The 71,754-nt window shown below is 46.5% G+C and overlaps 4 protein-coding genes across 5 annotated transcripts in view; 1 reads left to right on the top strand and 3 right to left on the bottom strand.

The window, feature by feature from the left end:
- The first annotated feature begins 641 nt into the window (after nt 1-641).
- LOC147963594 (uncharacterized) lies at nt 642-2,351 on the top strand. The gene has a single exon (XM_087529632.1). It carries the CDS (start codon nt 642-644, stop codon nt 2,349-2,351), a length of 1,710 nt encoding a protein of 569 aa, XP_087385758.1.
- A 33,073-nt stretch (nt 2,352-35,424) lies between these two features.
- On the bottom strand, nt 35,425-37,398 carry LOC147963593 (uncharacterized). Its single transcript, XM_087529631.1, has 2 exons — nt 35,917-37,398; nt 35,425-35,679 (listed from the first exon to the last, which is right to left on the bottom strand). The coding sequence occupies exons 1-2, from the start codon at nt 37,396-37,398 to the stop codon at nt 35,425-35,427; spliced, it is 1,737 nt and encodes a 578-aa protein (XP_087385757.1).
- Nucleotides 37,399-43,683: 6,285 nt separating this feature from the next.
- Nucleotides 43,684-67,672, bottom strand: LOC125515960 (glutamate receptor 3.1-like). 2 transcript variants are annotated; one of them, XM_087531083.1, is made up of 8 exons: nt 67,076-67,672; nt 52,511-52,623; nt 49,422-49,760; nt 47,974-49,322; nt 47,592-47,869; nt 47,197-47,228; nt 46,693-47,099; nt 43,684-46,468 (listed from the first exon to the last, which is right to left on the bottom strand). In XM_087531083.1, the coding sequence occupies exons 3-8, from the start codon at nt 49,684-49,686 to the stop codon at nt 46,019-46,021; spliced, it is 2,781 nt and encodes a 926-aa protein (XP_087387209.1). In that variant the 5' UTR covers nt 49,687-49,760; nt 52,511-52,623; nt 67,076-67,672; the 3' UTR covers nt 43,684-46,018. The 2 variants fall into 2 exon arrangements, with proteins under 2 accessions (XP_087387209.1, XP_048537391.1); XM_048681434.2 differs by lacking the exons at nt 52,511-52,623; nt 67,076-67,672 and adding an exon at nt 51,432-51,566.
- A 2,937-nt stretch (nt 67,673-70,609) lies between these two features.
- LOC125529993 (glutamate receptor 3.1-like) overlaps nt 70,610-71,754 on the bottom strand; it is a 5,909-nt gene continuing 4,764 nt past the window's right edge. The window contains exons 6-7 of the mRNA XM_087527702.1: nt 71,637-71,754; nt 70,610-71,414 (exon numbers count right to left, since the gene is read on the bottom strand). The exon at nt 71,637-71,754 is cut by the window's right edge and continues 289 nt beyond it. Of these exons, the coding sequence (XP_087383828.1) occupies nt 70,965-71,414; nt 71,637-71,754 (568 nt within the window). The 3' untranslated portion in view covers nt 70,610-70,964. The remainder of the gene's footprint in view (nt 71,415-71,636) is intronic.

Below are 71,754 nucleotides of genomic sequence, written 5' to 3'. Positions count from 1 at the left end.
AAGGAACTTCATGAGACCAAGGCACTTCTTCTTCAAGCACAAGGGAAGACGGATAGGATCAAGAAGGAAGGTGCTCCCCCTGGACAACCTGCAATCGCATACAGAGGCGGAAGACCCCCAAGGAATGGAGAACCACCATAGCAACACCGGATGAGCGCAAAGGAATACCGCAAGCTCTTCGCACCACCGGCAAAGAAACGCCGTGTTGATCTCCTCCACTCCCACACCCCTTCAAGTGAAGAGAAAAGTCAGGCCACCGATGGCGAGGAGGAAGACCCAGAAGAGCCAGACTACGCGACCGAGCATTCCACCACTTAGGCCCCATTCGCAACCCGGATATACCCGTTAGTAACCCCTACGGTAGGATAGGTCGTGTACCCCTATGCGAAGTCGAGTCCTTCTAATGGTTCATATGAAACCATGTAGTATTGTGTTTGCTTTTGATGTGTTTGATGGACGTCGTACTTTCCTTCGGGAACTTGTAAGCGACTACATCACCCATTTGGATTTTAATGAATGTGTTTGGCCTTTTGGCCCTTGCATGAAAACAATTAGTGTCATACCAACCCCCTTACTAGGCGTCCCATCTATATTGCTTTCCCCATCTTTCCCAATCATGAGACCTTGACCGCTCCAACAGGATGCCTGTTGTAACTCGTACTGGTACCTCCACCCAGCAGCAAGAAGCCGGAGAAGGAGCCAGTCAGGACCAAACCCAAGGACAAACTCCACCACTGCCACCACCTCCAAGCATGGACATGGCTCAGCTTCTCCAAGCCTTCCGAGAGGAACGCCAAGCCAACACTGCAGCCCTCCAGATGATTGCTCAAGCTGTCAATCGCCAGCCGGTGGGAAACGGCATTGGACGTTCCACGTTGGTGGAGTTCAAGAAGAATGCACCACCCACCTTCATCGAGACTGTTGAACCCCTGGATGCAGACGACTGGGTCCGCACCATTGAGGATCTATTGGAACTAGTCGGATGCACTGAGGACCGTGAGAAGGTGGCATATGCTGCTCACTGTCTCGGGGGAACTGCTAGAGCTTGGTGGGATGGATTCAAGGCCATGCATGTTGAGCGAAACATCACTTGGAATGACTTCAGGGCAGAATTCCGCAAGGCCCACATTCCCTCCGGAATCATGGCCATCAAGAAGCGTGAGTTCCGAGCCCTGAAGCAAGGTAGTAGCACTGTCAAGGAGTACATGCAGAAGTTCAGTGTTCTCTCAAGGTATGCCCCTGAAGATGTCGGCACTGATGCTACCAAAAGGGAGCGCTTCATGGAAGGCCTTAACCAGACTCTGCAGTACTCGCTTGTTGTGTGTGACTGCCCGACCTTTCCTGATCTGGTGAACAAGGCACTCATGCTTGAGGACAAGCGACGTGCTTTGGATGATACCCGTAGCTCCAGCAACCAGAAGCCTCGCCCGTGGCAGCCAGCCCCGGTCAAGCCAACCTATCAGCAGCCTAGAGCTCCTGCACCCCACACCAACTATCCACCTCAGCAGTGTGCCAACCCCAGGCCAGCTTACAACAACCCCAATAACAATGCCGACAAGAGCAGCAACCCCAATCAAGTCACTTGCTTCGGATGTGGTCAAGCAGGACACTACTCCAAGTATTACCCCAACAAGAAGCCCGACGCCCCGCGCCCCAATGCGCAGAACCCAGGACAAGGCCGTGGAATGCCACCAAGGAACCAAGCTCCCCGCAACCTGCCCAACAACGGCAAGGGTCGTGTGAATCATGTCATTCCAGAAGAAGCCCAGGAAGACCCGGACGTCGTGCTGGGTACGTTCCTTGTCAACTCAGCACCTACAACTGTCTTGTTTGATTCTGGAGCCACACATTCATTTGTCACCCAAAAGTTTGCATTAAAAAGTGGCATGACCCCTACACCCCTGAATAACCCTATGGTGGTACAAACCCCCGGAGCAGAGATGAGAGCCAAGATAGGATGTAAAGGAGTCGGGATTGTCATTAATGGGGTAGACTTCCAAGCAGACCTTATCATCTTAAGATCGCAAGGCTTGGATGTGATCTTAGGAATGGATTGGCTCATCAAGCACCAAGGCTTGTTAGATTGTGCCAACCGGACCGTCACTGTTACCAATGACCAAGGAGTCAAAGTTAAGGTTGCCTCCAACCCCTCCTTTGCTCAAGCCAACCAAGTCAACTCTCTGTTAGAAGTTGGATTGCAGCAAGTGCCGGTAGTATGCGAATACCCCGATGTCTTTCCTGATGAGCTACCGGGAATGCCTCCTGACCGAGACATTGAGTTCATCTCGAACTCATACCCGGAGCGGGACCCATCTATAAGAAGCCTTATAGAATGGGATCGGAAGAGTTAGCAGAATTGAAGAAGCAACTAGAAGAGCAGTTGAGGAAGGGATTTATCCGCCCTAGTGCCTCCCCTTGGGGATCACCTGTTCTGTTTGTGGCAAAGAAGGACGGTACCATCCGCTTATGCATTGACTACCGCTCCCTCAATGAAGTTACAATCAAGAACAAGCATCCACTTCCCAAGATTGAAGATCTGTTTGATCAACTCAATGGGGCCAAGGTGTTCTCCAAGATTGATCTCAGATCTGGGTACTACCAGCTGAAAATCAGACCCCAGGATTCTCAGAGGATGAGCAAGGAATCGTGTGGTTTGGGAATCGCATTTGCGTACCCAACAAGATTGAGCTCAAGAAGTTGATCTTGCAAGAAGCTCATGACACCCCGTATTCCATCCACCCCGGAGGAACCAAGATGTATCAAGACCTGAAGGAAAGATTCTGGTGGCATGGCATGAAAAGGGAGATTGCCACCTATGTTGCAAAGTGTGATGTATGCCAAAGGGTCAAAGCTGAATATCAGCGACCTGCTGGATTGCTCCAACCACTCAAGGTTCCCGAGTGGAAATGGGATAAAGTCGGAATGGATTTCATCACTGGACTACCTAGGTCAAACAAGGGACATGACTCCATCTGGGTCATAGTCGATCATTTGACTAAAGTAGCCCATTTCATTCCTGTGAAGACTACCTATGATGGCAACCAGCTAGCGACTCTATACATCAACAGAATCGTAAGCCTTCATGGTGTTCCCAAGGAGATTGTGTCAGATCGAGGAACCCAGTTTACCTCAAGGTTCTGGAAGAAGTTCCAAGAGGCCATGGGGACCAAGTTGTCCTTCAGCACTGCTTTCCACCCACAGACCGGAGGTCAGACAGAACGAGTGAATCAGATACTCGAAGACATGCTCCGAGCCTGTGTCTTAGCATATGGAGGTAGGTGGGAAGATTGCCTCCCTTTTGCCGAGTTCTCCTACAACAGTTATTAGTCAAGCCTCCAGATGGCACCATTTGAGGTATTGTATGGCCGGAAGTGCCGCACACCCCTCAATTGGTCAGAAACCGGAGAAGGACTAGTGTTTGGGCCCGATATCCTCCGTGAAGCAGAAGAGCAAGTTCAGCTAGTCAGAGAGCAACTGAAGACCGCTAAGTCCAGGCAAAAGAGCTATGCCGACACTCGTCGCCGGCAAGTAGACTTCCAAGTCAGAGACCATGTATACCTGCGAGTAACTCCTCTTAAGGGAACCAAGCGTTTCCACGTTAAGGGAAAGATCGCACCAAGATTTATCGGCCCCTTCGAGATCACCGCACGACGTGGAGAAGTGGCTTACCAGTTGGAACTGCCACCTGATCTATCCGATGTGCACAACGTATTCCACGTGTCACAACTCCGGAAGTGTCTCCAAGTTCCAGACAAACCTGATCTTTACAAGGACGTCAATCACCAAGCCATTGACCTTCAGCCCAATTTGACCTACCGCGAGAGACCCATCTGCATTTTGGATGAGGCTGAGTGATGCACTCGAAGCCGCACGATCAAGTACCTCAAGGTCCAGTGGAGCAACCACACTGAAGCAGAAGCAACCTGGGAACGTGAAGACTACCTTAGATCCGAGTTTCCATATCTCTTTAAAGCCTAGTTTAGGAATCTCGAGGACGAGATTCTTGTAAGGGGGGTAGGTCTGTCACACCCTGCATTTTGTAACACTTCATTTGCATTATTAAAGCATGAAAATTTGGACCAACAATTTTTTTGCATTATTTGGCTTTTATTTGGAGTTGGTTTTCTCTCTGTGTTTTCAAGTGCTCTTTAAAGTCAACACAACTCCACCTTCTATACTTCATCTCCTTGCCCCAAACTTCTGCCCAATGATCATGCCATGTGTATAGAGCAATATAGTATTTTCTTACAAAAATAATTTGGCCAAAAAGTATTTTTCAGAAATTAGTTTTCCAAAAACCCCTGGATTGAGGTTTGCACTGCAAGTACCTGATTTGGGGTATGAAAAATATTTCAAAAGGTATATTTGAAACCTATTAGATATAGGATTCCCATAAAACCCAAAAATATAATTTTAAAAGTTATTTTCCTATTTTATTTAAAGGATTTTTCTTAAGGACAGAAATGGTCTTTAATAGGGAAAAATTATTTTATTGATTCAAAAATATTTGACAAAAATCAGGGAAACTTAGTGGGCATATATTTCCCATATATAAGAGTTTCAACACATGGTCATGTTCAAAATATTGGACAAAACCTCCCAAAACCATTTCTGCTCATTTCAAGGATTTGAAATATTTCTACAGGAAATATTTCTATAAAAATCCAAGAAAAATCCGGCAAGTCACAAATTCATATTGTGATGATCTTGCAAAGCCTCACTTCAATCAAGGTCATTTTGGTCCACCAAAATGCCCCATAACCCTTTGTGTTCAGAACCTAATTTGAGCAAGTTTGTACTACCAACTTTCTCTCCTTGACCTCAACTTTTGTGAGCATGTCCAAATCCCCAAATGATGACACTAAACCAAGTGGTGCATCAAGGAGAATGGATTTGCATGACTAGATCTTGGAAAACCCATTTCTGTTGATTTCTAGGGTTTACCAAAGTTACACTGGCAACTTTTCCCAAATAAGCTCAAATTTGGTGGCACACCCTAATTCTAAGTGTCATTCCATCCTGTTAAGTATCATGGCTATTGGAGTTCATTTTATTTCCCAAACCAACAACAAACACCTTCTGCCATTTTTCCAAAAACACCATTTTGACCACTAAAACTATTCTCCTTGAGCTCAACTTTTTACCACAGCCCCTCCTAGACCTCCTCTACCTCCAGTAACAATGGCTGCACCTCAGCTCAATGATGGAGGGGTGAAACCACTTCATTTACCCCTCTGGACAGCCCCTGTACCCCTCTTCCTCACCTCCCTCCTCACTCCAGTGGCCATCCATGGCGTCCAATGCTTCCTCCCCTTTCTTTACTACTCCCTAGCACTACTGGACACAAGTGGCCGTGCCCACTTCCCCTTTTTTATGCCATGGCATGCCATTTGGGCGCTTTGGAGCGCGCTACAGTGCGCTCCCGCACTGTAGCCGCCCCCTTCCAACCGCCTCCGGCCACCTCGGGCCTCCCCAGCGCGCCCGACGATGCGCCTCGACGTCTGCAACACACCACGGCGCTGTCCCCTTCCTCTCTCCTCCTCCCCGCGCCTCCGCGCTAGCAAACAGAGGCCGCCCAAGCGCGCCAATGGTGCGGCTCACACGCGCGCATCTCTGACCCCTCCCCGCTCTCTCCCTTAGCTCCCCTCGGCGTAGTCCACGCCCAGGAACACCCCAGACACGGCGCCAGCTCCTCCCGAGCCCTGTGGCAATGAGCAGGACCTCACCGGCGCACGGGTCTACGGTGAGCCGTGGCTCGCCTACTTAAAGGCCTCCCCGAGCCCCCCTCTCCTCACCACTCGCTCTCTCACTCCCCTAAACACCCCCTACACCACTCACCCCTCTCCAGACGAGCCCGAGCTCGAGATCAAGCTCGAGCTCCGCCGCCTCGGGTCGCCGTCGATCCCACGGTACAGGCCTCCCCTGCTCCTCCTCTGCCTCGGTCTGGAAGCCCCGAGCACCCCTGACCATTTCCCCCTTCTTCCTTGCCTCTTTTGCAGCCGAAAACAGCCGGAGCCGTCGACGCCCGAAGCTCCTCCGCCGCGAACCTCGTCGCCGGCGAACCAGGCCACCCCGGCGACCACCTCCACCTCCATCCGAACGGCGGATCCTCCCTGAGCACAACGGTACCACCCACGCACCCTCCCGTGCCCTGTATCGACGCCGGCGAGCTCGCCGACGCCCCTGTACAAAGGTAGACGACGACGGCCGTGGGCCCTGACCGTCAGTCTCACGCCCTGACGGGTGGGACCCACACGTCAGGTTTAAACACGCACGCGCGCGCACCGGTTCGCTGCGTCGGCTGAAGGCGTATTTCGCCTTTACGCCTTTGACGTGGCAGCCTCGCGTGGGCTGAAACCCATCTGGGCCTGCTGCACTGTGGCCCTTCTGGCCCAGTTGCACAGTGTTGCTTCTCCTTTTTCTTTTTCTGGATACTTGCAAAAATTCCACAGGATTAAATATTAACCCAAATGCAACAATTCCAGTTCCTAAAATCTTGTAAAAATCCCACCTATTTAATGGTGCAACTTTCATTCAAATCCAACCCACTTTTATGTACTGTTCAAATTTAAATTCAAATTTGAGCAGTTTAATCTCTGTTTGGAAATCCATATCCCCTCTTATACAACTCCAAATCCAAAACTAGGAATTTTCCCCTTCTTAGTTTTCAACCTAGTATTTAACAAAAATAAGTTGACATTTTTCTGAGCACTTTGGTTTTTCTGTTTATTATTGCCTTATTTTTCTCGTTATTATTTTGCGACGATAGATTGCGTTGCTGACGAAGGAGTTGGACCAGAAGACTTTGAAGACCCAGAAGACTTTGTTGAGCCAGGCAAGCAGCCCTTTGACCATGTCTATGAAACCCTTTTTATGCATTTCATATAGCACCTTATTATTGTTGCATCGGAATCATGATGAGAGGGTAGCCACTTTGGTGGGTTGCCTTCATTTCCTCCTTGTTGATATTTGCATAGTGCATGACCCTACCTCCTTATGAGGGTTATGCCGGTGGGAATAGATAGGATGCTAAGTAGTGCTACGCAAAAGGGACGGGTATATGCATGGTGATGGAGACAAAGTATTTTCAAAAGGACTTTTCGAAAACCCCGTCGGGTGCCACTTATGCCCGAGGGAGATAATGAGATGGGTAACCACTTGATAACGAAATGGTGTACCGAGGCAAGGGTGTGTGTTGTTTTCAAAAACGGATTAGATTTAAGACTAGTCGTCTACCCGTGCATTTGCACGGGCTAGTAAGAAATGGAGAAAAACTTCATAAATACATCTTTGAAGTATGCAGTTATAGTCTTTGATTTTGTACGGTATATTTACTACAATAGTCACCTCAGTTGAACGATATATGTGTGCATTGTAACTATATTCTATTATTCTTATCTCGCGCTCAGTTGTCTTGTAATTTTTTGAGCATTACTCGCTGGATGGTATTGCTTCATCTATGCCAATTGAATTGTTAGAATATGTTTGGGATTGGAATGCATGTCTTCTAACATATTTATTTGAGACATGGCTGGTAATTGGCAACATTGTAAATAATAATTAGTTGTACATTTGATGCAGACATGTCATGTTGTAGCACATTGGACTACCATTTCGATGTACAATTTAAAAATATTTGGTCTTAACTCTCACTTGCCTTATAATATATTGTTTAATATGTTTTTGATCTTTCTCTTAACTATTTTGATTGTTTATCTAAAAATTAGAGAGCGACTATGGACATTCCTTTATGTCGTACATTTGAAGTACACGTATATACACAGTGTAAGGATTATGTCTCTAAAAGATATTACTAAAAAACAATTTCTACCTGTACATGAAGGAGTTAATAAAATTCACATATTTATAATTGTGTTATAAATTCTGAATCATCATCCATTGTTAAAATTTGAGGGAATAAACAATAGTTTTGTTTTATCATACTTGTACCTTTTTTGCATGGTAAATCATACTTGTACCTTTTCTTGCACTAAGTACCAAATATTATGCTTTCCGAATACTGTAGAGTTGGCCGTTGGATGCTGGATCATCATCCTATCTTCTCTCCCCCTTCAAACCAAAAATTAAAGTCACGGAGAATATGGACAAATTTGTAAAAAAATCTTTAAAAGATAATACCCTACAGGAAACCTGCAGCAGGGTGCACCATAGCTGCAGGAGGATGTCCAAGCTAAGGTTGTTACGGAAGGGGTTCAATCTGCGAACAACAGGCGGCAGAATGGGTTCTTCATTGACAGTAAGTTAGTGACAGGACTAAATGATATACTTGGGGAATTTTGTGTGTTAGCACATAATTAATAATGATATAATCTGGAACTTGTTGCCTCTTAGATTGAAATAAATCCTGTCACAATGCACACTGCTAGCACTCATTGAACCCCAAGAAGAAGGAACACCACAGCATGAAAAAGTGTGTACCTAGAAAACATAAGATTTGTCCTTCTTTTTCACATGTCGTTGGTAATTTTTTTTTAAATGTAAACGAACTGTGCAAAGATATGGAAAATCGAATCATCATGTTGACATGTTTACATCCATCAAGGCATTTACCATACATACTCTCGGACATCAGTTAGCCTGGTATGTCCGAGGACCATTCTCCACCAACTAAGCATGTGGCTATAAAGTCCATTCTCGTTTTTTGTTCCACAGTACATTAACCATTAAAATAAAGCTCATGGATGAAGACCCAACTTATCCTTTTGCAGATTATGAGAAAATGGAATTTTTAATACCTCGTTTCCGTGTCAATCCATGTCACATTCACATGTATTCAATCGGTGCTAGACATCATTTAATCCCTAGGCCTTATTGCCTCTTTTTTCGTAGACATCCAAACATCAAACTGGGATGATGTGAGGGTGTATGTTAACATGTTGCCCTTAGTCTTATTTATTCCTCCAAGATAATTGCCTAACACGGTATGCCTGACCTCACTACAGCCGCCACTGCTACCGGTTTTGTTGATGAACACATGATTTATATGGCTGACATCCTTGCTGATCTTTCAACTCCTGTAGGCATTGGAAATTTGTCCAGTCTTCATGGGTATAAATCGCAGCATTAGGATAATCAACATCTGTGTAATCAAGAACATGGGCGTCGTGCGAACGCTCACATGAACGCCATCCTAGATCACTTGTATCATGTGAGTTCAGGCGTCCGGGTTGAAACGCCAGTGTATTTGCTAAGACTGAAGATCAGAATTCAAGTCATGGCTTGCACTACCCTTAAGCACGGCCGAACGCACAATGCCGACCTGCTGCTGGTATTTGTTCTTGTTCAGTCCAGGGCACATGTTGAATCCCCAACTCCTCGTGCATGAGACATGGTCGGGTGCTGATCAAACCTGCAGGTCACGTGGAGACAACAAATCAAAGTTTCTTTTGTGTGTAGCATTGGCAGGTATCCGAAACTGATATAATTTAATTTATCTTCTAATCAAACATGTTCTACCGCCTTGAAGTTGTCCCAGCTGTGCTGGTTGTTTGTGTCTTGGTATCATGGCTTGGCAGTCTCCAGTGCTACTCGCTGTCCTAAAATCTTTTCCACCTCCATGCATATCAATCTGTCTTCTGCAGATCTATCTCACCCAAGTGAGAACAGGCAAAGGCACCAAGAGGACACATGGATATCCAGATCGGAATTAGAAGGCAAAAGATAAGCAGAGACATAAGTACCCATATGTATTTCATGACGTGCTCTCTTGACCTATTAAAAGAATGACAAACGAATGAAAAGAAAGGTACATACATAAGCGAGTCTGCAGCTCTGGCCTCTTGAATCTTTACATCCATGAACCACCAATATGGATACAGGGAGAGTATCCGCGGCTTACGTGTCTTTGCGATCCAAATGGGAGATGTGCCTTAGATCGATTATTTTTTATGACCTCAGCCGTGCCCATGCGGAAGGAGACTTCGTAGTATATCGGGAGGAGGATCATAGACGAACCGATCTGTAGGAAAAATATTGTGTGAGGATTCTGTAGGAAGGATCGATTCTGAAGTTCTGTATGCGCACGGCAGTTTGCTTTTTTTACTGGTTGCCTAGATTGGTTTGAGTGGAGGTGGAAGTCGTGGAAGACTATATGAGCACGGCAGATTGTGTTTTTTTTACTGGTTTCCTAGATTGGTTTGAGTGGAGGTGGAAGTCGTGGAAGAGAAGGAGATTCCTTCCTTTACACGTTGCTTAGATTGTTTTTTTACAACAACGCTTGTTTTTTTTTGTAGATTGCAAGGATTATATCGGTGGATCTGCACCGTTATAACTCGGTCCCATCAGATGAACGGCCGGTAATTACTAATTAACATGGTAATTTCTAGGAAGTGACAAATTAGTATAGGTATAGATTTGTCGACTGTCCCAACCTTACATGCGCAACCACTCTACCCTTATATGGGAAAGGGCATTATTGGTTACCTAGGCCGATACTAGCTTGGAGCCCACATTACTAGTGACGGGAGAGTTGTTGGTGCGCTCTCTCGGGACGGGGTCGTGCCAGGTAGGGCGGCCATGACTGTTTTCACAGGGCACCGGATACACTGTTGTGTCCCCTCTCGGATGTTACGATCTCGAGTGAGTCTTGTATGATGTATATCGAGAGGATACGGAACAACGAGTGGACTCCTTGTTAGTGTCGTCTAGGGAAAGATAGTGATCGGGTGCTTACCCCGGGTACTTGAGGTACCGCGGGTCGTGGATGACACGAAAGTTCTCTGGATCTTGTGGGTAAAGTGTGCAACCTCTGCAGAGTGTAAAACTATTCGAATAGCCGTGTCCATGGTCAAGGACAGTTGGGCGGTGCTGCTTAAACTACGTCCACATGTTTACAAACCAGTGTGAGTGTTCGGATAAGTGGGAAGAACTACTTGGGTCAAGTCAAAGGACTTGACATGATTGAGTTGGGTTGGTACCCACTCTTTTTATGTTGATATCTGTAACCTGTCCTCATGGTTAATTGAATTCTCCTGATGCATGTCTTACAAGATGTTGAGCATGTCATTGCACTCAAACTAGCTTTCCGCAAAAATTTACCTATATCATGCAATGTTGTACCTTGAACCAAAACATGGGTTGCTTGCGAGTACATTCAAAGTACTCATTGGCTTGCCACTGGTTATTTAATTGGCTAGGCATGGAAGAACAGGAGTTCGAAGAAGAGTTCTTTGAAGACGAACATGCGAACTAGGACGCTTCCCAGTCAGAATGCCTGTAGGGTTAAGGCAGATGGCATGGGTTCTACTTATCAACGAAGATTTCCGCTGCTTGTGTTTCATTCGATGTTCAGCCCTTAAGGCTTTATCAATGTAAGACTTGACCATAATGGTCATAATTTGTGTAAGACGGTATGTATGGATGTAAGACTCTTGTTATTCAGCTTCTGTGTGTTCAGTGAGCATTGATCTCTGGGATCACTGTACACGTGCATTCGGTGATCTCGACTTATGAGTCGGGGTCGTGTACAGTGATCCCAGAGATCAATGCTCACTGAACACACAGAAGCTGAATAACAAGAGTCTTACATCCATACATACCGTATTACACAAGTAGGACCATTATGGTCAAGTCTTGAGTATAACATCGCAGCGGAAATCTTCGTCGATAACTTGGACCCATGCCATCTGCCTTAACCCTACAGGCATTCTGACTGGGAAGCGTCCTAGCTCGCATGTTCGTCACCGAGGTACTCTTCTTCATATTATGTTCTTTCATGCCTGGCCAATAAAATAACCAGTGGCAAGCCAATGAGTACTTTGAATGTACTCGCAAGCAACCCAAGGGTGATAACAGAATAATTATGCAAGGCACTACTGCTAATTTGGCATTTTTGCGGAAAGCTAGTTTTTCTCATGCAAGTATGATCAACATTTATCAAGGATATGAATGTGTCTGCAACAAGTATTAGGAGGTTACAGACATCAACATCGGGATAGAGTTGTGAACAACTCATACTCAAGCTCATCGTGACTTCCTCACGAATTACGTCAACAGATTTACCAAACCGTGTTGTTTGTCAGAAACATATGGACGTAGTCTAAGCAGCACCACCCAACTGTCCTTGACCGTGGACACGGCTATTCGAATAGTTTTACACTCTGCAGAGGTTGCACACTTTACCCACAAGATCCGGGGAACTTCCGTGTCATCCACGACCCGCGATACCTCAAGTACCCGGGGTAAGCACCCGATCACTATCTTTCCCTAGACGACACTAATAAGGAGTCCACTCGTTGTTCCATATCCTCACGATGTACATCACACGAGACTCACTCGAGATCGTAACATCCGAGAGGGGACACAACGGTGTATCCGGTGCCCTGTGAAAACAGTCATGGCCGCCCTACCTGGCACGACCCCGTCCCGAGAGAGAGCACCAACTCTCCCCCGTCACTAGTAATGCGGGCTCCAAGCTAGTATCGGCCTAGGTAATCAATAATGCCCTTTCCCATACAAGGGTAGAGTGGTTGCGCATGTAAGGTTGGGACAGTCGACAAATCTTAAATCTAATCTGTCTCTGTAAACAACACTTTTATCGAGCCTCGGTACACTACCTCTCCACCAAGTAGTGACCTAGTTCATCATCATCTCCCAGGGGCATTAGTGGCACCCACTGGGCTTTTTGCAAGTATGTCAAACCACACTTGTTGCTTTCCATGCATAACCCTGATCTACTTTGCGTAGCAACTACTTAGCATCCTATCTACTTCCACCGGCATAACCCTCATAGAAAGGTAGGGTCATGCATCATGCAAGTGTCAACGAGAAAGGCAATGGAGGCACCACCTCAATTGGCCACCATTTTATCATGACCTCGATGCAAGCAATAAAAGTGCTATATGACATGCATAAAAAGGGTTTCATAGACATGGTCAAAGGGCTACTTGCCTTGGTCTTCAAAGTCTTCAAGGTCTTCAAATATCTCTGGTCCATCTCCGAGCATTTCGTCTACTTTGTCAACTATCGTCGAAAACAACCATAATAAGCAACGCAACAAGGCAAGAATAAATGTGCTCTAAAAATATGAAGTTGACTTTTATTGGATACCTCTGGTCATATGAGGAATGACCAAAGTGATTTCATTGGAAGTGGATCAATGAATATTTCTAAACATTTCGATATGATGGAATCAAGGGGTTTATGAAATTGCAAGAAGTGTACAGAAACATATTTTTGAAAAATGAGCAAAGGCACCCATTTAACAAAGGATGATTTTAGAAGCATCTAGGAATTGGTCTCACTGGATTTGGAGTTGAAATGATTTTCCTATGAATTTGCAAAGTTGGCTATATATGAAGAAATAGACCATTATTTGAGGTGATACAGAAAGTATTAGTAAAAATGTTCAAAAACTAAGTTTTGAACTTATAGACACCTAGGATTTTGAATCATGGAATTTGGATCAAAAATGGGCTCTCTGTGATTTTCTAAAGTTCAGCACAGAAATAAGAAAATAGGATTTATTTAATATGTGTGAAGGGAAATGTGCTAGAAAAATGTGCAAATAGCACCATGTGATAGGGCATGATTTTAGGAACTACTAGAAATTTGAATCATCAGATTTGGAGTTAATTTGAATTGTTTATGGATTTTTGAAGCTGACTGGAAAAAGAAAAAGGAAATAAGGTTTTAACCTTATCCTGCACACGGGGCGGCAGATAGGCCGTGGGCCGGCCCAGCCGAATGGTCGCACGGGGTGACCGAGGCGACATCGAAGGCGCCCACGCGAAGTGCGCCTTCACCGCGGGGACGCGAGAGGGGGCGAACCTGCCTCCACTTGCCAGCATGGCCCGGTGGCTGGGCCATTGACGAGCGGGGCCCACCTGCAGGGCCTTCATCTTCCTCTTCCTCCCGCGTGCTTGCCTAGCCGAGGGAGCAGAGAGCCCCGACGGCGACTGCCGGCGCTACGGAGCACCTCTGGCGACGCTCTGGCTATGGATGAGCTCGGCGTCGAGCGCCGCATCCATTCGTGTATGCCACGGCTACCGGGGATGGTCGAGGCGACGGCGGCTTGGATGCCGGCGGACAGTGGCGTCGGGCGAGATTGGGCACGGCGCTACGGTGCATCCTCGGACGAGGGAAAGAGCGTGGGAGCTCCGCCTTGCTCAGGGGAGCCTGCTGGTGGAGAGAGGAGAGGGAGAAGAGCTCGGGCTCGGCTGAATTTAGGTGGAGGCCGGCGGCTCGGCTCCGGCCTTGGAGGTGGATGGAGGGCTCGGGGAGAGGTTTGGCTTCGTCCCGTGGGTCTCTAGGAGGGAGAGAGGGCGAGTGGTGAGGAGAGGAGGGCTCGGGGAGGCCTTTAAATAGGCGGGCGACGGTCCACCGAGGACTCGTGCGCCGACGAGCTCGTTGCCGTCACCACGGGTCACAGGAGCTCGTCGCGGTGTGTCTGGGGCGTTCCTGGATTCGGTCCAGAGCTAGGGGAGAGAAGAGAGAGAGCAGGGGGGCCAGGGGCACCGCGTGTGTGAGCTTGCTCACTGGTGTACTCGGGCGGCCGGCGCGCGTGCGAGCAGGGGCAGGAGGAGGGAGAAGGAGGAGGGGGACAGGGGTGTAGCATGCTGCGGACGTCGAGGCGCGTCGGCATGCGTGCAGGGGATGGCCGAGGTGGTCGGAGGCAAAGGGCAGAGGGCAGCTACAGTGCAAGGGCGCACTGTAGCGTGCTCCAGAGCATGCATATGGCCGGCATGGCCATTTTAAAAGGTCAGGGGCATGTCCACTTGTGTCCTGGAGCTTCCTTGGATGCTCTAGAGTGGTCAGGAGCTAGGTGGGGGGCTGCATATAGAAATGAGAGAGAGAGAGAGAGGAGGAGTTGCCATGGGTAAACAGAGAGAGAAAGAGATGGGTTTCACCCCCAAAATAATTGAGCTGAGGCTAGGGAAGAGTTACTGGAGATAGGAGAAGACTAGGAGGAGATGTGGTAAAAAGTTGAGCTCAAGGAGATTAGTGGAAGAGGTCAAAATGATGATTTGGGGAAAATGGCAAAAGGTGTTTGTTGTTGGTTTGTGCAAGAAAATTAATTCCACTTGCCATGAGAATTAACAGGATGGAATGGCACATAGAAGTAGGATGTTCCACCAAGTTTGAGCTCATTTGGGCAAAGTAGCCAATGTAACTTTGGTAAACCCTAGAAATCAACAGAAATGGCTTTACCAAGATTTATTCATGCAAATCTATTCTCCTTGATGCACCACTTGGTGTAGTGTCATCATTTGAGGATTTGAACATGTCCACAAAAATTCAGATCAAAAGGACACACTTGGCAATGTAGAGTTGTTCAAATTTGATTCTGGTCAGAGAGGGTTTTGGGGTACTTTGATCAAGATATCATTCTCTCCAACTTGTGCCATTTGGTCTAGATGCATTATTACACCATTTGAGCATGTGCACCAAGTTTGAGAGCATTTGGACATGTTTGACAGTGCAAAGTTATTCAAACTTGAAAAAGGACAGAAGTGGTTTTGAGAGGGTTTCATGGGGTTATACTGTTCTCCATGACATGAGACTTGTCGATAGCATAAAACATGTCATATGTGACATGCTAGAATTTTCTTGGAATTTTTGGGGAATATTTCCTTTGTAAATATTTCAAAAGCTTGAAATATCCAGAAAGGGTTTTTGAGGGATTTGACCAATATTTTGAACATGACCATGTGTTGAAACTCTTATATATGGACAATATATGTCCATTGAGTTTCCATGATTTTTTTCAAATATTTTTGAACCAATAAAATAATTTTTCCCTATTAAAGACCATTTCTGGCCTTAAGAAAAAGCTTTTAAATAAAATAGGAAGATAACTTTTAAAATTATATTTTTGTGGTTTATGGGAGTCCTATATCTAATAGGGTTCAAATATACCTTTTGAAAGATTTTTCACACCCAAATCAAGTACTTGCAGTGCAAACCTCAATTCAGGGGTTTTGGAAAACTAATTTTTGAAAATACTTTTTTTGGCCAAATTATTTTTGTAAGAAAATACTATATTGCTCTATACACATGGCATGATTATTGGTTCAAGAGTTTGGATCAAGGATATGTATTATAGGAGTTGGAGGATTTATTTGATTTTTAGAGCACTTGCAAACAACAGACAAAAATCCAAATCAAGGCAAGGTCCAAAACACTCAAATTTTTTTGTCAAACCACATTTTATCATGATTGTTAGCTTAAGTGTAGTGGCCTGAAATTCAGGGTGTGACAGACCTACCCCCCTTACAAGAATCTCGTCCCCGAGATTCCCAGACTAGGCGCGGAAAGGAATATGGAAACTTGGATTTGGGGTAGTCTTCACGTCCTCATACTGCTTCTGCTTCCGTTTGGTGCTCCATTGAACCTTGAAGTACTCGATGGCATGGCTTCGTGTTTGTCGTCCTGCTTGATCCAGGTTGCAATTGGGGTCTCTTGCGTAGGTCATATTGGGCTGGAGGTCGATGGCTCGTGGTCGATGTCCTTGTAGAGACCGGGCTAGTTAGGAAGTTGGAAACGTTTCCGGAGTGGTGTCGTGTGGAAAAACGTTGTGCACAGTGGGTGACTCAGGTGATAACTCTAGCTGGTAGCCGTCTATTCTTTGTCTTGCAGTGATCTTGGAGAGGGCCGATAAATCTTGGTGTGAGCTTCCCTTTGACATGGAAATGCTTGGTTCCTTTGAGAGAAGTGGTTTGCAGATATGCGTGGTCTTTGATGCGGAGGTATACTTCTTGAATATGATGGTTGGTGTAGTTCTTCCTCCTTGACATGGCGGTCTTCAGATGTTCCCTGACCAGCTGAACGGTTCTTCTTCCGTCTTCGGGCAGACAAGTAAGTCATCAAAGAAAGATGACAACTAACTTGTCCAAGCACTCCATGAAGTCTATGGGGTACGTAAAGTGGGCTGAGGCATTGGTGATGGACGTGGTTGAGCATTGGCCAAGGTCTTATCGATCTAGAGCCAAAGCCCAAGGTGAGGATCCGACCATGTTGTGGCTTGGTAGGGCGTAAGGGTTTCAAGGATTCTAGTGTGCGAGTGAATGTTTATCATACCATCCTTGAGCACAGTTTCTGAGATGCCAATCGTTATATCTAGTCCTTTATTCCTGTATCCTCAAATTGGTCTTCCTTATGGCATCGTCAGTCCTGGTGCTATATTAGGATGATAATGTGCTTGTTCACTATGTCCACTAGGTCCACAATGAACCCAGTGTTGTGCGAGGTTTACAGAGGCTTAACTGGTTCTCTTGCAATTCTGTGGGTTAAGCATATGGTTAAGGACTCGAGCTGGGGTATCTTGTGAAGTCTCGAAGGGTCTAGGAATGGGTTTCTAGTCTGGGGGGTTAAACATAACTCTACAGGGTTTTACTTGGTCGAGGAGGCTGTAGAAAAGTTCTTCAGTGCTAGTTGGTCGCCGAAGTAGACTCCTTGGTGCATCTTGTCTTGCTGGTCTTCAGTTGAGGAGAGAGATGAGAGGGATAAGTAGCATAAAGGGGGATGCCTAAAGGGGGTTCTATAGTGCAGGTGCAAACAAACAAGTGCCAAAAAGGCCAAACAAAATAAGGCAGGTGATATGGTTGCGTACTTGTTGCCTAGGGCAAAAGTGCGACCTATATCAAAACACAAACAATTAAAAACAAGCAACACACAATCATGGTTCTATTCGAACCATCATACGGACTCGACTGCGCATAGGGGGTACACGACTCATCCTACCCTAGGGGTTCTCGGACTCATTAATTGTGCCTTGAGCCTCGTGCAGTCTTCTGAGTTTTCCTCAGGTGTTGCTACGTCTCTTGTAGTTGTTCGATGAAACGATCCAGGTTGAGCCTGAAGATTCTTCAACAACTTCTTGCCTGTTGAAGTGATGGGGTGAAGGTGGCTCCTCATAGCAGGCATTAACTCGGTCTTCTATTGTCTTCTTAATCATGACAATCCCTTTTTGTCTTCTAAGGCGTCGATGGTACCAAGTAGGTAATCCCTTATGCAATGATATTAACAAGGCATAGTAGAGGTCCAACATGTCGGTTACGTTGATGACAACATCGACACCAAGAGCTGGGGATGAAGAGAACCGTTTTCCTGCTCACTATAGTGAGGCGGACCAAATAGCGAGGTTCTCATCCACCGGTGGTTGCCGATACAACATCGGTAAGCACATGGTTGCTCTATTAGCGGTGCATATCATGATCTTGCATATTCTATGCCCTGATCATCGTAGGCTAAGGTTGCATCATCTTGGGGCAGTGTCAAGGGTGTCACCATCTCTTGGGTCTTCAGGTCCTCATTCCTCGAGGATGTATCTTCTGTTGGTAACGTCTTGTTGTGATGTCGCCATTCTTGTGTTCAGGAGATGTGGGTGAATGTCTTGCAAGGCATCTTCCTTCTAGATTATCCACGAGGATTACAAGGAATCCAGTGGTTAGAGGCATAAGGGTTCTAGCGACCAAAGGTTTTGAAGGGGAAGAGATCAATAAGGAAAGTATACCTTAGTTTTCGAAAAACTGAGAAGGGAAGAGAAGTATAGATACCTCAAAGACTTTGTTAAAACAGGCAAGCAGCCCTTTGACCATATTTATGAAACCCTTTTTATGCATGTCATATAGCACTTTATTAGTGTTGCATCGGAATAATGATGAGATGGTAACCACTTTGATGGGATGCCTCTGTTACTTCCTCGTTGATACTTGCATTGTGCATGACCCTACCTCCTTATGAGGGTTATGCCGGTGGGAGTAGATAGGATGCTAAGTAGTGCTACGCAAAAGGGACGGGTATATGCATGGTCATGGAGACGAAGTATTTTCAAAAGGACTTTTCGAAAACCCCATCGGGTGCCACTTATGCCCGAGGGAGATAATGAGATGGGGGTCCAACTCCTTCGTCAGCAACGCAATCTATCGTCGTAAAATAATACCGAGAAAAATAAGGCAATAATAAAATAGAAAAACCAAAGTGCTCAGAAAAATGTCAACTTATTTCTGTTAAATACTAGGTTGAAAACTAAGAAGGGGAAAATTCCTAGTTTTGGATTTGGAGTTGTATAAGAGGGGATATGGATTTCCAAACAGAGATTAAACTGTTGGGTTTCGTAGTAATTTCAAAAAAATTCCTACGCACACGCAAGATCATGTGATGCATAGCAACGAGAGGGGAGAGTGTTGTCTACGTACCCAACGCAGACCGACTGCGGAAACGCTGACACGACGTAGAGGAAGTAGTCGTACGTCTTCACGATCCAACCGATCAAGCACCGAAACTACGGCACCTCCGAGTTCGAGCACACGTTCAGCTCGATGACGATCTCCGGACTCCGATCCAGCAAAGTGTCGGGGAAGAGTTCCGTCAGCACGACGGCGTGGTGACGATCTTGATGAACTACAGCAGCAGGGCTTCGCCTAAACTCCGCTACAGTATTATCGAGGAATATGGTGGCAGGGGGCACCGCACACGGCTAAGGAATAGATCACGTGGATCAACTTGTGTGTCTAGAGGTGCCCCCTGCCTCCGTATATAAAGGAGCCAAGGGGGAGGGGTGCGGCCAGCCCTATGGAGGCGCAGGAGGAGTCCTACTCCTACCGGGAGTAGGACTCCCCCCCAATCCTATTCCAAATAGGATTCCCAAGGGGGAAAGAGAGAGAGAGAGAGAGGTGGCCGGCCACCTCTCCTAGTCCTAGTTGGACTAGGGGAGGGGGGAGGCGCGCAGCCCACCATGGGCAGCCCCTTTCACCTTTACACTAAAGCCCAATAAGGCCCATATGGCTCCCGGGGGGTTCCGGTAACCTCCCGGTAATCCGGTAAAATCCCAATTTCACCCGGAACACTTCCGATATCCAAACATAGGCTTCCAATATATCAATCTTTACGTCTCGACCATTTCGAGACTCCTCGTCATGTCCGTGATCACATCCGGGACTCCGAACAACCTTCGATACATCAAAATGCATAAACTCATAATATAACTGTCATCGTAACCTTAAGCGTGCGGACCCTACGGGTTCGAGAACAATGTAGACATGACCGAGACACGTCTCCGGTCAATAACCAATAGCGGGACCTGGATGCCCATATTGGCTCCTACATATTCTACGAAGATCTTTATCGGTCAGACCGCATAACAATATATGTTGTTCCCTTTGTCATCGGTATGTTACTTGCCCGAGATTCGATCGTCGGTATCCAATACCTAGTTCAATCTCGTTACCGGCAAGTCTCTTTTCTCGTTCCGTAATACATCATCTCACAACTAACATATTAGTTGTAATGCTTGCAAGGCTTATGTGATGTGTATTACCGAGAGGGCCTAGAGATACCTCTCCGACAATCGGAGTGACAAATCCTAATCTCGAAATACGCCAACCCAACATCTACCTTTGGAGACACCTGTAATGCTCCTTTATAATCACCCAGTTACGTTGTGACGTTTGGTAGCACCCAAAGTGTTCCTCCGGCAAACGGGAGTTGCATAATCTCATAGTCATAGGAACATGTATAAGTTATGAAGAAAGCAATAGCAACATACTAAACGATCGGGTGCTAAGCTAATGGAATGGGTCATGTCAATCAGATCATTCAACTAATGATGTGACCTCGTTAATCAAATAACAACTCATTGTTCATGGTCAGGAAACATAACCATCTTTGATTAACGAGCTAGTCAAGTAGAGGCATACTACTGACACTTTGTTTGTCTATGTATTCACACATGTATTATGTTTCCGGTTAATACAATTCTAGCATGAATAATAAACATTTATCATGATTATAAGGAAATAAATAATAACTTTATTATTTCCTCTAGGGCATATTTCCTTCAGTCTCCCACTTGCACTAGAGTCAATAATCTAGATTACACTGTAATGATTCTAACACCCATGCAGCCTTGGTGCTGATCATGTTTTGCTCGTGGAAGAGGCTTAGTCAACGTGTCTGCAACATTCAGATCCGTATGTATCTTGCAAATCTCTATGTCTCCCACCTGGACTAGATCCCGGATGGAGTTGAAGCGTCTCTTGATGTGTTTGGTCCTTTTGTGAAATCTGGATTCCTTTGCCAAGGCAATTGCACCAGTATTGTCACAAAAGATTTTCATTGGACCCGATGCATTAGGTATGACACCTAGATTGGATATGAACTCCTTCATTCAGACTCCTTCGTTCGCTGCTTCCGAAGCAGCTATGTACTCCGCTTCACATGTATATCCCGCTACGACGCTTTGTTTAGAACTGCACCAACTGACAGCTCCACCGTTTAATGTAAACACGTATCCGGTTTGCGATTTAGAATCGTCCAGATCAGTGTCAAAGCTTGCATCAACGTAACCTTTTACGGTGAGCTCTTTGTCACCTCCATATACGAGAAACATATCCTTAGTCCTTTTCAGGTATTTCAGGATGTTCTTGACCGCTGTCCAGTGATCCACTCCTAGATTACTTTGGTACCTCCCTGCTAAACTTATAGCAAGGCACACATCAGGTCTAGTACACAGCATTGCATACATGATAGATCCTATGGCTGATGCATAGGGAACATCTTTCATATTCTCTCTATCTTCTGCAGTGGTCGGGCATTGAGTCTTACTCAACTTCACACCTTGTAACACAGGCAAGAACCCTTTCTTTGCTTGATCCATTTTGAACTTCTTCAAAATTTTGTCAAGGTATGTGCTTTGTGAAAGTCCAATTAAGCGTCTTGATCTATCTCTATAGATCTTAATGCCTAATATGTAAGCAGCTTCACCGAGGTCTTTCATTGAAAAACTTTTATTCAAGTATCCCTTTATGCTATCCAGAAATTCTATATCATTTCCAATCAGCAATATGTCATCCACATATAATATCAGAAATGCTACAGAGCTCCCACTCACTTTCATGTAAATACAGGCTTCTCCGAAAGTCTGCATAAAACCAAATGCTTTGATCACACTATCAAAACGTTTATTCCAACTCCGAGAGGCTTGCACCAGTCCATAAATGGATCGCTGGAGCTTGCACACTTTGTTAGCTCCCTTTGGATCGACAAAACCTTCCGGTTGCATCATATACAACTCTTCTTCCAGAAATCCATTCAGGAATGCAGTTTTGACATCCATCTGCCAAATTTCATAATCATAAAATGCGGCAATCGCTAACATGATTCGGACGGACTTAAGCATCGCTACGGGTGAGAAGGTCTCATCGTAGTCAATCCCTTGAACTTGCCGAAAACCTTTTGCGACAAGTCGAGCTTTGTAGACAATAACATTACCATCAGCGTCAGTCTTATTCTTAAAGATCCATTTATTCTCAATTGCTTGCCGATCATTGGGCATGTCAACCAAAGTCCATACTTTGTTCTCATACATGGATCCCATCTCAGATTTCATGGCTTCAAGCCACTTTGCGGAATCTGGGCTCACCATCGCTTCTTCATAGTTCGTAGGTTCATCATGATCTAGTAGCATGACTTCCAGAACAGGATTACCGTACCACTCTGGTGCGGATCTTACTCTGGTTGATCTACGAGGTTCAGTAGTATCTTGATCTGAAGTTTCATGATCATTATCATTGGCTTCCTCACTAACTGGTGTAGGTGTCACTGAAACAGTTTTCTGTGATGTACTACTTTCCAGTAAGGGAGCAGGTACAGTTACCTCGTCAAGTTCTACTTTCCTCCCACTCACTTCTTTCGAGAGAAACTCCTTCTCTAGAAAGGATCCATTCTTATCAACGAATGTCTTGCCTTCGGATCTGTGATAGAAGGTGTACCCAACAGTTTCCTTTGGGTATCCTATGAGGACACATTTCTCCGATTTGGGTTCGAGCTTATCAGGTTGAAGCTTTTTCACATAAGCATCGCAGCCCCAAACTTTAAGAAACGACAACTTTGGTTTCTTGCCAAACCACAGTTCATAAGGCGTCGTCTCAACGGATTTTGATGGTGCCCTATTTAACGTGAATGCAGCCGTCTCTAGAGCATAACCCCAAAACGATAGCGGTAAATTAGTAAGAGACATCATAGATCGCACCATATCTAGTAAAGTACGATTACGACGTTCGGACACACCATTACGCTGTGGTGTTCCGGGTGGCGTGAGTTGCGAAACTATTCCACAGTTTTTCAAATGTACACCAAACTCGTAACTCAAATATTCTCCTCCACGATCAGATCGTAGAAACTTTATTTTCTTGTTACGATGATTTTCAACTTCACTCTGAAATTCTTTGAACTTTTCAAATGTTTCAGACTTATGTTTCATTAAGTAGATATATCCATATCTGCTTAAATCATCTGTGAAGGTGAGAAAATAACAATATCCTCCACGAGCCTCAATATTCATCGGACCACATACATCGGTATGTATGATTTCCAACAAATCTGTTGCTCTCTCCATAGTACCGGAGAACGGTGTTTTAGTCATCTTGCCCATGAGGCACGGTTCGCAAGTACCAAGTGATTCATAATCAAGTGGTTCCAAAGGTCCACCAGTATGGAGTTTCTTCATGCGCTTTACACCGATATGACCTAAACGACAGTGCCACAAATAAGTTGCACTTTCATTATCAACTCTGCATCTTTTGATTTCAACATTATGAATATGTGTATTACTACTATCGAGATTCAATAAGAATAGACCACTCTTCAAGGGTGCATGACCATAAAAGATATTACTCATATAAATAGAACAACCATTATTCTCTGATTTAAATGAATAACCGTCTCGCATTAAACAAGATCCAGATATAATGTTCATGCTCAACGCTGGCACCAAATAACAATTATTTAGGTCTAATATTAATCCCGAAGGTAGATGTAGAGGTAGAGTGCCGACCGCGATCACATCGACTTTGGAACCGTTTCCCACGCGCATCGTCACCTCGTCCTTTGCCAGTGCCCATTTATTCCGTAGTCCCTGTTTCGAGTTGCAAATATTAGCAACAGAACCAGTATCAAATACCCAGGTGCTACTGCGAGCTCTAGTAAGGTACACATCAATAACATGTATATCACATATACCTTTGTTCACCTTGCCATCCTTCTTATCCGCCAAATACTTGGGGCAGTTCCGCTTCCAGTGACCAGTCTGCTTGCAGTAGAAGCACTCAGTTTCAGGCTTAGGTCCAAACTTGGGTTTCTTCTCCTAAGAAGCAACTTGCTTGCTGTTCTTCTTGAAGTTCCCCTTCTTCTTCCCTTTGCTCTTTTTCTTGAAACTAGTGGTCTTGTTAACCATCAACACTTGATGCTCCTTCTTGATTTCTACTTCCGCAGCTTTCAGCATTACGAAGAGCTCGGGAATAGTCTTGTTCATCCCTTGCATATTATAGTTCATCACGAAGCTCTTGTAGCTTGGTGGCAGTGATTGGAGAATTCTGTCAATGACGCAATCATCCGGAAGATTAACTCCCAATTGAATCAAGTGATTATTATACCCAGACATTTTGAGTATATGCTCACTGACAGAACTGTTCTCCTCCATCTTGCAGCTATAGAACTTATTGGAGACTTCATATCTCCCAATTCGGGCATTTGCTTGAAATATTAACTTCAACTCCTGGAACATCTCATATGCTCCATGACGTTCAAAACGTCATTGAAGTCCCGATTCTAAGCCGTAAAGCATGGCACACTGAACTATCGAGTAGTCATCAGCTTTGCTCTGCCAGACATTCATAACATCTGGTGTTGCTCCAGCAGCAGGCCTGGCACCCAGCGGTGCTTCCAGGCCGTAATTCTTCTGTGCAGCAATAAGGATAATCCTCAAGTTACGGACCCAGTCCGTGTAATTGCTACCATCATCTTTCAACTTTGCTTTCTCAAGGAACACATTAAAATTCAACAGAACAACAACACGAGCCATCTATCTACAATCAACATACTATCAGGTACTAAGTTCATGATAAGTTTAAGTTCAATTAATCAAATTACTTAAGAACTCCCACTTAGATAGACATCCCTCTAATCTTCTAAGTGATTACGTGATCCAAATCAACTAAACCATAACCGATCATCACGTGAGATGGAGTAGTTTTCAATGGTGAACATCGTTATGTTGATCATATCTACTATATGATTCACGCTTGACCTTTCGGTCTCCGTGTTCCGAGGCCATATCTGCATATGCTAGGCTCGTCAAGTTTAACCTGAGTATTCTGTGTGTGCAAAACTGTCTTGCACCCGTTGTAGATGGACGTAGAGCTTATCACACCCGATCATCACGTGGTGTCTGGGCACGACGAACTTTGGCAACAGTGCATACTCAGGGAGAACACTTCTTGATAATTTAGTGAGAGATCATCTTATAATGCTACCGTCAATCAAAGCAAGATAAGATGCATAAAAAGACAAACATCACATGCAATCAATTTAAGTGATATGATATGGCCATCATCATCTTGTGCTTGTGATCTCCATCTCCGAAGCACCGTCGTGATCACCATCGTCACCGGCGCGACACCTTGATCTCCATCGTAGTATCGTTGTCGTCTCGCCAATCTTATGCTTCCACAACTATCACTACCGCTTAGTAATAAAGTAAAGCATTACATCGCGATTGCATTGCATACAATAAAGCGACAACCATATGGCTCCTGCCAGTTGCCGATAACTCGGTTACAAAACATGATCATCTCATACAATAAAATTTAGCATCATGCCTTGACCATATCACATCACAACATGCCCTGCAAAAACAAGTTAGACGTCCTCTACTTTGTTGTTGCAAGTTTTACGTGGCTGCTACGGGCTTAAGCAAGAACCAATCTCACCTACGCATCAAAACCACAACGATAGTTTGTCAAATAGACTCCGTTTTAACCTTCGCAAGGACCGGGCGTAGCCATACTTGGTTCAACTAAAGTTGGAGAGACAGTCGCCCGCAAGCCACCTGTGTGCAAAGCACGTCGGGGGAACTGGTCTCACGTAAGCGTACGCGTAAGGTTGGTCCGGGTCGTCTCGTCCAACAATGCCGCCGAACCAAAGTATGACATGCTGGTAGGCAGTATGACTTATATTGCCCACAACTCACTTGTGTTCTACTCGTGCATATAACATCAACATAAATAACCTGGCTCGGATACCACTGTTGGGTTTCGTAGTAATTTCAAAAAAATTCCTACGCACACGCAAGATCATGTGATGCATAGCAGCGAGAGGGGAGAGTGTTGTCTACGTACCCAACGCAGACCGACTGCGGAAGCGCTGACACGACGTAGAGGAAGTAGTCGTACGTCTTCACGATCCAACCGATCAAGCACCGAAACTACGGCACCTCCGAGTTCGAGCACACGTTCAGCTCGATGACGATCCCTGGACTCCGATCCAGCAAAGTGTCGGGGAAGAGTTCCGTCAGCACGACGGCGTGGTGACGATCTTGATGAACTACAGCAGCAGGGCTTCGCCTAAACTCCGCTACAGTATTATCGAGGAATATGGTGGCAGGGGGCACCGCACACGGCTAAGGAATAGATCACGTGGATCAACTTGTGTGTCTAGAGGTGCCCCCTGCCTCCGTATATAAAGGAGCCAAGGGGGAGGGGTGCGGCCAGCCCTATGGAGGTGCAGGAGGAGTCCTACTCCTACCGGGAGTAGGACTCCCCCCCCCCCCAATCCTATTCCAAATAGGATTCCCAAGGGGGAAAGAGAGAGAGGTGGCCGGCCACCTCTCCTAGTCCTAGTTGGACTAGGGGAGGGGGGGAGGCACGCAGTCCACCATGGGCAGCCCCTTTCACCTTTCCACTAAAGCCCAATAAGGCCCATATGGCTCCCGGGGGGTTCCGGTAACCTCCCGGTAATCCGGTAAAATCCCAATTTCACCCGGAACACTTCCGATATCCAAACATAGGCTTCCAATATATCAATCTTTACGTCTCGACCATTTCGAGACTCCTCGTCATGTCCGTGATCACATCCGGGACTCCGAACAACCTTCGGTACATCAAAATGCATAAACTCATAATATAACTGTCATCGTAACCTTAAGCGTGCGGACCCTACGGCTTCGAGAACAATGTAGACATGACCGAGACACGTCTCCGGTCAATAACCAATAGCGGGACCTGGATGCCCATATTGGCTCCTACATATTCTACGAAGATCTTTATCGGTCAGACCGCATAACAATATATGTTGTTCCCTTTGTCATCGGTATGTTACTTGCCCGAGATTCGATCGTCGGTATCCAATACCTAGTTCAATCTCGTTACCGGCAAGTCTCTTTTCTCGTTCCGTAATACATCATCTCACAACTAACATATTAGTTGTAATGCTTGCAAGGCTTATGTGATGTGTATTACCGAGAGGGCCCAGAGATACCTCTCCGACAATCGGAGTGACAAATCCTAATCTCGAAATACGCCAACCCAACATCTACCTTTGGAGACACCTGTAATGCTCCTTTATAATCACCCAGTTACGTTGTGACGTTTGGTAGCACCCAAAGTGTTCCTCCGGCAAACGGGAGTTGCATAATCTCATAGTCATAGGAACATGTATAAGTTATGAAGAAAGCAATAGCAACATACTAAACGATCGGGTGCTAAGCTAATGGAATGGGTCATGTCAATCAGATCATTCAACTAATGATGTGACCTCGTTAATCAAATAACAACTCATTGTTCATGATCAGGAAACATAACCATCTTTGATTAACGAGCTAGTCAAGTAGAGGCATACTAGTGACACTTTGTTTGTCTATGTATTCACACATGTATTATGTTTCCGGTTAATACAATTCTAGCATGAATAATAAACATTTATCATGATTATAAGGAAATAAATAATAACTTTATTATTGCCTCTAGGGCATATTTCCTTCATAAACTGCTCAAATTTGAATTTAAATTTGAATAGTACATAAAAGTGGGTTGGATTTGAATGAAAATTGCACCATTAAATAGGTGGGGTTTTTACAAGATTTTAGGAACTGGAATTGTTGGCCAATAAGATCTCTCCCATTCAAGAAGTATACCTCCGCATCAAAGACCACGCATATCTGTAAACCACTTCTCTCAAAGGAACCAAGCATTTCCATGTCAAAGGGAAGCTCACACCAAGATTTATCGGCCCTCTCCAAGATCACTGCAAGACAAAGAATAGACGGCTACCAGCTAGAGTTATCACCTGAGTCACCCACTGTGCACAACGTTTTTCCACACGACACCACTCTGGAAACGTTTCCAACTTCCTAACTAGCCCGGTCTCTACAAGGACATTGACCACGAGCCATCGACCTCCAGCCCAATATGACCTACGCGAGAGACCCCAATTGCAACCTGGATCAAGCAGGACGACAAACACGAAGCCATGCCATCGAGTACTTCAAGGTTCAATGGAGCACCAAACGGAAGCAGAAGCAGTATGAGGACGTGAAGACTACCCCAAATCCAAGTTTCCATATTCCTTTCCGCGCCTAGTCTGGGAATCTCGGGGACGAGATTCTTGTAAGGGGGGTAGGTCTGTCACACCCTGATTTTCAGGCCACTACACTTAAGCTAACAATCATGATAAAATGTGGTTTGACAAAAAAAAATTGAGTGTTTTGGACCTTGCCTTGATTTGGATTTTTGTCTGTTGTTTGCAAGTGCTCTAAAAATCAAATAAATCCTCCAACTCCTATACTACATCTCCTTGATCCAAACTCTTGAACCAATGATCATGCCATGTGTATAGAGCAATATAGTATTTTCTTACAAAAATAATTTGGCCAAAAAAAGTATTTTCAAAAATTAGTTTTCCAAAACCCCTGAATTGAGGTTTGCACTGCAAGTACTTGATTTGGGGTGTGAAAAATCTTTCAAAAGGTATATTTGAACCCTATTAGATATAGGACTCCCATAAACCACAAAAATATAATTTTAAAAGTTATTTTCCTATTTTATTTAAAAGCTTTTTCTTAAGGCCAGAAATGGTCTTTAATAGGGAAAAATTATTTTATTGTTTCAAAAATATTTGACAAAAATCATGGAGACTCAATGGACATATATTGTCCATATATAAGAGTTTCAACACATGGTCATGTTCAAAATATTGGTCAAATCCCTCAAAAACCCTTTCTAGATATTTCAAGCTTTTGAAATATTTACAAAGGAAATATTCCCCAAAAATTCCAAGAAAATTCTAGCATGTAACATATGACATGTTTGATGCTATTGACAAGTCTCATGTCATGGAGAACAGAATAACCCCATGAAACCCTCTCAAAACCACTTCTGTCCTTTTTCAAATTTGAACAACTCTACATTGCCAAGTGTGTCCTTTTGATATGAATTTTTGTGGACATGTTCAAATCCTCAAATGATGACACTACACCAAGTGGTGCATCAAGGAGAATAGATTTGCATGAATAAATCTTGGCAAAGCCATTTCTGTTGATTTCTAGGGTTTACCAAAGTTACATTGGCTACTTTGCCCAAATGAGCTCAAACTTGGTGGAACATCCTACTTCTATGTGCCATTCCATCCTGTTAATTCTCATGGCAAGTGGAATTAATTTTCTTGCCCAAACCAACAACAAACACCTTTTGCCATTTTCCCAAAGTCATCATTTTGACCTCTTCCACTAATCTCCTTGAGCTCAACTTTTTACCACATCTCCTCCTAGTCTTCTCCTATCTCCAGTAACTCTTCCCTAGCCTCAGCTCAATTATTTTGGGGGTGAAACCCATCTCTTTCTCTCTCTGTTTACCCATGGCAACTCCTCCTCTCTCTCTCTCATTTCTATATGCTGCCCCCTACCTAGCTCCTGACCACTCTAGAGCATCCAAGGAAGATCCAGGACACAAGTGGACATGCCCCTAACCTTTTAAAATGGCCATGCCGACCATATGCATGCTCTGGAGCACGCTACAGTGCGCCCTTGCACTGTAGCTGCCCTCTGCCCGATGCCTCCGACCACCTCGGCCCTCCCCCGCACGCCTGCCGACGCGCCTCGACGTCCGCAGCACGCTACACCCCTGTCCCCCTCCTCCTTCTCCCTCCTCCTGCCCCTGCTCGCACGCGCGCCGGCCGCGCGAGTACACCAGTGAGCAAGCTCACACGCGCGGTGCCCCTGGCCCCCTGCTCTCTCTCTTCTCTCCCCTAGCTCTGGACCGAATCCAGGAACGCCCCAGACACACCGCGACGAGCTCCTGTGACCCGTGGTGACAGCAACGAGCTCGCCGGCGCACGAGTCCTCGGTGGACCGTCGCCCGCCTATTTAAAGGCCTCCCCGAGCCCTCCTCTCCTCACCACTCGCCCTCTCTCCCTCCCAGAGACCCACGGGACGAAGCCAAACCTCTCCCTGAGCCCTCCGTCCACCTCCAAGGCCGGAGCCGAGCCGCCGGCCTCCACCTAAATTCAGCCGAGCCCGAGCTCTTCTCCCTCTCCTCTCTCCACCAGCAGGCTCCCCTGAGCAAGGCGGAGCTCCCACGCTCTTTCCCTCGTCCGAGGACGCACCGTAGCGTCGTGCCCAATCTCGCCCGATGCCACCGTCCGCCGGCATCCAAGCCGCCGTCGCCTCGACCATCCCCGGTAACCGTGGCATACACGAATGGATGCGCGCTCGACGCCGAGCTCATCCATAGCCAGAGCGTCGCCAGAGGTGCTCCGTAGCGCCGACAGTCGCCGTCGGGGCTCTCTGCTCCCTCGGTCAGGCAAGCGCGCGGGAGGAAGAGGAAGACGAAGGCCCTGCAGGCGGGCCCCGCTCGTCAGTGGCCCAGCCACCGGGCCACGCTGGCAAGTGGAGGCGGGTTCGCCCCCTCTCGCGTAACCGCGGTGAAGGCGCACTTCGCATGGGCGCCTTCGACGTTGCCTCGGTCACCCCGTGCGGCCATTCGGCTGGGCCGGCCCACGGCCTATCTGCCGCCCCGTGTGCAGGATAAGGTTAAAACCTTATTTCCTTTTTCTTTTTCCAGTCAGCTTCAAAAATCCACAAACAATTCAAATTAACTCCAAATCTGATGATTCAAATTTCTAGTAGTTCCTAAAATCATGCCCTATCACATGGTGCTTTTTGCACATTTTTCTAGCACATTTCCCTTCACACATATTAAATAAATCCTATTTTCTTATTTCTGTGCTGAACTTTAGAAAATCACAGAGAGCCCATTTTTGATCCAAATTCCATGATTCAAAATCCTAGGTGTCTATAAGTTCAAAACTTAGTTTTTGAACATTTTTACTAATACTTTCTGTATCACCTCAAATAATGGTCTATTTCTTCATATATAAACAACTTTGCAAATTCATAGGAAAATCATTTCAACTCCAAATCCAGTGAGACCAATTCCTAGATGCTTCTAAAATCATCCTTTGTTAAATGGGTGCCTTTGCTCATTTTTCAAAAATATGTTTCTATACACTTCTTGCAATTCCATAAACCCCTTGATTCCATCATATCGAAATGTTTAGAAATATTCATTGATCCACTTCCAATGAAATCACTTTGGTCATTCCTCATATGACCAGAGGTATCCAATAAAAGTCAACTTCATATTTTTAGAGCACATTTATTCTTGCCTTGTTGCGTTGCTTATTATGGTTGTTTTCGACGATAGTTGACGAAGTAGACGAAATGCTCGGAGATGGACTAGAGATATTTGAAGACCTTGAATACTTTGAAGACCAAGGCAAGCAGCCCTTTGACCATGTCTATGAAACCCTTTTTATGCATGTCATATAGCACTTTTATTGCTTGCATCGAGGTCATGATAAAACGGTGGCCAATTGAGGTGGTGCCTCCGTTGACACTTGCATGATGCATGACCCTACCTTTCTATGAGGGTTATGCCGGTGGAAGTAGATAGGATGCTAAGTAGTTGCTACGCAAAGTAGATCAAGGATATGAATGCGTCTGCAACAAGTATCAGGAGGTTACAGACATCAACATCGGGATAGAGTTGTGAACAACTCATACTCAAGCTCATCGTGACTTCCTCATGAATCACGTCAACAGATTTACCAAACGGTCAGAGCCCATGGCCGTCGTCGTCTACCTCTGTACAGGGGCGACGGCGAGCTCGCCGGCGTCGATACAAGGCACGGGAGGGTGCGTGGGTGGTACCGTTGTGCTCAGGGAGGATCCGCCGTTCGGATGGAGGTGGAGGTGGTCGCCGGGGTGGCCTGGTTCACCGGCGACGAGGTTCATGGCGGAGGAGCTTCGGGCGTAGACGGCTCCGGCCGTTTCCAGCTGCAAAAGAGGCGGGGAAGAAGGGGGAAATGGTCAGGGGTGCTCGGGGGTTCCAGACCGAGGCAGAGGAGGAGCAGGGGAGGCCTGTACCGTGGGATCGACGGAGACCCGAGGCGGCGGAGCTCGAGCTCGATCTCGAGCTCGGGCTCGTCTGGAGAGGGGTGAGTGGTGTAGGGGGGTGTTTAGGGGAGTGATAGAGCGAGTGGTGAGGAGAGGGGGGCTCGGGGAGGCCTTTAAGTAGGCGAGCCACGGCTCACCGTAGACCCGTGCGCCGGCGAGGTCCTGCTCGTTGCCACAGGGCTCAGGAGGAGCTGGCGCCGTGTCTGGGGTGTTCCTGGGCGTGGACTACGCCGAGGGGAGCTAAGGGAGAGAGCGGGGAGGGGTCAGAGACGCACGCATGTGAGCCGCACCATTGGCGCGCTTGGGCGGCCTCTGTTTGCTAGCGCGGAGGCGCGGGGAGGAGGAGAGAGGAAGGGGACAGCGCCGTGGCATGTTGCAGACGTCGAGGCGCATCGTCGGGCGCGCTGGGGAGGCCCGAGGTGGCCGGAGGCGGTTGGAAGGGGGCGGCTACAGTGCGGGAGCGCACTGTAGCGCGCTCCAAAGCGCCCAAATGGCATGCCATGGCATAAAAAAGGGGAAGTGGGCGCGGCCACTTGTGTCCAGTAGTGCTAGGGAGTAGTAAAGAAAGGGGAGGAAGCATTGGATGCCATGGATGGCCACTGGAGTGAGGAGGGAGGTGAGGAAGAGGGGTACAGGGGCTGTCCAGAGGGGTAAATGAAGTGGTTTCACCCCTCCATCATTGAGCTGAGGTGCAGCCATTGTTACTGGAGGTAGAGGAGGTCTAGGAGGGGCTGTGGTAAAAAGTTGAGCTCAAGGAGAATAGTTTTAGTGGTCAAAATGGTGTTTTTGGAAAAATGGCAGAAGGTGTTTGTTGTTGGTTTGGGAAATGAAATGAACTCCAATAGCCATGATACTTAACAGGATGGAATGACACTTAGAATTAGGGTGTGCCACCAAATTTGAGCTTATTTGGGAAAAGTTGCCAGTGTAACTTTGGTAAACCCTAGAAATCAACAGAAATGGGTTTTCCAAGATCTAGTCATGCAAATCCATTCTCCTTGATGCACCACTTGGTGTAGTGTCATCATTTGGGGATTTGAACATGCTCACAAAAGTTGAGGTCAAGGAGAGAAATTTGGTAGTACAAACTTGCTCAAATTAGGTTCTGAACAAAAAGGGTTATGGGGAATTTTGGTGGACCAAAATGACCTTGATTGAAGTGAGGCTTTGCAAGATCATCACAATATGAATTTGTGACTTGCTGGATTTTTCTTGGATGTTTATGGAAATATTTCCTGTAGAAATATTTCAAATCCTTGAAATGAGCAGAAATGGTTTTGGGAGGTTTTGTCCAATATTTTGAACATGACCATGTGTTGAAACTCTTATATATGGGAAATATATGCCCACTGAGTTTCCCTGATTTTTGTCAAATATTTTTGAATCAATAAAATAATTTTTCCCTATTAAAGACCATTTCTGGCCTTAAGAAAAAGCCTTTAAATAAAATAGGAAAATAACTTTTAAAATTATATTTTTGGGTTTTATGGGAATCCTATATCTAATAGGTTTCAAATATACCATTTGATATATTTTTCATACCCCAAATCAGGTACTTGTAGTGCAAACCTCAATCCAGGGGTTTTTGGAAAACTAATTTTTGAAAAATACTTTTTGCCAAATTATTTTTGTAAGAAAATACTATATTGCTCTATACACATGGCATGATCATTGGGCAGAAGTTTGGGGCAAGGAGATGAAGTATAGAAGGTGGAGTTGTGTTGACTTTAAAGAGCACTTGAAAACACAGAGAGAAAACCAACTCCAAATAAAAGCCAAATAATGCAAAAGTTTTTGTTGGTCCAAATTTTCATGCTTTAATAATGCAAATGAAGTGTTACAAAATGCAGGGTGTGACAGACCTACCCCCCTTACAAGAATCTCGTCCCCGAGATTCCTAAACTAGGCTTTAAAGAGATATGGAAACTCGTATCTAAGGTAGTCTTCACGTTCCCAGGTTGCTTCTGCTTCAGTGTGGTTGCTCCACTGGACCTTGAGGTACTTGATCGTGCGGCTTCGAGTGCGTCGCTCAGCCTCATCCAAAATACAGATGGGTCTCTCACGGTAGGTCAAATTGGGCTGAAGGTCAATGGCTTGGTGATTGACGTCCTTGTAAAGATCAGGTTTGTCTGGAACTTGGAGACACTTCCGGAGTTGTGACACATGGAATACGTTGTGCACATCAGATAGATCAGGTGGCAGTTCCAACTGGTAAGCCACTTCTCCACGTCGTGCGGTGATCTCGAAGGGGCCGATAAATCTTGGTGCGAGCTTTCCCTTAACGTGGAAACGCTTGGTTCCCTTAAGAGGAGTTACTCGCAGGTATACATGGTCTCCGACTTGGAAGTCTACTTGCCGGCGACGAGTGTCGGCATAGCTCTTTTGCCTGGACTTAGTGGTCTTCAGTTGCTCTCTGACTAGCTGAACTTGCTCTTCTGCTTCACGGAGGATATCGGGCCCAAATACTAGTCCTTCTCCGGTTTCTGACCAATTGAGGGGTGTGCAGCACTTCCGGCCGTACAATACCTCAAATGGTGCCATCTGGAGGCTTGACTGATAACTATTGTAGGAGAACTCGGCAAAAGGGAGGCAATCTTCCCACCTAGCTCCATATGCTAAGACACAGGCTCGGAGCATGTCTTCGAGTAACTGATTCACTCATTCTGTCTGACCTCCGGTCTATGGGTGGAAAGCAGTGCTGAAGGACAACTTGGTCCCCATGGCCTCTTGGAACTTCTTCCAAAACCTTGAGGTAAACTGGGTTCCTCGATCTAACACAATCTCCTTGGGAACACCATGAAGGCTTACGATTCTGTTGATGTATAGAGTCGCTAGCTGGTTGCCATCATAGGTAGTCTTCACAGGAATGAAATGGGCTACTTTAGTCAAATGATCGACTATGACCCAGATGGAGTCATGTCCCTTGTTTGACCTAGGTAGTCCAGTGATGAAATCCATTCCGACTTTATCCCATTTCCACTCGTGAACCTTGAGTGGTTGGAGCAATCCAGCAGGTCGCTGATATTCAGCTTTGACCCTTTGGCATACATCACACTTTGCAACATAGGTGGCAATCTCCCTTTTCATGCCATGCCACCAGAATCTTTCCTTCAGGTCTTGATACATCTTGGTTCCTCCAGGGTGGATGGAATACGGGGTGTCATGAGCTTCTTGCAAGATCAACTTCTTGAGCTCAATCTTGTTGGGTACGCAAATGCGATTCCCAAACCACATGATTCCTTGCTCATCCTCTGAGAATCCTGGGGTCTGATTTTCAGCTGGTAGTACCCAGATCTGAGATCAATCTTGGAGAACACCTTGGCCCCATTGAGTTGATCAAACAGATCTTCAATCTTGGGAAGTGGATACTTGTTCTTGATTGTAACTTCATTGAGGGAGCGGTAGTCAATGCATAAGCGGATGGTACCGTCCTTCTTTGCCACAAACAGAACAGGTGATCACCAAGGGGAGGCACTAGGGCGGATAAATCCCTTCCTCAACTGCTCTTCCAGTTGCTTCTTCAATTCTACTAACTCTTCCGATCCCATTCTATAAGGCTTCTTATAGATGGGTCCCGCTACGGGTATGAGTTCGATGATGAACTCAATGTCTCGGTCAGGAGGCATTCCCGGTAGCTCATCAGGAAAGACATCGGGGTATTCGCATACTACCGGCACTTGCTCCAATCCAACTTCTAACAGAGAGTTGACTTGGTTGGCTTGAGCAAAGGAGGGGTTGGAGGCAACCTTAACTTCGACTCCTTGGTCATTGGTCACAGTGACGGTCCGGTTGGCACAATCTAACAAGCCTTGGTGCTTGATGAGCCAATCCATTCCTAAGATCACATCCAAGCCTTGCGATCTTAAGATGATAAGATCTGCTTGGAAGTCTACCCCATTAATGACAATCCCGACTCCTTTACATCCTATCTTGGCTCTCATCTCTGCTCCGGGGGTTTGTACCACCATAGGGTTATTCAGGGGTGTAGGGATCATGCCACTTTTTAATGCAAACTTTTGGGTGACAAATGAATGCGTGGCTCCAGAATCAAACAAGATAGTTGCAGGTGCTGAGTTGACAAGGACCGTACCCAACACGACGTCCGGGTCTTCCTGGGCTTCTTCTGCAGTGACATGATTCACACGACCCTTGCCGTTGTTGGACAGGTTGCGGGGAGCTTGGTTCCTTGGTGGCATTCCACGGCCTTGTCCTGGGTTCTGCGCATTGGGGCGCGGGGCGTCGAGCTTCTTGTTGGGGCAATGCTTGGAGTAGTGTCCTGCCTGACCACATCCGAAGCAAGTGACTTGATTGGGGTTGCTGCTCTTGCCGGCATTGTTATTGGGGTTGTTGTAAGCTGGCCTGGGGTTGCCACACTGCTGAGGTGGATAGTTGGTGCGGGGTGCAGGAGCTCTAGGCTGATGATAGGTTGGCTTGACCGGGGCTGGCTGCCACGGGCGAGGCTTCTGGTTGCTGGAGCTACCCTTGCTGATCATCTTGCTCTTACGGGTATCATCCAAAGCACGTTGCTTGTCCTCAAGCATGAGTGCCTTGTTCACCAGATCAGGAAAGGTCGGGCAGTCACACACAACAAGCGAGTACTGCAGAGTCTGGTTAAGGCCTTCCATGAAGCGCTCCCTTTTGGCAGCATCAGTGCCGACATCTTCAGGGGCATACCTTGAGAGAACACTGAACTTCTGCATGTACTCCTTGACAGTGCTACTACCTTGCTTCAGGGCTCGAAACTCACGCTTCTTGATGGCCATGATTCCGGAGGGAATGTGGGCCTTGCGGAATTCTGCCCTGAAGTCATTCGAAGTGATGTTTCGCTCAACATGCATGGCCTTGAATCCATCCCACCAAGCTCTAGCAGCTCCCCCGAGACAGTGAGCAGCATATGCCACCTTCTCACGGTCCTCAGTGCATCCGACTAGTTCCAATAGATCCTCAATGGTGCGGACCCAGTCATCGGCATCCAGGGGTTCAGCAGTCTCGATGAAGGTGGGTGGTGCATGCTTCTTGAACTCCACCAACGTGGAACGCCCATTGCCGTTTCCCACCGGCTGGCGATTGACAGCTTGAGCAATCATCTGGAGGGCTGTGGTGTTGGCTTGGCGTTCCTCTCGGAAGGCTTGGAGAAGCTGAGCCATGTCCATGCTTGGAGGTGGTGGCAGTGGTGGAGTTTGTCCTTGGGTTTGGTCCTGACTGGCTCCTTCTCCGGCTTCTTGCTGCTGGGTGGAGGTACCAGTACGAGTTACAACATGCATCCTGTTGGAGCGGTCAAGGTCTCATGATTGGGAAAGATGGGGAAAGCAATATAGATGGGACGCCTAGTAAGGGGGTTGGTATGACACTAATTGTTTTCATGCAAGGGCCAAAAGGCCAAACACATTCATTAAAATCCAAATGGGTGATGTAGTCGCTTACAAGTTCCCGAAGGAAAGTATGACGTCCATCAAACACATCAAAAGAAAACACAATACTACATGCTTTCATATGAACCATTACAAGGACTCGACTTCGCATAGGGGTACACGACCTATCCTATCGTAGGGGTTACTAACGGGTATATCCGGGTTGTGAATGATGCCTAAGTGGTGGAATGCTCGGTCGCGTAGTCTGGCTCTTCTGGGTCTTCCTCCTCGTCATCGGTGGCCTGACTTTTCTCTTCACTTGAAGGGGTGGGGGAGTGGAGGAGATCAACACGGCGTTTCTTTGCCGGTGGTGCGAAGAGCTCGCGGTATTCCTTTGCGCTCATCCGGTGTTGCTGTGGTGGTTCTCCATTCCTTGGGGGTCTTCCGCCTCTATATGCGATTGCGGGTTGTCCAGGGGGAGCACCTTCCTTCTTGATCCTATCCGTCTTCCCTTGTTCTTGAAGAAGAAGTGCCTTGGTCTCATGAAGTTCCTTTCGGAGTTCCATTGATTCAGAGGCCAAGTGTTGTGCCAAACTATCGGCACAAAGGCTGAAGTAGGTCTGGAATCGGAGTGGAAGTCCTTCTTCTAATGGTGGAGCTGGTGCACTGCTCTCATCCTCACCTTCCTTCCGATAAGGCAAGAAGCGGGTTGCCAACTCGTCTGCCATCTCTGGAAGGAGGTCTCGGAGGCGGGTGAGTGCCTTGAGGGTTGCCGTCTCGACGGAAAGAACCAGTGTTGCCATCTGGGGTCCCTCGAAGAACCAGCTTGTTGGAGAGTCATTAGCCTTCACGATCACTTCCACATGATACTCCGTCTCGGTGTCATTGATCCAATGCTCATGGTAGGTGAAAATGGGGGCTCGGTGAAACTGGCACTTTTTGAGGCTATCCTCGAGAAGCACGGGAAATCCGGTGGTCAGGAAGTCTTCAGGTACGGCAGCCATCTACAAAGGTTGAATGGGAGAGGTCAATAAGGGAAATATATCTTGGGTGGGGTAAGCTTTAGAAGAGAAGTTTAGATGGTCTCAAGCTAACTAATGCCCATGCTAACTAAGGCTTCCTACAGTCAGGATGGCTCTGATACCAGCTCTGTGGGGACCCCGACTCATAAGTCGTGATCATCGAATGCACATGTACAATGATCCCAGAGATCAATGCTCACTGAACACACAGAAGCTGTATAACAAGAGTCTTACATCCATACATACTATATAACACAAGTAGGACCATTATGGTCAAGTCTTGATTATAACATTGCAGCGGAAATCTTCGTCGATAACTTGGACCCATGCCATCTGCCTTAACCCTACAGGCATTCTGACTGGGAAGCGTCCTAGCTCGCATGTTCGTCACCGAAGTATTCTTCATCATATCCTGTTCTTTCATGCCTGGCCAATAAAATAACCAGTGGCAAGCCAATGAGTACTTTGAATGTACTCGCAAGCAACCCATGTTTTGGTTCAAGATACAACAATGCATGATATAGGTAAATTTTTGCGGAAAGCTAGTTTTTGAGTGCAATGACATGTTCAACAACTTGTAAGACATGCATCAGGAGAATTCAATTAACCATGAGGATAGGTTACAAATATCAACATAAATAGAGTGGGCATCAACCCAACTCAATCACGTCAAGTCCTTTGACTTGACCCAAAGTAGTTCTTCCCACTTATCCAAACACACACACTAGTTTGTAAACATGTGGACGTAGTTTAAGCAGCACCGCCCAACTGTCCTTGACCGTGGACACGGCTATTCGAATAGTTTTACACTCTGCAGAGGTTGCACACTTTACCCACAAGATCCGGGGAACTTCTGTGTCATCCACGACCCGCGATACCTCAAGTACTCGGGGTAAGCACCCGATCACTATCTTTCCCTAGACGACACTAACAAGGAGTCCACTCGTTGTTCCATATCCTCACGATGTACATCATACGAGACTCACGCGAGATCGTAACATCCGAGAGGGGACACAACGGTGTATCCGGTGCCCTGTGAAAACAATCATGGCCGCCCTACCTGGCACGACCCCATCCCGAGAGAGCGCACCAACAACTCTCCCATCACTAGTAATGTGGGCTCCAAACTAGTATCGGCCTAGGTAATCAATAATGCCCTTTCCCATATAAGGGTAGAGTGGTTGCGCATGTAAGGTTGGGACAGTCGACAAATCTTAAATCTAATCCGTTTTCGAAAACAACACACACCCTTGCCTCGGTACACCACTTCGTCATCAAGTGGTTACCCATCTCATTATCTCCCTCGGGCATAAGTGGCACCTGACGGGGTTTTCGAAAAGTCCTTTTGAAAATACTTCGTCTCCATCACCATGCATATACCCGTCCCTTTTGCGTAGCACTACTTAGCATCCTATCTACTCCCACCGGCATAACCCTCATAAGGAGGTAGGGTCATGCACAATGCAAGTATCAACGAGGAAGTAACAGAGGCATCCCATCAAAGTGGTTACCATCTCATCATGATTCCGATGCAACACTAATAAAGTGCTATATGACATGCATAAAAAGGGTTTCATAAATATGGTCAAAGGGCTGCTTGCCTGTTTTAACAAAGTCTTCGAGGTCTTCAAATAGCTCTGGTCCAACTCCAAGCATTTCGTCTACTTCGTCAACTATCGTTGAAAGCAACCATAATAAGCAACACAACCAGGCAGAAATAAAAGTGCTCCAAAAATATTGATTTGACTTTTCTAGGATACCTCTGGTCATGTGAGGAATGACCAAAGTGATTTCATTGGAATTGGATCAATGGATATTTCTAAACATTTTGATATGATGGAATCAAGGGGTTTGCAAGAAGTGTAGAGAAACATATTTTTGAAAAATGAGCAAAGGCACCCATTTAACAAACCATGATTTTAGAAGCATCTAGGAGTTGGTTTCACTGGAGTTGGAGTTGAAATGATTTTCCTATGAATTTGCAAAGTTGACAAATATGAAGAAATAGACCATTATTTGAGGTGATACAGAAAGTATTAGTAAAAATGTTCAAAAACTAAGTTTTGAACTTATAGACACCTAGGATTTTGAATCATGGAATTTGGATCAAAAATGGGCTCTCTGTGATTTTCTAAAGTTTACCAAAGGAATGGAAAAATAGGATTTGCTAATTATTTGTGAAAGAAATATTTCTGTAAAAATGTGCAAGTAGCACCATGTGATAGATCATGATTTATGGAGCTACTAGAAATTTGAATCATTGGATTTGGAGCTCTGTTGAATTATTTATGGATTTTTGAAGTTGACTTGAAAAAGAAAAAGACAAAGGATTTACCTAAATGGGCCGGATCTGGGCGGCGGTTGGGCGCACCGGGCGAGATATAGTGGCAGGGCGCCACTGGGCTGGCCCGGCGGCTCGGCTGCGCGGGCAGAGGTGGTGACGCCAAAGGCGTACTGCGGGAGGGCGCGACCCAGCGGGGTAAGCGGATCGGACCGAAGCCGTTTCCACTTAACCCGACTGGTGGGCCGGCTCGGTCGCCTCTGCCGCTGACGGGCGGGCCCCCTGCCAGCTGGCGGGGCGGTCGTCCTCTACCTCCCGCTCGAGGCTGAGCAGGGGAGGCAGAGCGCACGCCGGCGCTCGTCCGACGATAGCCGACACCTCCGGCCGTCTCCCGCGGCGCTCCGCCTATGGGCGAGCTCAGTGCGGAGCGGGGCATCTGCTGGTGCAGGTCACGGCCGCCGGAGGGGGCCGAGGTGACCGCAGCTTTGACGGTGGCGGGGGAGGTCGTCGGCCATCCGTGGCTCTCGGCGTTCGAGCATCCCTGCGACGGTTCGAGGAGGTGGGGAGGTTCGCCGGACCACGGGGAGCTTTTGTGTGGAGGAAAGGGAGGGAGGTGAGCTCGGTGTTGCTCGAATTTGAGCGAGCCGAAGCGGCGGCCGTGCGGTGGTTGGAGGAGAAGGAAGGTGCAGGAGGAGGATCAGGCTACTCGAGGAGGTTGCTGGGGGAAGAGGGAGTGAACCGAGGCCAGAGAGGGCTCGGGGGTGGCCTTTTATGGCGGGGCGATGATGCACCATGAGCTCATGCGCCGGCGAGGCTGTTGCCATCGTTGCAAGTCATGGGGGCGCGCGTGGGCGTGTCTGGGGTGCTCATGGGGTTGGTCTAGGGCGAGGGGAGAGAAGAGAGATAGCGGGGAAGGGCCAGTGCATCGCGCGTGTGAGGCTGCCCATTGGAGCGCTCGGGCGGCCGGCGCGCGTGCGAGCTGGGCAAGAGGAGGGAGAAGGAGGAGGGGGGCTGACCGTCTTGCGTGTCCCAGACGCCGAGGCGGCCTCGGGGGACACAAGGGGAGGGCCCTAGGTGGTCAGAAGCCTCGGGCAGGACGCGGCTACAGTGCTCTGGTGCACTGTAGCACGCTCCAGAGCACGCATATGGCTGGCATTGGCATCTTTTTGGCGCCCAGGGCGTGGTCACTAGTATCTAGGGGGTCAGGGGAGGAGTAAACAAATGGGTGGTGGCCTTGGGTGCCCTGGTGAGCCAGTAGGAGAGGAGAGAGGGAGAAGAAGAGGGAGAGAGGGGCTGTCCAGGGAGGTAAATGGGGGTATTTTACCCCTCAATCATTGAGAAATGGCCAGGGGAGAGTTACTGGAGGTAGGAGAAGGCTAGGAGGAGCTGTGGTAAAAAGTTGAGCTCAAGGAGATTAGTGGAAGAGGTCAAAATGATGATTTTGGGAAAATGGCAGAAGGTGTTTGTTGTTGGTTTGGGCAAGAAAATTAATTCCACTTGCCATGAGAATTAACAGGATGGAATGGCACATAGAAGTAGGATGTTCCACCAAGTTTGAGCTCATTTGGGCAAAGTAGCCAATGTAACTTTGGTAAACCCTAGAAATCAACAGAATTGGCTTTACCAAGATTTAGTCATGCAAATCTATTCTCCTTGATGCACCACTTGGTGTAGTGTCATCATTTGAGGATTTGAACATGTCCACAAAAATTCAGATCAAAAGGACACACTTGGCAATGTAGAGTTATTCAAATTTGGTTCTGGATTTTGAACATGTCCTCGAATTGTTCAAATGATGTGCAAGTGAGTCTCGTATGAGTATGATGTACATCGTGAGAATATGGAACAACGAGTGGACTCCTTGTTAGTGTCGTCTAGGGAAAGATAGTGATCGGGTGCTTACCCCGGGTACTTGAGGTATCGCGGGTCGTGGATGACACAGAAGTTCCCCGGATCTTGTGGGTAAAGTGTGCAACCTCTGCAGAGTGTAAAACTATTCGAATAGCCGTGTCCACGGTCAAGGACAGTTGGGCGGTGCTGCTTAAACTACGTCCACATGTTTACAAACCAGTGTGTGTGTTTGGATAAGTGGGAAGAACTACTTTGGGTCAAGTCAAAGGACTTGACGTGATTGAGTTGGGTTGATGCCCACTCTATTTATGTTGATATCTGTAACCTATCCTCATGGTTAATTGAATTCTCCTGATGCATGTCTTACAAGTTGTTGAACATGTCATTGCACTCAAAAACTAGCTTTCCGCAAAAAATTACCTATATCATGCATTGTTGTATCTTGAACCAAAACATGGGTTGCTTGCGAGTACATTCAAAGTACTCATTGGCTTGCCACTGGTTATTTTATTGGTCAGGCATGAAAGAACGGGATATGATGAAGAATACTTCGGTGACGAACATGCGAGCTAGGACGCTTCCCAATCAGAATGCCTGTAGGGTTAAGGCAGATGGCATGGGTCCAAGTTATCGACGAAGATTTCCGCTGCAATGTTATAATCAAGACTTGACCATAATGGTCCTACTTGTGTAATACGGTATGTATGGATGTAAGACTCTTGTTATACAGCTTCTGTGTGTTCACTGAGCATTGATCTCTGGGATCACTGTACATGTGCATTCGGTGATCACAACTTATGAGTCGGGGTCCCCACAGAGCTGGTATTTTCGAATTTTTGCGTTTTGATGCGCAGCCTGCTCTGTTATAGAAATAACTTCATTTTACAGCGTGTTTGGCAGCAATATAGAAATGGGAGTTTATGTCTTGTCAGGCAGAACGAATCAAGCAAACATTCTTTGTGCTATATGGCCTTGGGTTACTAATGATACAACTGGAATACATACACATGTTTTCCAGAAGAAATTCCACGACGAAACTTTCTGAGTGCCTTGGAATTCAGAACAACGTCTCACTCCATGAATATAGGGTCTTGGCAGACAAAATCCTACCTTGATTCCTTAACAAGAAAACTGAAAATACCTGAAAGCACACCTTAGGGAAAGCCCTAGTCCACCATTTTGCTCTCATGGTTGGGACCTTCATGTTCTGCGTCCTCTCCGACTATCGACTCAGTGAACTCCAGCAACTGCCGATCGCGAAAACTGTCAGTGACAAACAAGTTTCGCACTTCAAAGGCAGGCTCGTCCAGATTGTCAGTTATTTTCTCTCATCCCAGGACTAAACAAAAGGGACTAGGTAAGCAGGCTTACTTATCAGCTCTACTTCTCCATTCCACACAGAGCGAACGGCGATGAAACCAGTCATGCCAGGAACGATGTATAGCAGAGCAGGCTGTGCGTCACAACACAAAAGACAGGTAAACAGAACAGGTGCCACTGATATTTTCAGAGATGACAGGACATCGACCGAGAGAGACAAGATGCCGCAGTATCTTAGTAACAGCAAAACTGCCCTGAGTGGCTTGAAACCAGTTTATCATTGTTATCTTTACTGTCGGAACCCGTGGCGTATCCCACTTGGTCCCTCGCGGAACGTCAAAACGCAGGGCGAGCGCGACGAATATGCCTGCAATCAAAATTATAAACATACATGTTATACATTTTGCATAGGAAAAAGAGCTCTTCCTAAACCAGGTATTGAACAGAATGAGAAATATATATACATTATACATTCTTCATAGGAAAATAATCGCTCCATCGTGTAAAAGAACTCTTCCTATTGTTGCTCTTCTGTATTCAAGAAAAATACAGGAATCTCCTACCCACATTTAATATATGATATGTTAAGTCAACTATTATGACTAAATTAAATAAAAAGGCACTGATACTCGTTTCTGTTTTCGCTGCATCAACAATAATCCAATTGTTATGCCTCGCAAGAAAAGTTACAGCAGAGCTGGCAGTCATAATGTAGCCTGGCATAACTATTAAATTAGAAGAAATCAGAAAAGAAAACCCAGTATCACTAGAATAGACAAACCTAGTACCACTAAGGCCTTGCTCCAGGAAGTTGCAGCATCCCTGCAACAATTATATATATGTATACCACTCCATTAGAATAGACACTCATGATTCTTTTACAAGTGTATTTAGAAGGAAAATGATGGCTTGGTTTTGCATCTGCCTACCACTCCACTACTAACAACACTTGTGATGCACGCAAGAACCAAAACAGATGCATTACAAACCTGCAGGAATTTCCACTTTTCAGACCAGTGGCTCGGTGTTCCAGTAAGATTTGAGAGAGACAAGTAGCTACCCCCTCCGTCCCATAATATAAGGCGTTATTACATCTAATATGTGAGCATATTAGATGTAATAACACCTTATATTATGGGATGGAGGGAGTAACTTGGGATTAATCTGACTCAGTCGCATCCCAGAACCACCAAAAAGATTTGCATCAATTGGAGCTAATCCATAAATATTTTACAGTGTAGCCATAGAGTTAGAAAAACGAAAACCTAGTGTTGGATTTCTTCTTAACTATCCTAATAAGATCATAACTATTTCTTCCTATGCTCTTTTTAATTATCTTCTTTATGAGTTGTGGAAGGTGCTACACATTTTTCTACCGACCACCCTAACATAAACTTCAAAGTTGCCCGGAACAAAACTCAGACAAAACAGAGTATATAAGCCAAAAAAAGAAAAACTATCATACCTTTTGGGTGGCTCCATCTAAACTAGTTTATGAACAAGCATCAAAGTTTAGTACTAGAATCTACAGGCATCGTCACACATCAAACGGTACTAGCTGCAGCCGGCAGGTTCAGTCCGCCGCATACTATCAAACTGAAGTGACACAATCCTACTGACTTGGAATAACCACACTACGCGCAATTGAACACATGAACAGATCACACCGCCAAACGCCAATTCTGAAGTGGCAAGATATCCCCAAAAAATATAGTCATGCAAAGAATAAAGTGATCTACGTGGGAGAGAGGAGCATTTCGATATTTTTAATTTTTATTATCAATCCTTCCTTTAAGAAGTATTTGAACCCCCTCTATACATCCCTGGTGTTTGGCTTTACAACCTAGGTTACCGGGACCAAGGTTAGTCGGCCGCATTGTTGCTTCACACAAAACAGTTGCCCAGCTGCCTTGAGAGATAAAGCACGAACTAGCTTTGTACACATGAACTAGCTTTCCATTTCAATAACGCTGTCGTTTCTGACTTCCCTGGACGGCCTTTCTATCTCAAGGGTAGAAAGGCTGCTCATTGGCGTTGCCGGCGTCGAGCTTCCAAGCAGGCTCATGGACCGCCTCTCGTTGTTCTTTGGTGGATCCTTGCCATGGACGAATGAGAAGAATCTTCTCAGGCTCTTCCTCTGTTCATGCCTCAGGTATTTGCGTAGCATGATACCAAAGTAGATTAGCAACGCGAGGACGCATGCCACGCCACAGATTAGGAACAGACCAAGGAAGCTCTCAAGGCGGAGCTGGTCCGAGTCAACAAACTCGCTGTTGTCAGTTGCGCACTCCCCTGTCTTGAGCCACTTGTCATGGATCCGCTGCAGCTCCCCATTCTCTGACAATGACAGGATTGCGGTGGAGAGGTCTACTTGCAAAGGGGAGTCCCTTGGAAATGCCTGGTAGAATGAACTTGTAAGGTGCTACATTTTGATTTGTGAGACAAAGTAGGTGCAGATTTTAGACTTGCAGCCGCAGAAAAGTGCAAATAAAGTTGCATAATAAACTAGATAGTTGACACAATTTGTTCAAAGTTAAAACTGCTATTCCAGGATATTAACTTCAAAATATTTTGCTCTTATATTCTAATCTACATTAAAGAATATGGTTCAAATGTACTTACAAAGCCCCATCCTCTGCTGGTGAAATCTGTACCAGCTACCGCAATCTTGCAGTAGGTTGACAAAAACAGTTCAACATAGGGTCGCTCGTCAACAATGGCCATAACACCTCCTTCCTTAGGGCCTAGCTTGAGGGCTTCAGCATATTCTTGTGGTGAACCGAGAGCTCTTAGCCTTGAACGTGAGATGTTGAGCTCCTTGACCATGTAGTCTTGTGCAAAAGAACCAACTTGGAAACCAATAGGATCATTACTATTTTTCAGGTCATCGATTCCTTTTATAGAAGTATCAAGTTGTTGCACGGTCAGGATGGAAGTAAGACTCGCGGTATAGCTGGATACAATTATCAAAACAACGAATAGCCATATGATCAGGACACCACGCCCTGAGGTGCTCATAGTATTTTCTCCTGCGGGCAGATACAGATGAAATCACGAGCCATGCCTCAGAACAAAATGTTACCTATGGCCAAAAAAACACATAATAGAGAAGGTTGGTTTACTCACTGTGTGAGAAGAACAACGTCGAAAAGCTGAACCTGCAGGCAATCAAAATAGAAATTATAATCACATCTGAGAGCAAGGAATCACGCCATGATAAGAACATTTGTAATACATGTGGAGAAGTATGTGAAAACAGAAAAAAAAAAGAGCAATGCATCATAAATATCATTAAGCGAATATATATACTGTGCATATATACGTTTCACAAGATCATTAAGATAATAGTTCCTTGGTAATCAGTAGATGCTTCATTTGGGTATGTTAACTGGCAACTGTTCTGAGGTGCTTGCTGTATGCAAACATATTGCACAAGACTTGTTGAAACATCAACATTTCTAAGAAAAAAGGAATGATATACTACAAAAAGACGATACAATAGGTGCAAGTCAGCTCCTTACCAGAAAATAGTTATTATTTGTTGACGTACTGAACCACGGAAATCATCATTGATCCGATGTTCAAGAACCCAAACAACCACACCCACAATAAGGAAGTACAACCCTGTAACACACCACATCTCCAAAGTAAATGGCTGCAAGAATGCCCAGGACGATGTTATATGCTGTTTAACCGGAGCCAAGATAACCAAGCCTGTTTCAATGAATGGCTGGGTGAAATCAAAAGTTACTGTTCGCCTCATTGTAATTGCGATATCCCCTATAGCTGCATCGAATTCCTGCAGGATAAGACCCCCCCTGGTCAGCATGGTATGATGAAATGGTTTTTTTTTATAAAGATGATGAAATGGTTAGAGGAAGAAAAAAGGCATTCCATACTTACATTTGATTCAATCATCTGTACGAGTTTGTCATAATTAGGATTTTCAGTACCATTCCCAAAAGGTACAAACTTGTAACTAACAGGATAAGGAAGCAAAGCCAATGCCTGAGTAAAGACATCGATGCAATAACCCTTCATGGACCCGGTAGAATTGTCTTTCGTGACAAACTCTTTGAAACTAAATCTGTTGGGAACACCAATTTTCAACTGCTTGGCATTAGAAGGAAAAACCCATCCTCGAGGCCTCTGTGCAGTCTCCCCAGGCCAAATAACATCATAGAGATGCTGATCAGCGAGAGAAATATTAGGAGGCTTTGAATATAGAGCCTCTGGAGAGACAATCGACAACAAGCCAGAATAATTTGACCAAAAACCAATGGTCCGCATGCCACTTCCGATGATGTTTATGATGTCATATGCAGGATGAATTAGGTTGCCTCCAGCATCGAATTGCACTTGCCCAGACACCCCAGTGAAGTTTACCTTTCTAATCTTCTCCAATAATTTATTTCCCATGTCAGAAATGCTCATTGCTTCAAGGTGAAGTGTTCCTCCAGTTTCATCATGTAACATCGAGTCATTTGAAAAGGAAATCCTACTACCATCATCAAAGAAGGCATCCAGAGCCCGAGCTACTACCCAGACACTATCATAAACATAAAAACCGTAAGTATTTACACGAAGATCACTATAGTTGTACTTTTTACTTTGCCTGCTCCATTTGGAGACCAAATTACTCTTCATCTTTGAGTTGGGGATATGTGGCCGTAAAGTAAGAACACCTTGCAGGCCAGATATAGTCTCAGCAGGAACTGATGAATTAGCATCAAGATATGCAGACAGCCAGTCAGTTGCAATCCACACATAGCCGTTGCCCATCATGTTCAGTTGTTTTGCCATAGAGAAAAGCTTGAGTCCAGGTTCAGCTCCAGTATGGAGAATGATAACACGAGACTCCATATAACTGACACTAACCAACAAATTTATGAGCTCACTTCTTTTAGCATTGGAAGGAAACCCAACCTTGTAGGAGATTTTGCAGCGCTTTAAAGCGAGTGCATCATCCAAAGCAGCAATGCCATTTCGACCATAAACATTGTCAATGTAAATGGCAGTCACTATCTTCCAGTGGTTGTAGTCAACAACTTCTGCCACAGCCGCCATTTGATAGAGGTCATTGGGACCAGTCCTGACAAAGAACGGGAACTGTATGGATGAAAGAGTTGCATCAGAAGCAAAGGACATCAAAGGGACCCGAAGCTCATTTGCTACATATGAAATGATGTGAGAAATTGTAGAGCACTGAGGGCCAATGAGTGCAATAACATCAGTCTCCATGAACTGCAAAGCTGATACAAGGAATACGGTATCATTGTCACAATTCCACAAGAGAAGCAAAAACTATTTCAACAATGCCAAATGAATGCGTAACATTAAAGCTAGCATACCTTGAACCATGCCAAGGAAACCATCAAAGCAATTTGTATCCTTGATTTGAACCTTTAGTGTAGTTCCATTTAGAATTGTTGGATCAGAGTTGATATCTTCCAAGGCTGCATGGATGGCAACCGCGGCAACACCTCCAGTGGTGGAGTTAAATTGAAGAATAGACCCAATATTCACAACAGGAGGCCTCGCAGCTAAACTCTTGCAGATGCCATTAGGAAACAGAAGCAGAGAGAGAACCAACAACATGAGAAAAGATATCTCCATTGTGCCTCAAATGGTGCAAAGTCTACTGGATGCTTGTCTTCATGTTAGCAAACTACTTATGTGTTGGAAACCCCCTGTAGAAAAAACATAGAGCAGATGTTATCATGATACCAATGCATAATTCTTGTATTCTCTAAAGTAACAAAGTCCATGTTAAAGAGCACCATTATTTGAAGCCTCAGTCCAAACGTTGAAAGGAAAACAACAAGGAAGCAAATATCAATTTGAATGAAGAAGTTACAGTATTTAAAAACCCGACGGATTGAATATCACGAGGAAAAGCAACTTGGGAGAACAATGACAGATGATTCGACTAAACACATTAAGTAAATACACCAAATCTCAAGCAACACAAAAAGAATTGTATGTGACTGATTTATACTACCATTAGGAAGGTACAGTTGCAAAGTTGGGCCAACAAGCATCCAAGAAAGTCAAGAAGCAATGTGGTCCTTGAGTTAAAGCCAAAACATGTGGCGTGGCCATACTACTCTCAACAGATTCCAGTTTCCAACACGTACATGTGCAGGAGCAGGTGCAAGTGCAGGTGTCAAACTTTGGATTATGCCCTTGTCTCAATCAGACAGCAAACAGACAAACAAAACAGAGCATACAACTTTATATATACTATGCTTAAGACCGGGTGCTTCCTGCAACCAAACAAATGGCGGTAAATGGTAAACAAAGAGCGCACGTCCTGGCATTTTCATCCGTTTCGTGCACATTTTCAGCAACTGACGGTAAACGGACTGAAACCTCAATTCGAATGAAGCAATTGCAGTAATAAAAACTGGATTGAACATCGCAATGAAAGTAACTTGAGAGAACAATGACAGATGATTTGACATTTTTTTTAAGGAAATACACTCATTTCTAGTAAGCAACACAAAAGTTTGGTCTGTGCCTCATTTATATTAACCATATTCTATACCATTAGTAGGAAGGTACAGTTCCAAGGCTGGGCCGACAAGCATCCAACAAAGTCAAGAAGCAATGTGTGGTCCTTAAGTGAAAGCCAAAACGTTTGGCGTGGCCATACTACTCTCAACAGATTCCAGTTTCCACACACTTTTGCTATGCAAGAGAGAACAAAAGCTGCTTCCGACAAACTTTGAATTATGCCCACGAAACAAACAACTATACTTGTACAACTATGCTTAAAATGGAACAAACATTGAAGCAGACAGCAAGCAAACAAACAGAACATACAACTTTTTCTTTTGAAGTGGGAACATATAACTATATATATAGTACTAGTATATGCTTATGATGGGATGCTTCCTGCAAAGAGGAACCAATGCCTGGAATGCCAAGCAACCGAGCAGAACCTGAGCACAAATCCCTGCATTTTCATGCGTTCCGTGCACATTTTCAGCAACTGACTGTAAACGGACCGGAACCTGAAGGACTGGAACGAGACCCCGGACAGACGTACACCCTGCACAATCCATCGAACACCTTGTGGACGGGCAATGCATGCAAAGAGTAGACCCACACCCAGCGGCAACAGCAACCGGAGCCGCCATTACTTGCCGGGGAGGATCAATACACAACCAGTGCCCTCGGATTCCTCAGTGAGACCCCAAGAAACGGCGGGAATGGCGGCCTGAATGCCACTGGCAGCACCGCAGCAGGGAAGTACTGTAGGACTGTAGGAGATGGGTGGGGTGGGGATTCTACTGTAGGACTGTACTAGAAGATGTGTGGGGATCCGAGAGCATGTACAGAGAGAGATTTCGACTTACGGATTGGATTCGGGCCCCGCCAAGAGGAAATGTCGGCCTCCACTCGGACGCTGGCTGCTGCTGCTGCCGCGGCGCCGCTCGACGACGACGAGGATTAGACTGAGAGCAGAACGCGAGCTGCTGCTGCCGTCGGTCGAGCTCATTATTTTATTTTAAGTGAGTGGTATTTATAGCGGAGGTGGACTGGGGAGAAAGGGAGAGCGGACTCGGTGGTGATGACACGCGGGTTCACCGGAATATACCTCACTCCCGGTTTATAAGTCTCATTTTGTGCCAAATTTTGATTAAAAATTAACTAATAAAATACTAATGCATGTCACAAAATTATATTGATGGATTCGTATTTGAACATAATTTTCAATTATAGTGTTATTTTCTATGACATGTATTAACATTTTGTTAGTTAAATTTAAGGTGAAAATTTGACACCAAATACAAAGATAAACAAAACCAGGACGTAGTACATCATTCGATATAATTAAGTTGACACAAGTCAATTGCACCACAAAGATAAACAAAACAAATTGATATTTTAAAATGTTTGAACCGAATGGAGCATCTCCTGTTAAGTGTGGTTTGAAAAACCTTAAGATTTGTTTTTCATATGATTTAGTCACAACTCATAAATGAATATCAAATAGCGAGGCACATGTGGCGATTGCATCAATTTTGAAATCCGCAACTTTGATCGTGCCTTCAGTACGCATTTGTTTGAGCGTGTGTGTATGGTGGGGTGACTGTGTGCGTGTGCGTGTACGCGTACGCGTACGTCAATGTTATTTCTCAAAAAAGAAAAAAAAAGAGGAAAAACTATGCATGCAACCTGCGTCGAAGAACCCTAGCTAGAGTGCGTGACTGACCAAAGAAAGGTATTAGATCCGATTCCAATGATCTTTATGCAGGGTGAGATGCAGATTAGCATGCCCGCAGGCAAACAAAATAACTGTCAAATGATCCAAGTTAAACTCGGCTTGTCAGATCAGCTGGCATTAGAAACTGAAATCAATCAAACGAAAAAAAATATCAATCAAATGCGTGTCACGAGCTCAACAGAGCCATGATTAAGACTAATCAAGCACCTGTAATTTAGTGAGCAAGATTACAAAGGTGAAGTGAGGATTTTGTGCTGATTGCACCCAGTTTGCAGAAACTTGGCTGCTTCATCTTCATGTGAAGTTCATGCATTTCAATCCTGAAAAATAAATAAATCAAGTCCATGCATTTCCAAGCAGAATATATGCTGCATGCAGCCTTAATCTTAGTCCGCATTACAAGCTAGGCATTTGCATCCAGCCCTGCAGGCTGCAGCTAGTGTAAATAATTCCATATACCCACATTGAAGAGAATTCACATGTAAGCTTACATTATACGTTCATTTGTATGCCATCACTCCATCTCCATGCACAGAACAAATCTTTTTAGCTGTAAAACCAAATGATGCTTTCGTTGTTTCTGCTTTTTCTTAATGATTAATTTCGCCCCCTTTTAAAAGTGCGCATTTCATGAAAGACAAAAAGGGCTATAATGCGCATGTGATTAGTATCTGATGCTGCCCGGGAAAATTCTGTAGGCTTTACGCTCAAAATATTATCCCTTGCGTGACTACCTTCTTATACATCCTAATTCTTCACTGATGGCCTGTATACAAGAACGGCAGGTATACACTATATATAGCACCAGTAAGTAATTGTGGATGATATCTATTCTTTTTTTTTGCGGGGTAATGATATCTATTCTTCACAAACTGTTTCAGCATGAAGATATATGGTTGATCCACATGATACTTATCAATCAAATCAAACAACTCATCTCCTATGCTGAAACCGAGCATCTTGCTGAAAATCTATGGTCTATTGTCTGCCTCATCTTCACTGTATTTTGCTTCTTTGGGATCTCTGCTATCCTCCTCCTCTTGCTGAAAGTCCATCCACTCTTCATAGCCTTGAGATAATCCATCATCTTCCTTAGCCCATCCTTCATCTACTACTTCTTCCATTTCAAAGAAGATTCTGTAAACCATGAGATTGGGAGTTGTTAACTTGGTCCATCTAGGAATTTTTCTGTAATCCACCACAACAACTTTCAATATAACCAAGCCTGTTTTACTTACTAACTCCATATCTACAGCCTGAGTGTAACCAATCATTAAGCCAATTTCACACATAGCCCATGGAAATTCTTCATAGTCTTTGGTACCCCTTTTGCTCCAGCGGAATTTGACCCAAACCACAGCCATTTGCATCATCATTCCAGATTTTCACATTCACCATGATATTTCCTCCCTTTAAAGGGACCCAGTCATATATAGCAGCTTCATTAATTCTAGCAGCTGATGGAAAGTTGACAAAAAGAACTCCTTCAGAAACCTTTCTAGCTTTCCAGTCCCACCTTCATGGTTAAGTTTTGGCCAAGCTTTTGATTAACATGTCAGCATCCACTTCTAAATCACATCCCTCCCTCAGTCTCACCAAAGCCACAACTTCATTTTTACTAGCACTGGAAATCTCCTTTGCATGCTCTGCCACAAACAATCCAAGCCCCTCCCCACCAAAACCAACCAGAGTAGCTACAGGTTTTTTCTGATGAAGCCAAGCACAGAATTCAGGTACATGAGAACCCTTAGTACAGATCACACACTTTACTTTTGCCTCACATCCTTTAGAGTTATGACCTTTCTCACCACACTTATGACAGATAGCCTTGTCCACAGAAGAAATTTTGCTATCAGAAATCACCCCCGAGCTTTGATTCCCTGCCACCACTGCCCCAGAGGAATTAGGCTTGGAAGTCTAAACTTCGCTACCCCCTCCTCCACCATTGATAGTGGTTGTACACGTCTTCTGTTGATATTTGCCAGTAGCAGGGGCGGATTAGTGTTTTGCAGCGGTGGCCAGTGAGGGTATTGATATATACCTCGATTGCCACCATCTTGTCCCCAATCCCCATATCCTGGCTCTCTACACGGGAAGTTCTGGTGCTGGTTACCTTGGAAATTTTGAAATGGCGGTCGGGGTCAGACCTGGGGACCTTGATCGTATTTGTCGAATTGGAATTCTCTCCCATAACCTTGATTTGGTCTCCAGTTTCCACCACCTCCACCATCCCTCCCTCCATTTCCACGTCCAGAACCAAAACGCTCACCCATCTTTCCTCCCATGATTTGGCTATCACGAGCGGCGGCGGCTGAGGGCGGACACCACAAATGGGAAATCCTAGAGTGCAAAAAGTGATTAGGGTTAACGACCTGTCTCTGACCAGGTTGTAGCACCCCACCCCACTCCCTTTTTTGGGATCCAATATGCACCCATATTTCTGGCCCAGCCCACCACCAACCGGCCCATTCCGATCCATAGTTCGAATCGAAACAAAAAAATCCTCCCTGAACTCTAAATCATCTCTAGATTCATCCTCCTGGCATGCTGGCAATCGTGTGGAGAGCGGCGCATCAACTAAGATGCATGCTGGTAGATAACGACCTCTCCCGCCATGTCCCATCTACAGACAATTCGGCTTAGAACCCACACCCACATCAACTGGCTTACCACCAATAATTTGGTACCAACAATCCTTGCTAACTGAATCACACTCAACAAGAAACACATGACTGGATTTATGACAAGGAGGAACACTTACATAACTAAATACAGGAGCCACAATCTTCTCTGAAATGCGGTCAACGGCACCCAATTTGCATAATCTGTCCCCTTTCTACTTGCCTTTGATTCCCTCTTAGCACAAGCAAAAGCATCAGCTAAAGTCGTTATATATGGACTCTGTCCAGCTTCACTCTCCTCTGAACATTTTTCATCATCTTCTTCAATTTGCTCCAACGCCCAGAATCTGCCTCCAGGTCGAGATCCAATTAAGCAATCAGCATATCCAGCTTCATCCTTTTGCCTACATCCACCGGGGTCAAATTTGAACCGTCTGTTCATCAAGCTCGTCCTCCTCTCTTCTGTCACAGACTGTGAAACTACAGAGGAATTCAAATTGTTGGCGACAAGTACGGCAGAGGATCCACTGGTTCCGGCAGCGATGGAACGCTTGCTGAGCGTAGTCCCACGAGACAAATCCACATCTCTTTCCTCCTCGGATCGCTTGATCTCCCCTCTCCCCTCGCCCAATGAATGAAGTCCACCGGCGGCGAGAATTGGAAGGGCGGCATCTGCACTCTCTCCTCCGGGGTGCCCTCGCAGTGAATCCTTCTCGCAAAATTCTTCATCTCTCGATCTGCCTGGATCCGGCAAGTTTGAACATACCTCTCTCTTCTGGATCTGAGTATCGGATATGATTCCGCCTCTGCTACCGCCTTCTCTTCCCTGCATTCCCTCTCGCATTCCAACCAAGAGAAGGAATCGTTGTTGATCCTCTACGCCCTCTCCATCCATCTTCGTTCCCTTGTCGCCAGCAGCTCCACCTCCGGCACCGACTGGATCAGACGAAGCACCACCTAGAACGCCTCGTATACGAAGGGGAGGGGGAACCCCGGCCCATGCGAATCCGCGAGTTATTACCCAAAACCACCACACTTCGGGCTAGGGTAACAGGTCAATACTAGATTTGAGCCAAGTCACAAAAAACCACTACAATTGTGCCTAATCTGTAACGGAGAATACTGATTGTTTGATTTCCTCAAGAAAACAGCAAAACTGATAGGTTGGGCCCACCTGTCAGGCTGAGTTGGCATACCTATGTGGACAAAAAATCTGACGTGGATGGAGGACCCACCTGTCAGCGTCACATATTTTCCCCATTTTCTTTTTTATTTCGCATCTCTGGCTTTCTCTTCCACGCCACATCTGTCTTTGCTCCGGCGAGCATGCTGCCATCCTTCTCCCCCCCTCTCTCTCTCCTGGCCTTAGCGGCGGCGGCCACCTATCTCCCCCTCCCTCACCGGCACTCCATGGAGAGGCAGACAAGCTGCGGCCGCCCCGATGATCCCCCGACGCCACCTCCCTGAGCTCGTGCGTGCGGGCTCACAACAATGGCCGGTGGCACGGCGTTGACCACAGCAAGGTCGTTGCGGCGGATAGAGGTGGACCATACGGAGGCAAGCATCCCGACAGCGAGCTCGCTCTAGGCACAGGCGACCTCGCGTCGTCGTTGCCATCGCCGACGGATCCGCGGGCCTCCTCCTATCCCGACGCAAGAGCGCCCACCACGTCGGCGCTCCATGGCTGCTCCAAGCCTGCCCCGCCGGTGCTCGATGGGGAGGCGCATGAGCTTCCGCCACTCCCCCATGACCCCCGGCACCATACCTCCCGGAGCTCGGGCGCGTGGGCGCACGATGGTGGCCGGTGGCAGGATGGTGACTGCGGCGAGAGGTCGATGCAACGGAGGGGGAAGGACCGCGTTGACGGGCACAACTGACCTTGAATGGCGCGACGCGTGCGGCGGTGGCGCCGCCGCGACCGGCGACTCCGGTTGACCGGCACGGAGCTTCTCCATGGTGTCGCTGGTGTCGTGGTTCTAATTCTGACAATGATGTAGGGGGGTAAGTATGGAGAGGCAAGATCTTAGCTATAGAGGAGTTGTAGGAACGCAAGATTTACGAGTTCAGGCCCTTCTCGGAGGAAGTAATAGCCCTACATCTCGGAGCCCGGAGGCGGTCGACTGGATTATGCGTGTGTGAATTACAGGCGTGCGAACCCTTTACACTGAGGAGGGGTGGCTTATATAGAGTTCGCCCGACCCCTCCGGCCCTCAGTTATGCAGGGTTTTAAATACACGCCCCTAATAAAGTGCTATGATGACCATAAAGGCTACTTAATAACCGACCGTTAGCATGTGGAGCGCCTTTAGGTCACCTGCCGTCGAGTGGCTTGGTCTTGGTCGAGTGATTGCTTCTTGGTCGAGTATCTTCAAGTCTGTCGAGTGAGACACCTTCAAGTCGATTGAAAAATGATTTCTTCTGGAGATGTCCTTGGGTAGGTCAGTTTGGACAGGTCCATGACCCTACCCTAGGTACATAGCTTCATCATTAGCCCCCGAATGGATCGAGGTTTGAGTGGGACAGGGTTTGAGCATTTTTCCGACTCGTTTTTCATGCCGCGAGCATACCTTGTTTCGGACCAATGAACCCGAGTGTTGACAGCGACTTCCTTTCCAGTCGCCTTGATCCATTCTTAATTCTTCGTCGAGTGAGTTTCTTTACTCGAAAGGCTCTGAGTGACGGTGCGGAGGAGATCTTTGGTTTGACAAGTTGTTCTGCCGCCCGCGGATTTTGTGGGATCCGAATTTTGGGAAGCGCGCGGGACAGGGGAGGCCGCAGTAATCGGATGGGATAGAGCGGAGCCGCCTCGATCCCCGCGCCACCTTTTTCGCCACGTATCGCGTGCGCGATTGTTACGGGATTTGACAGAGCTGCCTGGGCCTACCCGTCAGCCACTTGGAAGTGGCCTCATATAAGGCGTTGGACCGGAGTCTCCCGAATAGTGCGTTCCCATTACCTCTTCTCCTCTTCACGCCCCTCCGATGCGCTCGCTCTCGCCCCAGCGCCACCGCTCCGTATGCGTCTCGCCGGCGACAATGGGGAAGGAGAAGACGGCGGCTCTGGAGCGGGCAAAGAAGGCAACGGCGAGGTCGAAGGGGAAGGCGACCAGCCGGGGCGGATCTTCCTCGCGAACCGGCCTGCCGAAGGGCTGGATTCAGGGTGACTGGATCCACTCGAGGATCACCCAAGAAGACCTCGACGACCTGGCCGAAGGGGGGCTGATCCCCTATGACTCGGCACGGCTTCTGGGGAAGGAATCTGAGCCGCAACCTCGGGAGGGTGAGCGTGTTCTTCTTGCCACCCATGTCGACCGTGGATTTTCCTTGCCTCCTCACCCTTTCTTTCGAGGGTTTCTGAACTTCTTTGGGGCACAACTCCACCACTTTACTCCCAACACAATCGTTTATCTAGCCGCTTTCATTTCTTTTTGTGAGAACTTCCTGGGTTGCCGGCCTCACTGGGGTCTTTTCAAGCACATTTTCACTTGTCGCTCCCAGATGCTGAAAAAGGCTAATCCGATTGACGAGAGGACGCAAGTGATTCATATGTGTGGGGGTCTTGGTATCCATATGAGAGGAAAAAGTTCTTTTCCGACCATGATTCTTCCCGACTCAGTCCGCGGATGGCAGTCGACCTGGTTTTACTGTAAGGACCAGTCGACGCCAGGGTAGTCGACTGGCCTCCCTCCCTTTACCATGGACCGAGTGAGGAAACCCTCCCCTTTGAAGGTGCTCCTGGAGGAGAAGGCGCAGGTGAGGGTGCTGGTCGATCGAGTGGTCCAGCTTATCCATGACGGGGTCACTGGTATGGATCTCTTGGAGGTCTTCCTTCAGCGGCGCATCCAGCCTCTTCAAGCCCGAGACCATCCGATGTGGATGTATTCGGGTCTTGAAGACTCCACTCGGATCCGCCCGGAGGAGGTCGACGACGACACACTGGAGAAGTGGCTGTCGGGCATTACCGGGAACAAGGACAACCCCAGGGGAGCCAGGAGAGTCCCTCCATTCGACCAGTCTCATGCACCAGAGAAGGTCTGATTCTGAGTTTTTGCTTTGTAATTTGAATTCGCTCCTGCATACACTGCGTCGACTGACTTTATTCTCTCTGCTTTCTTTCAGGCCATTATTGAAATGTATTCAATGCCCAACGGAGAGCAAGAGCAAGCTCTGGAAGGTGAGGCGAGTGGCGGCGACAGTGGCGAGTGGACTTCCGACGGTGAAGGGGGTGGAGGAAGCGACGACTCAAGTGATGGAGAAGAAGTCGAGTCACCTCCTCGCCGGGAGAGGCGATCCAAGCTCGACCAAGAACGACCGAGTGCCCGTGAAAAGGTAACTGCTCAGGCTGGTCAGTCTTCGAAGCGTCCTCGGGTCTCTTCACCAACCCCGACTGAGAAAGCGCCAAAGCACCCCAAAGTTGCAGAGCTGAAGACTCGGAAGGCGTTGCCGAAGATTAAGATTGACATCCCCATTTCTTCCGCGTGAGTGTCTCCTTTAGACGCTTCATGCTGTTTGTTTTTCTTATTTTAACTGGTCAGATTTTGGGATTGTCAATGCTGCCACTTCCGGGACCTCAGCTTACAGGGACGAGGACGAGGTGATGGAGGATGCGGTCACTTCTAATCTGGGTATGATTTCTGTCGTACTGTCTTTGTTTGGTCGATCCAATTGCAATGTGCATCATTGGGTGATGTGACTTTGGCAATTGCACCCTACACAGCTCCCAACGTTATTGACCTCCCTGACGATGATCGTCGGACGATTTGTCGAGCCTCTTCTTCGTCTTCTGGGAGCTCTTTCCTTAGGATGTATGCAATATACGGTACTGTCCAGTCGGGAGTGCTGACCAAGACTTCCATGATCAGGTCGACTACAGCTGGAATTTCAACTTCAGTCGAATCCGTGGCGCTTTTTGGCTGCGGGGCCTCTTCACTGAAGGGATCCTCCTGAACTGATGGTATGTGAATGTGTTCCAAAAACACATTGCTGGGATGGCTTCTCTTTTGTAACCTATTTTTGCCAGATCATCAGCTGCTTGATTTTTCAGTCGGGGTATGTGATGAAGTTCTAACCCCTCAAATTTCTTCTCCAGCTTTCTCACTGCATTGCAGTAACCAGTCATGGCTGGACTTCTGACGTCCCATTCCTTCATCACCTGATTAACCACCAAATCTGAGTCGCCATAGACCATGAGGCGACTGACGCCGAGTGAAATGGCCATGCGCAACCCATACAAAAGTGCTTCGTATTCTGCCTTGTTGTTGGAGGAATCAAAGTGGATTTGAAGAACATAACTGAGTTTATCTCCTCTGGGGGAGACCAACACTACTCCGGCACCGAAACCATTTAGCATCTTGGAACCGTCGAAGAACATGGTCCAATGCTCCGAGTGAACCTGAGTTGGCAGCTGCTGTTCAATCCACTCGGCGACGAAATCTGCGATTGCCTGGGACTTAATAGCTTTCTTTGCCTCAAACTTGATATCTAGAGGAAGGAGTTCAATCGCCCATTTTGCCACTCGACCGGTTGCATCCCTGTTATGCAGGATCTCTGATAATGGAGAGTCGCTGACGACTGTAATGGAATGATCAGAGAAGTAATGAGCAACTTTCTTTGTGGTCATATAAATCCCGTATACAAGCTTCTGATAATGAGGATATCTTTGCTTCGATGGGGTCAAAACTTCAGAAATATAATATACTGGGCGTTGAATTTTGAAGGCCTTTCCTTCTTCTTCCCGCTCGACCATAAGTACCATACTGGCGACTTGTCCCGTGGCTGCAATGTAAAGCAGCAAAGGCTCCTTACTGATTGGGGCAGCAAGAACCGGCTGGGTGGAGAGCAGAGCTTTGAGCTCTGCAAACGCTGCATCAGCTTCAGGAGTCCACTCGAACTTGTCGGACTTCTTCATCAATCGGTAAAGGGGCAATGCCTTTTCACCGAGACGAGATATGAATCGACTTAAAGCGGCCAAGCAACCAGTAAGCTTCTGGACGTCGTGCACTCGCACAAGACTTTTCATTCGGAGTATAGTGCCGACTTTTTCTGGATTGGCGTCGATTCCCCATTCGGAAACGAGAAAACCGAGTAATTTTCCGCCAGGAACTCCGAATGTGCACTTTGATGGATTAAGCTTGATATCATACCTCCTGAGGTTAGCAAAGGTTTCAGCAAGGTCAGTCAGCAGATCGGAACCCTTCCGTGACTTGACCACAATATCATCCATGTACGCCTCCACATTCCGACTGATTTGGGTAAGCAAACACTTCTGAATCATCCTCATGAATGTGGCTCCGGCATTCTTGAGGCCGAACGGCATGGTAACATAACAGAAGCACCCGAATGGAGTGATGAAGGCTGTTTTGATCAGGTCCATACAGACGGATCTGATGGTACCCGGAATAGGCGTCTAAAAAAAGACAGTCGCTCACATCCCGCAGTCGAGTCGACTATCTGATCGATGCGGGGGAGAGGAAAATGATCTTTCGGGCAGGCCCGATTGATATGTTTAAAGTCAATGCACATGCGAAGTGACTTGTCCTTCTTGGGGACCATAACAACGTTGGCGAGCCACTCGGAGTGGTAGATTTCCCGGATGAACTCCGCTGCTAAGAGCCGAGCCACCTCCTCGCCAATGGCCTTTCTCTTCTGGACAACGGACCGTCGGAGATGTTCCTTGACAGGTTTTACTTTTGAGTCGACTCTTAGGCGGTGCTCAGCCAGCTCCCTGGGAACACCCGGCATGTCAGAAGGCTTCCATGCGAAAATGTCCCAGTTCTCACGGAGGAACTGGATGAGCGCTTCTTCCTATTTGGAGTCGAGTGTTGTCGAGATATGAGTTGGAGCAGTGCTGGGGTCGGTCGGGTGGATGTGAGCTGTCTTCGTATCGCCAGTCGACTGAAAAGCTGATTCTATAGCGGGCTTCTTGGCTCGCAACAAATCACTCGGGTTTGCAGTCTTCTGATATTCCTGCAACTCCACCACTGCCATCTGAGCATCGACGATCTTCGAACCTTTCTGAAAACATTCTTCCGCTTTCTTCCGATTGCCCGTAATAGTGATCACACCTTTGGGGCTAGGCATCTTCAATTTGAGATACACATAACATGGTCGGGCCATGAAGCGTGCATAAGCCGGCCTGCCCAAAATAGCGTGGTAGGCACTCTGGAAGTCTACAACTTCAAATGTCAACTTTTCTTTGCGGTAATTCTTGGAATCACCGAAAACCACATCAAGAGCAATCTGGCCGAGTGATTCAGCCTTCTACCCAGGAATGACTCCATGGAAACTCATGTTGCTGGCACTGAGTCTGGACATCGGAATGCCCATCCCTTTCAACGTCTCAGCATACAATATGTTCAAACCACTACCACCATCCATCAAGACTTTGGTCAGTCAAGTGCCTTCAACCACTGGGTCGACCACCAGAGCTTGCCTCCCAGGGGTGGCAATATGCGTTGGGTGATCGGACTAGTCGAACGTGATGGCAGTCTGAGACCATTTCAAATAACTTGGTGTCGCCGGAGCAACCATAGTCACCTCTCGGTTGATGACTTTCAGTCGACTTTTTCTCTCAACATCAGCAAAAATCATCAGGATGGAATTGACTTGGGGGTATCCATCGTCGCTATCTTCCTTGTCCTCAACTTTGTCTGACTCCTTCTCTTTATCTTTGGGTTGCTTGCCGTGAAACTACTGGATTAAGAGTCGACACTGTCGAGTGGTATGTTTTGGGTAAATAAAATTACCCTCTTCATCTTTCTTAGTGTGTACGAGGCACGGCAAATCCAACACATCATTTCCGTCTTGGTCTTTAACTTTTTTGGGGTTCCAAGGTCCTCTGGGTTTCCCCTTAAACTTTCCTTGAGTCACAGCCAAGGCTTCCCCAGGAGCAACTGGCTCGGCTTTCCGCTTCTGTTTCTGATTGGAATTTCCTCCGATTTCTTGGTCGACTGACTTCAACTTGCCACTCTGGAGTCGATCCTCATCTTCTCCATTAGCGTACTTGGTGGCAATCTCCATCATTCGGTTCAGAGACATATCTCCGGTTCGACCGAATTTCAGATTCAGTTCTCTGTACTTGACGCCTTCTTTGAAGGGACAGACTGCTTGGTGGTCAGGCACATTCTCTACTGTGTGGTGCAACGTGATCCATCTCTGGATGTAATCCCTCAAGGTTTCATTTGGCTTCTGCACGCAGGACCGCATTTCCGTCAACCCTGCCGGTCGTTTGCATGTTCCTTCGAATGTGGTGACAAACACTCAGGCGAGATCTTCCCAAGTGTAAATGCTGCTGGGTGCTAACTGGTTCAGCCACGCTCTGGCCGAGCCCTCCAACATGAGAGGCAGGTGCTTCATGGCCACCTCATCATTGCCGCCGCCAATCTGGATGGCCACTCGGTAGTCTTCAAGCCAAGTATCGGGTTTGGACTCGCCAGTGAACTTGCTGACTCCAGTCGCCAACCTGAAGTTGGGAGGAATCACAGCGGCCCTGATGGCTCTACTAAAGTACTCTGGCCCCGAAACATGTGCTCTGCTGCTGGTAGGAGCATCTCTGTCATGTCCTTCCCGGTGAGCTCTGTTCCTGTCAACCAAACCTTGAACGAGAATGGATCTCGCATTGAAGCCTGGCTCCCTGGAGTCGACTGGAATCCTTCGCCCAACACTACGAGGGCGCCTATCATCCTGTTGTCGAGGCGCATACGACCCGCTCCTCGGGGGAGGGATGGGCACTCGACGTCGATCATCACGATGGAATCGGTGATCATATTGCTCATGGTTACCATGCTGATTACGCCGGTCCCCACGTCCCTCACGCCTCGGGGGTGATCTTGGGCTATGAGCCGACTGGACTGTGTCTGTAGCAACGGATCTACTGTGAATCATGTTCCGTGACTGAGAAACAGCGGAATTCTGGTCTCCTGCTGCCCGGAGCAACGCTCTGATCTGCAGCAAGCCTTTGCCAGCCTCCGACTGGGAGGGCTGTATCGACTCTGCTATGCGGGCTGCAGCTGCTAAATTCTGAATCGGAGTTCGATATACCTGCGGGGGCGGGAAGAGTTGACGTCGACTGGATTCGGGAACCCATTGTCGCGCACGCTCGTCGAGTGCTCGCTGGAGGTTCTTCAGTCGAGTGCGCTTGGCCAAGTTTTCCAGGCACGCGTCCTCCAAGGCACGAGCCTTGGGGGTTTCTCCAATGATAGGAGTGTGCAATGCATCCATGTTCCGGCGGTGAAGTTCTTCTCTCTGCAGCGACGTGAGAGGCTCGGGAAGATATTCCTCATGAGGACGCGACGGGTCGCCTCCACCCGCGCCTCCGTCGGTGCGGGGAAAACCGGAAGGACTGGGAGGTCCATCGACCATCAGAACCTCCGCCGTTGGATCGCTGCTGTCGCACTCGGATGCGGTCTCTGCGGAGCCGATCGATAGGTCGAACAGGCCGTAGAGGGATTCGTCGGGCTCGATCGCCGCGACTTGAGGGGTGGCCAACTGGCGTGCCACCGCGTGTCTCACCCACCGCTGGAGTCTCGACCGACCAGAGCGCTTGCGCCGGCGGGAAACTGGGAGGGAGGACAACACAGGAGCCGACCGGTAGGGGGTCGACGGTTGCCGCAGGAGAACGCCGCGGACGCACGCGCTAAAAGTGCGTTGCCCCGCGGACAGGGGGTGCGTCCACGTCGAGCGGAGCCTCCTGAAGCCACGCGGAGTCGTCGGCGATGAACGTGAGCGCGCCGAGACGGATCTCGCGGCCCTCCACCAAAACTCCGCCGAAAACCATGATGATTCGGGTCGGAAAAGATCGCAACTCCTCCAACAAAACGCTAAAACACCTGCCCCACGGTGGGCGCCAACTATCGTGGTTCTAAGTCTAACAGTGATGTAGGGGGTAAGTATGGAGAGGCAAGATCTTAGCTTTAGAGGAGTTGTAGGAACGCAAGATTTACGAGTTCAGGCCCTTCTCGAAGGAAGTAATAGCCCTACGTCTCGGAGCCCGGAGGCGGTTGACTGGATTATGCGTGTGTGAATTACAGGCGTGCGAACCCTTTACACTGAGGAGGGGGTGGCTTATATAGAGTTCGCCCGACCCCTCCGGCCCTCAGGTATGCATGGTTTTAAATACATTAAGGTGGTAACGCCCCTAATAAAGTGCTATAATGACCATAAAGGCTACTTAATAACCGACCGTTAGCATGCGGAGCGCCTTTAGGTCACCTGACCGTCGAGTGGTTTGGTCTTGGTCGAGTCATTGCTTCTTGGTCGAGTATCTTCAAGTCTATCGAGTCAGACACCTTCAAGTCGATTGAAAGATGATTTCTTTTGGAGATGTCCTTAGGTAGGTCAGTTTGGACAGGTCCATGACCCTACCCTAGATACATAGCTTCATCAGCTGGTTCTGCCATGTGGCACTGAGTCAATGAAAAAAGGGAAGAAAAAAAAGAGGCACTGAGTCAATGACATGTGGTTCCCATGTCCACCTCGACGTATTTGTCCACATAGGCATGCCATGTTAGCCCGACAGGTGGGCCCAATTTGTCAGTTTCGCTATTTTCGTGGCCAAATCAGCCCGTCAGTGCTCCGCGTTACAGGTTAGGCTTTTTGTGACCTGGCTCAAATTTGATACTGACCTGTTACCCTATCTTCAAGTATGGTGATTTTAGATAAATAACTCTGAATCCGCAGACACGCGAGGAGGAGGAACCGAGCGTGCAAATCCGTGTCAACGCGGCGGCAAGAAGGAAGGCTTCGGCGAGCGGCGCGGGGTGAGGGTTGGTGGACGAGTCGCGGGAGCGGGTGATTGACATGACCAGCGCCTGGTGTTGCATCGACATAGTTGCGTCTAGCGCTTGGATCTTTCCTTCCCCACGAAACTCATCATTTTCAGCTGTGAACTCATTTTATTTTTATCTATGAACTCAGTATGTGAACTCATCGTTTTATTTTGTGAGATGTGAACTCATTTCATATTCATATATGAATCGTGGTAGAAATATCTATATGAATCGTGGTAGAAGTATCTATATTCATATATGAATCGTTTTATTTTGTGAGATGTGAACTCATTGCATGTTACCGTGTGCCTTGCGGCTCTGAATTCAAATTTGAACCTTGCAAAAAAATATGAAAAAAAAATCATGCATGTTCACAGCACATATTAAGATAATCCCTCAAAACTTCAGATCAAAATTTGAAACATACATCGAGAAGCAAAAAAGAGAAACTCAGATGTGAATAGTATACAGAGAACCATTCGCAACTATTCATGACAGATTTCTCTTTTTTGCTTCTCGATGTATGTTTCGAATTTTGATCTGAATTTTTGAGGGGTTATCTTAATATGTGCTGTGAACATGCATGATTTTTTTTAAATTTTTTCGTAATGTTTAAATTTGAATTCGGGTCGCAAGGCACACGGTGACATGCAAAGGTGCATGTCACCTGATCTGTGTCCTGTCAATGGACACAGATCAGGTAACATGCACCTTTGCATGTTACCGTGTGCTTTGCGGCCCAAATTCAAATTTGAACTTTGCAAAAAAATATGAAAAAAAATCATGCATGTTCACAGCACATATTAAAATAATCTCTCAAAACTTCAGATCAAAATTCGAAATATACATCGAGAAGCAAAAAAGAGAAACTCAGATGTGAATAGTATACGGAGAACCATTCGCAACTATTCATGACAGATTTCTCTTTTTTGCTTCTCGATGTATGTTTCAAATTTTGATCTGAATTTTTGAGGGGTTATCTTAATATGTGATGTGAACATACATGATTTTTTTTAGATTTTTTCGTATTGTTTAAATTTGAATTCGGGTCGCAAGGCACACGGTGACATACAAAGGTGCATGTCACCTGATCTGTGTCCCTTGCCAATATACTGACTTTTGAGGTCTACATATTTTTCACTTCTAGCTAAATTCCATTTCCTGTCTTTTAACAAGCTACAGCGAGTGCAAAAGAACAGATTGCAACAAACGTCACTAGTGGCTTTGATTGTATCCGTGATTGTATTTGTGGAAGACAAACGTACACTCTCCTGTACGTGTCTGTAATTCCCTTTTCCTGTCTTTACATACGCTGTGATTAGATACATGTAATTGCCAAATTGCAATGCAAGATTCAAGTAAAAGATTAGAGCGAGCGTCACTTACAGGTTGCTCGCATCTCCATCTTGAGAACATGCGCATGCACGCATCCATCTCCTCCTCCAGTCGGTGCTGCTGCCATCACGCCACTGGAGCTGCTGTTCAGCGCCGCCCTCGCATGTCTTAGCTCTCGGGACGAGCGGCGCCAACGCACGAAGGGGAGGGCGAGCTGCGTTGGCGTGGGCGAGCACAGGCGGCGAGCTGCGCTGGCTCGCGCAGGCATCCGCGAGGCTGCGCCAGCACATGCAGATGTGCACGAGCACCGGCGGTGAGCTGCAGTGCCTCATGCAGGCATCAGCAAGGCAAGGGTGAGCTGCGCCGGCGCGAGCAGGCGTGGGCGAGTACCGGCGGCGACCTTCGGCTCCTCACACGGGCGTGGTCAAGACGAGCTGCGGCGGCGCGCGCAGGTGTGGGCGAGCAACTGCCGCGACCTGTAGTTGCTCACACGGGCGTGCTGAAGCTGAGACGGCGAACTGCGGTGGCTCGGGAAAGCATCACCGTCATGACAAGGACGAGCTAGCATCAAGCAATTCCCATCCCATCCAACCAGCCCACAAACGCATCGGATAAGGTTGAAAGACCCAACGGGTGTGATGCCCGGAGTCGTTGGCGCAGGTCCATGTGATGAATGAAACGAAACCAATAGACAATTCAGCTGGAGACTAAAAAAACCTGGTTGCAAGTGTATATTACCCAGGTGGGCGGCTGCCAAAGTGTTCCCTTGTGGCATATGTGGACACTTTGGCAGCCACTTGGTTATTAACTTATTATACATTTACAAGCATATGGTGGTGTGTGATCGGTGCAGGTCTATATATGTACTGCTTGTACCGAACGTTTGATCAATTAACACAAGCACAATTCCCGAGCTGGGCGTAGGAGGATGAAACCAAGCAAGAACAAGGTACTAGTCCTCCAACCTCGTCTTCAACCATTTGTTGTTTCCTTCTACACTGTTTTTACTTGCGTTCTTACACATTTATGTTGTTGTATCTCCTGATGTTCTCGCAGGTTGGTTGTGAAGATGGGGCGCATATCCAGGACTTACTAGCCTGCAGCTCCGCCTGATGTGCTTTCTTCCTCAACAATGGTGAGTGCAGAGAAGGTCCCGATTCTCAACACAGCCTACAATGCCGGTATGCACCATTCCGTCGCTGGTGACTGGAACCCGAACATGAAATCTGTGTTCAATGGGATGGGGATGGAGGAGTTGTGCAAAATCAAACTACTAGGCCCTGTTCGGAACTTCCCCGCTCCGTGGAGGTGGGGAGCTGGCTTTTAGCAGCTTCATCAAATTAAGCTAAAGTCTTGTTCGCTCTTGGAGTGGAGTTAAAGGAGTAAAGAGAAACCGGACGCAGCCCTAGGCAACACCAACCGTATTTTCTCCATGTATCTCCTAGCTAGGATAGACCCAAAAACAATGAGGATGGACGTTGATGACCGGAACTACATAGAGGTGAACTCTAGAGTGCTTAGGACTAGAATCATGTGGACGAAAAATAGATATCCCCGGTGATGCTTGCTTGGCTGACCGGGAAAACTTGCTAGCAAATTTGCATGAAATTTTGGAGACACAAATGCCCAAGGACATGCAAAATTACTAGGATCATGCTAGCCTGTTCCAAGCTTTGACATGTGTCTCGTCTACCTAGTCTACTACTCCCTTCGTTCTATAATATAAGATGTTATTACAACCATAGAAAAGAAAGGTCGCCAGTGGTCGAACTTTTTATCAGGCCACCATCCATACGAAAACATCAAAGACTCGTAACTCCACACTGATACTGATAAATCTACCATAGGTATATATACATTTCATCATGCACATTCAGTTTTCCACTGATGATTGAGACCTTCATCTTCTTCCTTCCAGCAGCTGCCAACGCAAAACAGTCAGTGACAAACAAGTTTGACATTTCAAAGGCAGGCTGATCCAGATTGTCAGTTATTTTGTCTTATCCCAGGACTACACAAAAGGGACGAGGTAAACAAGCTTACTTACCGGCTTTACTTCTCCATTTCAGAGAGTGAACAGCGACGAAACATGCCACGCCAGGAACACAAAAGATTAGTGACGACAGAACTAACCTGCACGGCTTCAAACCAGTTCATCACCACTACTACAAATATTTACTATCAAACCAATGGGCCGCGCTGTTGAAGTAACGGCTCCGATGCGAGCACTACGAATATGCCTGCAGTCATGATTAGAAACATATACAGTATACAATATGCCTGGAGCATTTGGATTAGCAGAAATGGCTTCATTTTTATCGAGTGATTGCCTAGCCTGTATAGATGCAGAAAGATTTCTAAGGATGAGCTTGAGCTAATCCTTCACAGACCTAACAGGGCTTCTTATGCCAGCTTCAGAACCAGGGTGACTAACTACTTGTAGCTCTTTAGCACTTGCTTTCATTTTCTTTTTGCTAGCCTTACTTATGCACATACTTTTACAATTTAATATATTTACAGAAGGCGAATTATTTACAGTAGGCAATTCGCCTACTGTTTTTCCTCAAAAAAGACAAGTATTGAGCAGGACGAGAAATATATATATACATTATTTATTTTTCTTAAGAAAAAATTGCTCCATTGCATACAAAAACCCTTCCTCTTTAATAGATTTACAGTAGGAAACTTGCGTACTGTTTTTCCTAAAAAAACAGGTATTGAACAGAATGAGAAATATATATACATTATGTATTTTCCTTGGGAAACGAATTGATCCACCACATAAAAAAAAACTCTTTCTATTGTTGCTCTTCTGTTTTCAAGAAAATAAAGAATCTCCTATCCACCTCTAATAGCACAATATATTAAGTTAATCATTATGACTAAATTAAATAAAAAAGCATCAAGACTAATTTCTGTTTTCCCCTATATCAACAAGCACCCAGTTGTTATGCCTGCAGAAAAGTTACAGCAGAGTTGGCATTCCCAATGTAGCTAGCATAACTGTCAACTTGGAAGAAATCAGAAAAGCAAACCCAGTACCACTAATCCCTTGCTCCCAGGAAGTTGCGGCATCCCTGCAAGAATTATTAACTGAGAATTATTATCTGTTTATGATAGCTGCAGTTTATTTCTCAGAGGTGCATGCAAGAACCGAAACTGATGAATTACAAACCTGCAGGAAATTCCTCTTTTGAGACCAGTGCCTTGGTGTTCCTTATGACTTGAGAGAAACAAGTAGCTAGCTTGGGGTCGATGCAGTTGCATCAATTGGAGCTAATCCGTAAATAATTTTGTCAGAGAGTTAGAGAAATAAAAATACAGTGTCCGCCTTTTTCTTCACTTTCCTGATAAGATCATAACTATTTCTTCCTATGTTCTCTTTCATTGTCTTCTTTAGAGCTGTGGAAGGTGCTAACACATTTTTCAAGCGACCACCCTAAGATAAGCTTCAAAGTTGCCCTGAACAAAATTCAAGACAAAACAGAGCAAAAAAGCTACAGTAACACATTTTTTGTGCAGCTCCATCTCAACTAGTTTGTGAATGAACATCAAAGTTTAGTACTACAATATACAGGCAGCCTGCAGACTCAGTCTGCTGCATAATGTTGAACCGAAGTACCCACACGATCTAACTGACTTGGAATAACCACACTATGCCCAATCCAACACATGAACAGACCACACAACCAACGCCGAGTCTGAAGCGGGCACAATATCCCCCAAAATACAGTCATGCAAAGAAAAAAGTGATCATTCCTTCTCTTATTTCTTAAATTTTAGTACTTACGAAGTATTTTCAACCCCCTCTATACACCCCTGGTGCCTGGCTTTCCAACCTAGGTTAGCGGAACATAGTAGTTGACCCCTGTGTTGTTTCACACAGAACAGTTAACCACCTGACTTAAGAAAACCATGCACTAGCTTTTGTACAGATGTACTAGCTTTCCATGTCAATAGCGCTGTCATTTCTAACTGGCCTGTCCGGCCTTTCTATGTCAAGGGCAGTAAGGCTGCTCATCGGCGTTGTTGGTGTCGAGCTTCTAAGCAGGCTCATGGATCGCCTCTCCATGTTCTTTGGTGGCTCCTTCTTATGGACGAAGGAGATGAATCTTCTGAGGCTCCTCCTCGGATGATGTTTGAGGTATTTGCGTAGCATGATACCAAAGTAGATGAGCAGCGCGAGGACACACGCCACACCACAGATTAGGAACAGGCCAAAGAAGCTCTCGAGGCGGAGCTGGTCCGAGTCAACAAACTCGCTGTTGTCAGTTGTGCAATCGCCTGTCTTGACCCACTTGTCACGGATCCGCTGCAGCTCCCCATTCTCTGACAATGACAGGATTGCGGTGGACAGGTCTACTTGCAAAGGGGAGTCCCTTGGAAATGCCTGGTAGAATGAACTTTGTAAGGTGCTACATTTTGATTTGTGAAACAGAGTACATGTAGATTTTAGACTTGCAACCGCAAACAAGTGCAAGGAAAGTTGCATGATACTAGAGAGTAGACACGACTATTCAAAATTAAAGCTGTTAGTCCAGGATTTTAATACCAAAATAGTGTGTTCTTATATTCTAACCTATGTTAAAGAATATGGTTTAAATATACTTACAAAGCCCCATCCTCTGCTGGTGAAATCTGAGCCAGCTACCGCAATCTTGCAGTAAGTTGACAAAAACAGCTCAACATAGGGTCGCTCGTCGACAATAGCCATAACACCTCCTTTCTTA

The sequence above is a fragment of the Triticum urartu genome, chromosome 6A, assembly GCF_056163025.1.
Source record: "Triticum urartu cultivar PI428250 chromosome 6A, HENAU_Tu73, whole genome shotgun sequence".
Lineage (NCBI taxonomy): Eukaryota > Viridiplantae > Streptophyta > Magnoliopsida > Poales > Poaceae > Triticum > Triticum urartu.
Note: the sequence above shows the minus strand (reverse complement) of the source record. Positions and strands in the feature narration are given on the sequence as shown.

Excerpts from the sequence above, each read along its gene's own strand:
- LOC147963593 (XM_087529631.1), bottom strand. The coding sequence starts at position 37,398 with ATGGACATGGCTCAGCTTCTCCAAGCCTTCCGAGAGGAACGCCAAGCC. Across the intron at positions 35,680-35,916 it reads TTGGATTGGAGCAAGTGCCG|AAGGACGGTACCATCCGCTT; the intron begins GTAGTATGCGAA and ends TTTGTGGCAAAG.
- LOC125515960 (XM_087531083.1), bottom strand. The coding sequence starts at position 49,686 with ATGGAGATATCTTTTCTCATGTTGTTGGTTCTCTCTCTGCTTCTGTTT. Across the intron at positions 49,323-49,421 it reads TTTCCTTGGCATGGTTCAAG|CTTTGCAGTTCATGGAGACT; the intron begins GTATGCTAGCTT and ends TCCTTGTATCAG. Across the intron at positions 47,100-47,196 it reads GACGTTGTTCTTCTCACACA|GAGAAAATACTATGAGCACC; the intron begins GTGAGTAAACCA and ends ATCTGCCCGCAG.
- LOC147963594 (XM_087529632.1), top strand. The coding sequence starts at position 642 with ATGCCTGTTGTAACTCGTACTGGTACCTCCACCCAGCAGCAAGAAGCC.